General features: G+C 36.5%; 4 protein-coding genes, 1 long non-coding RNA gene and 1 pseudogene across 13 annotated transcripts; 2 read left to right on the top strand and 4 right to left on the bottom strand.

The window, feature by feature from the left end:
• Positions 1-13668: 13668 nt before the first annotated feature.
• LOC147509156 (uncharacterized) lies at positions 13669-23333 on the bottom strand. 3 transcript variants are annotated; one of them, XR_015218370.1, is made up of 6 exons: positions 22933-23333; positions 22040-22232; positions 21666-21879; positions 20088-20247; positions 19210-19746; positions 13669-13888 (listed from the first exon to the last, which is right to left on the bottom strand). It is a non-coding gene; the product is annotated as an uncharacterized LOC147509156 (long non-coding RNA). The 3 variants fall into 3 exon arrangements; XR_015218372.1 differs by having other exon boundaries at positions 19210-20247; positions 21666-21859; XR_015218371.1 differs by lacking the exon at positions 13669-13888 and having other exon boundaries at positions 19126-19746.
• Positions 23334-47135: 23802 nt separating this feature from the next.
• Positions 47136-48528, top strand: LOC147509155 (thaumatin-like protein 1 pseudogene; annotated as a pseudogene).
• A 1385-nt stretch (positions 48529-49913) lies between these two features.
• Positions 49914-53946, bottom strand: LOC147509154 (P53/DNA damage-regulated protein). Of its 4 annotated transcripts, none has more exons than XM_086601458.1 (4): positions 53856-53946; positions 53654-53739; positions 53306-53573; positions 49914-50228 (listed from the first exon to the last, which is right to left on the bottom strand). In XM_086601458.1, the coding sequence occupies exons 2-4, from the start codon at positions 53723-53725 to the stop codon at positions 50173-50175; spliced, it is 396 nt and encodes a 131-aa protein (XP_086457584.1). In that variant the 5' UTR covers positions 53726-53739; positions 53856-53946; the 3' UTR covers positions 49914-50172. The 4 variants fall into 4 exon arrangements, with proteins under 4 accessions (XP_086457584.1, XP_086457582.1, XP_086457583.1 ...); XM_086601456.1 differs by having other exon boundaries at positions 49914-50220; positions 53856-53922; XM_086601457.1 differs by having other exon boundaries at positions 53654-53911.
• Positions 53947-54033: 87 nt separating this feature from the next.
• LOC147509153 (Tautomerase/MIF superfamily protein) lies at positions 54034-56762 on the top strand. 2 transcript variants are annotated; one of them, XR_015218369.1, is made up of 4 exons: positions 54034-54260; positions 55103-55303; positions 55407-55566; positions 56475-56615. XR_015218369.1 is itself a non-coding variant. In XM_086601460.1 (3 exons), exons 1-3 carry the CDS (start codon positions 54150-54152, stop codon positions 56508-56510), a joined length of 348 nt encoding a protein of 115 aa, XP_086457586.1. In that variant the 5' UTR covers positions 54043-54149; the 3' UTR covers positions 56511-56762. The 2 variants fall into 2 exon arrangements, 1 of the variants encoding a protein (XP_086457586.1); XM_086601460.1 differs by lacking the exon at positions 55407-55566 and having other exon boundaries at positions 54043-54260; positions 56475-56762.
• A 1298-nt stretch (positions 56763-58060) lies between these two features.
• On the bottom strand, positions 58061-62257 carry LOC147509152 (Kelch repeat-containing F-box family protein). Its single transcript, XM_086601451.1, has 2 exons — positions 61534-62257; positions 58061-59350 (listed from the first exon to the last, which is right to left on the bottom strand). The coding sequence occupies exons 1-2, from the start codon at positions 61967-61969 to the stop codon at positions 58380-58382; spliced, it is 1407 nt and encodes a 468-aa protein (XP_086457577.1). The 5' UTR covers positions 61970-62257; the 3' UTR covers positions 58061-58379.
• Positions 62258-64618: 2361 nt separating this feature from the next.
• LOC147509151 (non-canonical heme oxygenase HOZ, chloroplastic-like) lies at positions 64619-70553 on the bottom strand. Of its 3 annotated transcripts, XM_086601453.1 has the most exons (10): positions 69918-70553; positions 67946-68152; positions 67676-67778; positions 66949-67028; positions 66791-66868; positions 66347-66438; positions 65627-65738; positions 65337-65462; positions 65005-65085; positions 64619-64926 (listed from the first exon to the last, which is right to left on the bottom strand). In XM_086601453.1, exons 1-10 carry the CDS (start codon positions 70200-70202, stop codon positions 64909-64911), a joined length of 1182 nt encoding a protein of 393 aa, XP_086457579.1. In that variant the 5' UTR covers positions 70203-70553; the 3' UTR covers positions 64619-64908. The 3 variants fall into 3 exon arrangements, with proteins under 3 accessions (XP_086457579.1, XP_086457578.1, XP_086457580.1); XM_086601452.1 differs by having other exon boundaries at positions 64619-65085; XM_086601454.1 differs by having other exon boundaries at positions 64619-65085; positions 67946-68186; positions 69918-70298.
• Positions 70554-72089: the final 1536 nt, after the last annotated feature.

The raw sequence follows: 72089 nt of genomic DNA, 5'->3' as shown, positions 1-72089 counted from the left end.
ATGCGTAGAGTTCATCACCCTGATTGTCTGAGCAGCTCACTTATCGCATTCGGAGTCCTGGTTCAAGAGGTAAGAGCTTCAGAAGTTTGATGCTTCTGTGCTAATTTGTTGGGCTTTACATGGCTGATTTGGAAGAATTCATATATACGTCATTCCTCATGCTTTAACGCAGGTTTAACCAATATTTTTATGTTTACTGCGAATACCTGCAAAAGTACGAAAATATATTTATTTCATGATTATTAAACATATAATTAACCAAATTTATATGTCTCAATGGGGTTTCATATTACAGTTTTAGGTGCTTATCAAGCATCACGCACTTTAAGGTACGTTTGCTCCGCTATAACAAAATTCAATGCCTCTCAGAGCTCAGCAATCTTCACATTTATAGGGTTCAAATGTTTTGTAATAGAAACCATACAGAAAGGTACACCGAGGTTAATTATTTAAGAAAAAAAAAAAAAAAAAAAAAAAAAAAAAAAAAAAAAAAAAAAAAGGTGATTGAGGCTAAAATTGGGTAGTAGGAGGTCCTTCGATTGAATAGGTTTCAAGTGATATATCCAAAAGCAATAATTCCTTTTAAGATTCTTTAGCTGAAATGAATTTGAAGAATTAAAAATTGATGAAATTACATGATTACCTCGATCATAAAGATGAGTACTGGTTCGTTAGAGCCAAAACAAAGTGGGCCAAAGATGGTGAAAGATGTACTGGGTTTTTCTACAGAATTGCAAATTCGAATTGTATCTCAAAACTAAAAGTTAGATGGGAGTTGACTAATGGTGAGAATATTATTAGAAATTATGTCGTGGATTTCTACTCTATACTGTATGAGGAAGAAGTCAAAGAGAGACCTACTCTGGATGGATTAATTTTAATCCAATTGATGAAGAACTTACGCAGTGGATGAAGAGAGACTTTGAGGAGTAAGAAATGAAGGCTGGAGAAAAATCACCTGGGCTGAGGGTTTCCAGTGGTAATTTACAAACTAAAAGCGAACATCATGGATGTAGTCAAGGAGTTACAAATGATTCTTTTCTTAATTGACGACATACTATTTTGGTTAACCCTTTGATATGAAGAGAAAGAAAAACAACCAAATTAAAATGAGAGAGATATTACCTGAGAGTAGTGGAGCTGTCCACACTCATAGGATGGAGATTTTATCGATTTAGAAGAAGGAGAAAGCGGCATGGCCAGAAGAGATGTTTTCTCAGTTTCAACTTTCAAGAGAGGTTTTATCTCCATTTTTATTTTCCAAATTTTCCAATAGTGAAGAAGAGAAAAGTAGTATACGTAGGGTTTTTTTGTTACTTCCAAATCTTTTCGGTGTTTTAAAGGCGAAAAAGTTTCGTGTGTTAGGGAGGTGATTATAATTAGAGAATAGATTAAGGAGAAAGTAACAAATCGAGGGAGGTCTAACTAATAAATGGAATTGGTGATTTTTTAGGAGTCAATGAGAAATGGGGATGGTTATATGAACTCCACCTTATAGTGACTCCAATATTACTCCACTCCAAAAAGTAGACTTACAAGATAAATTGAGAGCTAATTTTTTGTAGAGATATACATCACATGATGAAGAACACCCCCACAAAAAATCAGCTCAATTGAATATGTTTAACCTTGTCAAAAGTTGTTATAAAATTAAAAAAAATTGGGTCGTTAGATAATTTCATAACATTCTAAACAATTTTTGACGAGGTTGTACATGTTCAAATGAACTGATTTTTTGTGAGGATGATCTCTATTGTGTGAAGAACATTTCTACCAAAAATCAGCTTCTAATTCATTGTATTTAGTGGTGGAGTAACTTTGGAGTCATTTTAAGTGGAGTTCATATAATCATATGGTGAGAAGAGAGGTAAGTCGCGAGCTTTTATATACATCCATGTATTTTTCTTACGCATAATACCCCTGAATGAATAATTAAATTAAAACACCCCAATACTATTTAGATGGACAACTTGGTCTTTTTCTCCTTTAGTAAATTTATAGTACCCATTTTCTCCTTAAATTAAAGTATTGCTTAACACCTTTGAGAGTAATCAGTCATTTCATGTGGTGGTAAATTAAAAAACCAAATCCACGCTATCAAATCAAATTGAAGTGTACGCCACCATAAATACAATTAATTAGCAATTTAATTGGGTAATTAAATAAGGAAATTAATTAGACGTTTAGAAAATGAAAAGACTATAGAGGGAGAAAGTACAAACGAAGTAAGCCCATCTATATTTTATTTTCTTCTCGCTAACCCAAAATACTTCCATCATCATCAACAAATTCTTCTTCACCATTCGGCGGGTTGGAAGGCCTGCCATTAGCATCCCCATCCAATTCTTTTAATTGATTGGAATGAGAAGCATCAGCGGGTGTAGTGAGCTGCTGAGATTCCCCTTCTTCAAGCTCCACCTCTTTGACCTCCTTCTGCCATAATAAAGCATATACAGATCAAGAGTGAAGGAATTCTACTAAATTCAAGTAACGACCTAAGGTAACTCTGTATCTTTGTACACTTACTACTATAAATTTAAGTTGGAAACTTGTAACGCGATACAGAACATTGTAGATTAGGGTATTATATAAGTACCTCAAAATCAATTGACAGGGATAATGGGATATTTATATATGAGTACAGATAATAAAACAAGAAAAGAACAAAAAAAGTGAACAAAGTTTTCCTTTGCATATGTCATCATTAAAAAACATCACGTTTATACAATCTTGTATGGTTACATATATTGGTCAATCTAACTAAATTGGATACACCCACAGCAGTGGCCGCCGACCATGCACGCTGGGCTTCATAACTTGAACCGGTCTTCTATTTTGGGCTTTCAAGTTCTGTAAGTTTTTGGATAGCCTGAGTCGCCATTGATCATGGACAATTTGTGCTGCTTTTTCTCGAACTTTGGCATGGTTTATTTGGGATCCAGGACGTCCAACAAAGTCCATTGTCAATACCAATTGTGATATGACATTATTTTAATCCGAAGCAATCAGAGTCTGTATGCAAAGGTCAATACCAATTGTGAAAGGATTGAGGTAATTTCTTACAATTTTGTAGCGAACACACAAAATTTCATTTAACCCATTCAAGAATTTCATAGATTGAAGACTACTGATTCGAGGATCTCCAACTATTTCGCTATACTTTGGGAGGAAGGTTAGTTTCATTCTATTGGCCTCTAATTATTATTGAAGATTTATGATTTTTTTAAGAAGCATGAAATGTCTGCAGAACGAGGTACAACAAAAATTTGCCTACATAACACAAGAGTTTCGAACTGAATATTACAATCTTTGACTGAGGTACAACAAATTTTAAGTCATGGTACTTTGTTAAATTTCAAATTTCTATTCCCATCCATACCATTTTAATCCGAATATAACTATTATCAAGTATTGAAAATCATGACACAACTTAAAATGTTTTCTTAGTTTTTTTGTATTCATCCATTTGATTGATTCATACTATTTGTCTATTATGTATTTGTTGTTCTTGATTAAGGCCGAATGATTTTTTATTTTTTTGATGGCTATCGAAAAGTTACACATCCGATGTTGCTAATTAATATTAATGTCCAAGTGTTGGTGTTGAGTCAAGTGAACAAGATGACTATTAATGAATGTTCACCAGTAGCAATTGTGTTGAGTTTGAGTTATGACTCCTTTCCTCTTTTTTAAATCATGGATTTTTTAGGTGAATCACGCATTGATAAGAGCCCAAAACTGTAGTTTTAACCCTGTAACAGACATACTTTTAGACCAATTATGTGAGTAATAATTAAGAGTTAACACTGATTACGTGTTTTTATGCATTTCAAGCTTCAAAGTCCATTATGTGCAGAAATGTGCCACTTTAGCGAGATAAAGGAGCAAAGTTCGGTTACTAAGGAGTTCCGTGATCAAAGGCCAAGATTCAAGAAGACAAAGCCTTTCTAAAGCCCGGGCAAAAGCTGAAAAGTCGACGCCGGGCGTAAACAAAGACACAAAGTCGCACAGAACTTCCGGGCCATATCTTTGGACTCGGATCTCGAATGGTCTAAGCCGTGATCCAATCGAGGAGCGTAAGGGGCCGAAAAGTCCATTGAAGCCAACTGCAGAAGAAGAGGCCTTTTTGGACTGAAAGAATTGGGTTTTGGGCCTGATTCTCTGGCCCAAAACATGGCTCCAAGCCCATGCATGATTTTTGGATCTGAAAGTATAAAAACAAAAGCTTAGCTCTTTGTTAATGGTAGATAGTTAATGGTAGATAGGTTAGAGTAAAAAGTAGCCATTAAAATAGCTTCTAGATCTAGTTTTTATTTAATTGTTTTTAATTAAGTTTAATTTCAAATCCAACTCTTGTTTTAGATTAAATTATTAGAATCATTGTTCTTAATTAGTTTGATAAATAAAATAGCTAGTTTGTCAATTTCGATTCTTGTCATTTACATTTGTGTTAGATCTAATTTCATTTATTACTTGTTATTCAATTCTTAGTTATTAATTAGATTAGTAAATTTCAATTCTTTATATCATGTTTAGTTTAAATTTAATCGAAAATGATTGCGTAATGATTCTCGGCTAAACCTCCATTAGAGAGGGTTGAGAAGCCTTGATGAAAGCTTGATTCTGACTATCGTAGAATCGTCGTAATTTCCTTTTCACTCTAGAAACGATTAGTTCACCATGAGAATGGGTTTAATCGTTCACACGCTAGTTATGAATTGGTAGGAATGCCATGTGTAATTAGGGATTAGGAAGAACCAAATTGTTCTCAAGCGGCGATTCAATTCGATTACTTACGATTAAATGGTTAATAGGATTAAGTCGAGTTGAGGTGGAATCAATCCCCCTCTAACTCCTTATCATAGAATCAACGTAGCATTCCCTTAGTTATTTTGATAACCAACTAGTTGCATCTTTTGGGTAGTTGCATTGTAGTCTAGTTGCCTTTTTGTAAATCTCTCATTAGACCTTAAGTAGAGTAATTACACGTGATAACACAGCATGCGGAAGGACTAGGAGTGGAACGAATCACTCTACTCCACTATATCTCATAGGATTGAGAGTAGAAATCTTTGATAAAGCATATAGGATCATAATCTAGTTTTAGTTTTACTTACGTTTAGAGTTTCATCGCTTTATTTCGTAGGTAAAACTATCAATTTTATCTTTTATCACGCATCTTCAGATTCCTCATGTTGATTCTCTATTTGATTCAGTGCACTACTGTTGCGGCCTTGCAGGTTGCCTTCCATTTGGAGAACAGATTTTACAAAATTTTAGGTACTCTTTTTTAAGTTTCACTATTATTTTATTTTCCTATTATACAATGTTCTACTTTATATAGCGTCATATCCTATATTGATATATGCTTGCTATGTGTGATAGAAACTATTCTCTTAGAAACCTGTATAACCTAATATTTTATTTTTCGATATACCTTTAATACAGTGAAAAAAATCTACTCTCAGACTTATCTAAATATACATTACATTTTATTACGTTCTTATTTTATTTATTTTTTTGACCGTTGAATAGTAAAGTCTGTCTTGCCAAATTCACTGCCAACGTTTTGAAAACATCATTTTTTTTCATCCATCAAAATTTTGAGCGAAAAGATATCATGTTCTATAGGCCAGACCAATCTAGGAAAGCCAACATAAGGGTGCACCTTGACCAATCTAATAATTTAAGTTTTAGAACGATAATAGTGACATATCCAGACTGGCTTAGGTGTGGGGAATATGTATTTTGTATTTAACTTCAAGGCCGGGGTAAGCTCCATATTGAATCCTTTGGAAGTTTACTCTTAATCATATGAATGTTTTCAAGAAAAAATATCAGTGTGGCAGGTACATACAGTAGGTGCTTGATCAGTTCCCAAATGTGTGTTTTATTATCCTTATATTACTACATTACAACCCTTCTTACGCTTAATGAAAAGACAACTCATAGCTTTTATTGTCTTTTTCAAGTTTCAGAGAATTTCAGGCCACTTATCATAAAGGTTGCGCCTTAGCACCTAAAGAAGCCTTAATCACGTTTATTATGAAGACCAGAAGCTGCTATGAAAAAGTACTAAAAAAAGGCAGTCAACGGTCAAAGTCAAAGGTCAAAGTCCTCAACTCAGAAGACCAAAGATGGAGGCCCTTATCTGAAAATATGGCATTCTCAAAAATCTACCTTAGTCAAAAAGCAAAAGTAAAAGTGAAGTGTGAGGTGTCTCAAAAGTGATGGAAGAGGGCAAATCAGTAAAAAGCAAAAATATGGATATATAATCTAAAAGTTAGGGAGAGAGAAAGCATCCATTGCTTTAAGGTCCAAACGAAATTCTGCCTAACTGGAATAAAGCATATGTGTGGTAAGCATGACAACAGATGCGCAAGTATCAACAGATGCTTCACCAAGACTACACAAAATTGGGTTTATGGGGTTTATGCGGTGCTTTACCTGGGTTTATGGAGGTCACTAATCACGAGTAGTGTAGTCTATCCTAGCAAAACAAAGCAAAAGATGAAGAGGACCCTAGAAAAATAAAGATATTTGTACTACAAAACCCAGGTAAAGCACTTTGAAGAAGTAGTGATAGGGCCGCCCTGAGTTTCGAAAGGTCCTATGTAGGCTCACGTACTGAAAGGGGCCTTTTATTTTTATTTTTGGAACGATCTTTTATACTAGATCTTTCTTCTTCTTATTTTTCTTTTTTTAGTTTTGGATACTTTTGTTGGCTTTTTAGAGCAAAACAGGGGCCTTGGTTTTGGTTTTGCTGTGGAGACCGTATGCAAGAGTTTAGACAATATAGTCCCTAGACCTTCCTTGAGTTGTAAGTGTCGTAGAATGAGCTAGAAAACGTTATCTCAACTCCATTAAGATCTGGCTAACCATGTAATGTATTATGGAAGGTGCTACCCATATGTATAAATAAAGGAAATGTATGTGTGATAGGGATGCTCCCTTATTAATAAACTTATAAATTATTCAAGTTTTAAATAGGATTTTTTTTTTAAGTATAATTGAAACCGAATAAAACGACAATAATTCGGGTTCGGGAATGAAACACTCTAAGTTCTAAATGGTTATAGTTCAGGTACCAGAATAATTTGACTAAAAAATTCAGATTTAAAAAAAAAAAAAATATATATATATATATATATATATATATATATATATATATATATATATATATATATATATATATATATATCCCATTTGTTAGGATGAGATGTGTGGTTCAAATGTAATTTTGAGATTTTTCATTGTAAAAAAGTTTTATTTTAGTTAAAACACTTAATATAAGTGATTTTGTAAGGTTTTGACTTATATTTTGTGAGATAGATATGGTTTATGTATATGAATGTCTTACCAAATTTTTATTGGAGAATATCAAATTCTTCACGAACTTGTTGTGCCCCAATACGAGTGAGGCACGCCAATACCAATAATGCAACGGATGTAAGTGATAAACAAACAACGAGTGCGGTGGAAGTGTGTAACCAACAATAGCAGTGTATGAAATCGACAAACAACCAAACTCCTAACCAAAAGTAGTAAATAAAATTAAACAAGCTACTTACCAATGTAATTAACCAACAAGAAGAAAAGAAGAAGAGACCAAAGATTTTATGTGGTTCAGCAATACCTACGTCCACCAACAAAAGAAGATTCAATTACCAATAGAGAGAACAAATTACAAACAATAACCAATACCCAAGAGCCCTAATAGAACTCACAAGTTCTCTCTCACCAATTTCTCCTCACATGGCTCTCCTTTCTAGCTTACCACACACACACATATCAATGGGTATATATAGGCTCAATGATTACCAAAAGCGTGTGTGACTACAATTTAGTAATTGGTTTCTTAAAACAATTACTCAATACTAATTAGGAGGTGTCATGGTGGCGGTTCAAGTCCAAACCAAATTTGGCAACAAGCTAGCCAAAAACACCGTGTGGTGCTTTCCAATTTGATGCACCGACTTATTCCAACAGAACTACATTATAGATGAATGTTTGACATAAATTCTCTCTGATTTTTTTAAAATTAGAACCGAATTAAGCCCGATGGATTCAAGTCCCGAATAAATCCCATTCCCAAACTTACTAACTAGGGGATCGAAAGAGGTTGTCGAATAATTACCACTGAGTTATGACACATGTTTCAAAATTGAAGATAACAAATATAAATGTGGTCGTTATGAATTTAAGAATAAATTCATAAATGTTCCAAACAAAAATATATGATTATTACTATATATATACTATATAAGAATATTTGATTATAAGAGTGAACCGTCACACAAATAGGTGCCATTGAAGACCTTTCGGGAAGTACACTATAGTTAAAACGCCCAGAACGAAGCGGAATAATCCATATTATAACAAAGACAATGGAAAACATTAAGAGTACCATCAGATTCATGCTCACTGTCTTAGTTGTACTTTCCGCTGCTTAGTTCAACCAACGACTTACTCACTATTGCATCCCGGGAACTATGAATAATTGTTGTCCTCCATAATGATACAATCAACTGGGTTATCGATATTGTGTCACTATATTGTTTTAATTTAAGACTAAAAATTATTTGGTATTGTGTCACTATACCGTTTTAATTTAGGACTAAAAATTATGTTCTATTACTTTATCTGGGGAAAAAAGACTTATTTAGATAGATCTTATACACGTCTTTCCTTGTAGCTAGATAATTATATCAAAACAAGTTATATTGGACTACAATTGAAGTATGTACTATCGCAATTCACATGTGTCAATGAAATGCATGATATAAAATTATCCAATGTAATCAACGACCTTCGTCACTATTCGCTCAGCAAAAAAAACTATTAATTCTATTACATCATGTTACTATATATGTTGTAAATTAAACCAATTATATTGGTCGTATTAATCATATCAATCTCTTACTTGGTTTAAAGTCTTGCATATTATTGACTGTGAAATTGATACGGTTATTTAATTTTTGGCCCCACTTATTAGGTATATATTAAGCATTTGACCCCACCATTTTCATTTATTCATCTTTTAAGCGCAAAATAGAAAGAAAATAAAATTTTGGACAGTTCAAAAGGAGATATAAAAAATTAAGCATACAATTGAGAGAGAGAGAGAGAGAGAGAGAGAGAGAGAGAGAGAGAGTCCTACACCGGCACTGACACAGGTGGTTGGCTGGCCATTAAACTTTTGCTCAAAAATAGGGCCCCAACCAAGCCAGTTCTTAATTCCACAATAGTATGTACAATAAACATTGATTACGTGTAGTGCACTCGACCCTAGCAAAACGAAACAAGAGATGAAGAGACCATATATAGGAACATAAAGATATGTGTACTACATAATCCCAGAAAAGTACTTCAAGAAGTAGTGACAAGGCCACCCTGACCGAGTTTCAAAAGGTCCTATGCAATCTCACGTATTGAAAGGGGCGTTTTATTTTTATTTTTGGGAATGGGCTTTTATTCTAGATCTTGTTTTTTCTTTTTTCTTTTTTTAGTTTGGTTACTATTGTTGTCTTTTGAAAGCAAAACAGGGCTATTGGTTTTGGTTTTACTGTGAGGGTCCTATGCATTATCTCAACTCCATTAAGATCTGGTTAACCATTCAATGTATTATGGGAAGGTGCAATCTATAAATAAAGGAAATGTAAGGAGATAGATGCGCCCATGTTACTAAAATACAAATTGCCCTTGACTTCATCACGCTACCGTTAGCAAGTCAATACGCATTACTCCATTTACAAAATGAATTATGTTCGAAATTTATCACCTAAATGATTAACATACCTACATGATTTTCTAACATATATTTTATTTATTTCAAATTTACTCGTGACAAATATATTCAAGATTTCCAAAACATGTTGTGGTATTATCAAATTGAACTTTGGAATTAGAATTGAAAAATAATTCCAAGACTTACAATTTCTAGTAGTTAAAATTCCTCAAATTTGGAATCATGAAGTTTCTGCCCCCAATATAATAGAAATTTATGATTCCTTGATTTTAGGGTGTTGGGGTTTCCATTCTAATGCACAAACGTTGTCTCTTAATTATCGGAAATATATTCTGAATTCCCACTAAAACCCGGTCCAAACACACCAAGAGGCGCAAATTACAATTCTTAAAATGGGTATGGTGTTTGCTTCATGGCATATGGTTTTTCTTCAATGATGGTTTTTCTTAGTGAGATATCAACTTTGATGAATAAATTGACATTTTTTTTTGAAACTCGAAGTAAAATTAGTAAGACTTAAAATGTATGCACCATTCTACTTGAAGAAACCTCACTGCAAAAAAAAAATGCTTGTCTTAATGAGATTTTAACTTCGACGAATAAATAGACGTTTTTTTTTTTGAAACTTGAAGTAAAATTAGTAAGACTTTGAATGCATGCATCTCTAATTGAAGAAACCCCATTGAAAAAAAAAAGTTACATTTTTGAAATTCGTTCCTATTAATTACTATCAAAGTTGGAGTTTAAACTTTTTTATTAATTAGGTGAGATATTAAAATTTCATATTAATTAGGGGTACGTTTTAGTAAAACTTGAATTAGGGCTCTTCAGTACCAATTTGATAGCTAAATTTTGGGAAAATATTAGTTTCTTCATTTTTAGATGTTATTAACTTATTAAGTATTTAATTCCTTATCAAATTCCTATTACTTTTTAGAATACAAATCTTGAGGCATGAGATTCAATCTCAACCACCACTTAGCTTTCCTCATATTAAATCCTAGCTGTACCGGCCAGTTAGAACCAATCCTAGTTGTACTGGCCAGTTAGAACCAATCCTAGTATGATATATATTGAGATTCGCGAATTGTTCACGTTTTAAACACGATTTTTTGAAGTATAATTAATTAAAAACAAATAAAACAGCAATAATTCGGGTTCGAGAATAATTCTAGAATGAAACGTTCTAAATGGGTGTAGTTCTGATACCGGAAAAATTTGGCTGGAAAAATCAGATGTTTTAATAATAAATTTTTTAAAAAAATAATAATAATATTTCCATTTTTTTTTTTTGGATAAGAGGTGTGGTTCAAAAGCAATTTTGAGAATTTTCATTTTAAAGATGTTTTACTTTAGTTAAAACACTTAATATAATTGATTTTATAAGGTTTTGACTTATAAATGAATGTTTGACAGAAATTCTCTTTGATTTTTTTAAAATTCGAACTGAAATAAACCCAATAGTTTCAAGTCCCAAATAAATCCCGTTCTAAAATTTACTAACTAGGGGATCGAAATATTGAGGTTGTCGAATAATTACCCCTTAGTTATGACACATGTTTCGTCAATATTGAAGAGAACAAAAATAAATGTGGTCGTTATGAATTCATAAACGTTCCAAACAAAAAGATATGATTACTATATATATACTATAAGAATATTTGATTATAAGAGTGAACCGTACGTCACACAAATAGGTGCCATTGACGACCTTTTGGGAAGTACACTACAGTTAAAACGCCCAAAACGAAGCGGAATAATCCATATTATAACAAAGAGAATGGAAAACATTAAGAGTACCATCAGAGTCATACTTACTGTCTTAGTTGTACTTTCCAATTCTTGGTTCAACCGACAACTTACTCACTGTTGTATCCCGGGAACTAAGGATGAGTGTTGTCCTCCATAATGATACAATCAACTGGGTTAAATGGTATTGTGTCACTATATTGTTTTAATTTAGGACTAAAAATTATTCGGTATTGTGTCACTATATTATTTTAATGGGCTATTTAGCTTTTGGGCCACTTTTTAATTGGATAATTTGCAGTTGGTCACCAATTGATCGTTTATTTACGTTTGGGCCAAAATTGATGGTTGACTGTCTTGACTTTGAGTTGACCGTCTTGTTCTATCTATAATTTTCTAGAAATGGCTAAAGTGCCCTGCACATGCCATACACGTGACTTACTTGTGGACCAAACACAAATATTACTATTAACAGTATGACCAAATGCTAAAAATTCCCAATAATAGTCAGACACTTGACAAGATCTAAGATTTGATTCAGTGACCATATAAGAATCTTTTTGCGACCACAACTTAACCAACTTACATCCTGCACCTAAACCAAGTTAATTAACATACACACGCAAATAAGACCCAAAAGTGATGGGTGGAAGCAAAACAAAATGCATATTATTAATTTTTGCATAATTGTACGAATTAAATAGTCTCGATCATTACATAGATTTTTTTGTGGTAAGAGGAAAACAAAACTTCACGAATATTATTATGAACACGTTTGGGGTTGTGAGAATTCAATTGCTCTACTTAGAGGTTAGAAGGTGTTTGCTTTTCATTAGCTTTTATACTAAAATAATTGTGAGGTATTGTTCAAATTGGACTATCTCAAGCCTAAATTTGAACAAGATCCTTCCATCTATATAAAGATAACCAATTGCAGAACACCTCATACGATTTATTACCACTGTTAGTCATGGGGTTGAACAATCTATTGTTGATCCAATCGCTATCATTAGGTATAAACTAGAATATAATAAAGGTTGGTTAAAGAGAGTGAATATTTGAGTGGTCAGTCTATCAAATTAGAGACTTTTAACTTTTAAGGAGGTAGCGGTGAGCTTATACTAATGGGGGAGGTGGGAGAATAGAGTGGTATAATAGATAATATAATTTGTTAATGGTGAGTTTAGAGACGTAATAAGGAGAGAATATTAACACTCTAAAGTTATTGTTTAATGGTACCAAGAACATAAAATTGTACACCCCAATTAGCGGCTAATTTTATGTCAATTTAAAGTTGGTTATTGTATTTATGGTCAACTACCAATTACATGAAAGATGCATCATAATTAGAGCATACAATTGGAATTATAACAAATTTAGGCCCTTTATTAAATGCTCAAGTCTTATATCAAAATTAGGGTTTGGCCCCAAACTTTAATTGTAAATTAGGGTTAGGTCATAAGGGTAAATATGTCAATATATAAAATATGGATGGGCAACCATCAATTTTGGCCCAAATGCAAATAAACAATCAATTGGTGACCAACTGCAAATTATATGATTAAAAAATGACCCAAAAGCTAAATAGGCCTATTTTAATTTAGGACTAAAAATTATGTTCTATTACTTTCTCTGGGAAAAAAAAATGTTAAAGTAAATAACACAAAAGACTTGTTTAGATAGATCTTATACACGTCTTTCCTTGTAGCTGGATAATTATATCAAAACAAGTTACATTGGACTACAATTGAAATACATACTATCGCAATTCACACGTGTCGATGAAATGATAAAAGTTAAAAATTTTGTCATTTACATAATGCGAATTATCCACGGTAATCAATTGCCTTCGTCACTATTCGGTCGACAAAAAAAAAACTATTAATTCTATTACATCATCATGTTACTATGTAAACTAAACCAATTATATTGATCGTAATAATCATATCAATCCCTTACTTGGTTTAAAGCCTTGCATATTATTGAATGTGAAATTAATTGATACGGTTATTTAGTTTTTGGCCCCACTTATTAGATATACTAGCAAAAATGCACGTGCTCGGCTGCTTGCACGTGAATAACAAATAAAAGTTACCGAATATAGTATATATATGATCGTTTATATATGAACGTACACAGAACAAAATTTATTAGATACGGATAGAGCGTGCGCTATTTAAACGTTGTCAAATCTCAATGAAGAAAATTAGATTACAAAACTGGCTAAAATTAATGCAGACTATTCACAAAATAATCGGCAAAAAACTCAAATCCTCTAAATGTGACTACCAAACAAACGCCTCGGTCTATTCACGAAATTATCAACAAATCCATTTACAGAATGTCGTTAATCAGCTCCGCCTTTCGTTCAATTCAGAATCAAATTTGAAACTGCATGTTGTAAACAAAAATAAATAAAACGTAAGAGCAATATATAACTTAAAATCTAAAATAAGTAATAAATATATCATTTTATTCGATTAAATCTTAAATTCTCGGTTACATTTGTTTGCACCAATAACCAGCGTTTAAGTCTAAGTGAAAACAAAATTCATAGAGAAATTAAACTCATTAGTAGAACTTGAAATGAACATTCCCTTGAAAAGCATGGATGGCTTGCTGTAAATTTTTGTTGACAGTATGATATGTTATGGTAAGAGTACATAGTTCATATTCAATAGATTCTTAACTTTCATTGACATAATCTGCAAAACAATAGAAGAACAATAGAGAGCAAGGGATGTCGAGCAACAACATGCATTTCTATTGAACAAGGGTTGTTTGGGTTTATGGGGTGCATGTCAACTCTTAGCTAGAGCTTTTGTTGCTCGACACTAGAAAAATGAAAAGGACCCAGGTATATAACCTCTGCACGTGATGTCAAATAAAACTTACCGAAGAAGTCACGTGCAGAGTGTTCCAATCGATTCCCCCACTACGAGATAACTTGTATGAACACAATTCAACTCCAGACAAATTCTAAACATCACCTACAACCTATACTAACATGCCCAACTCGCTAAACAACTATTAACAACAAATAATAATGTAAAGCAATAAAAGCAAACCACAACACAAAGATTTACCGTGGTTCGGCCAATGGTACCTACTTCCACAAGATCCTTTATAAAGTGGGAAGGAAGATTACAATCTCTCCTTTCAGTCTCTCACCTTACTATATCACTCTTATCTCTTTACAGGGTTATCTCCCTGTAAAGGTTATCTCTCTCAATCTTGATAGCTTTCAAGATTGGGTTTTCTCTCTCTGGTTGCTTGCTTGCATTTGTCCTTTTTTTTCAAAACCTTGATTTTGTTTTTATAGGAAAAAACAAATTTCGCAGTTACTGTAGCGAAGCCCATGAAATTAGACTTGAGCGCGGGTCGCGCTTGGGTCAAGACCAATCTGAGAGCAGGGCGCGCTGAAAGTACTGGAAGTCTTCTACGGCATGGGCGCGGGTCGCACCTTAGTCAAGGCCAATTTGAGCGCGGGTCGCGCTCTAACATCTCAACACATAATGAATTCCTTTCCTCCTCATGTGAGGGATAAAGCCAACAATCTCCCCCTCCTAAACAGTGAGGGGGGATACCACCATGCAATTTCCAAATCAACAGGAGGAGTGTGCTGCCATTCTGACAATAGCACCACAAACATCAAACTTACCTTTTGGTAAGACTTTGGTCATCATATCCGACCCGTTCTTGTCGGTATGGATCTTCTCGATACACATATGCTTGTCTTCGAGTACTTCTCTAATCCAATGATAACGCACGTGTATGTGCTTGGATCTAGAATGAAAACTCGGATTCTTGGTCAAATGGATGGCGCTCTGACTGTCACATAGAACTACAAACTATTTCTGCTTTAGCCCTAGTTCATCGAAAAACCTCTTCATCCATAGCAACTCTTTGCAACACTCAGTGGCTGCAATATACTTAGCTTCTGTAGTGGAGAGGGCAACACACTTTTGCAACTTTGATTGCCAAGAAACTGCTCCCCCTGCAAAAGTAACCAGATAACCGGAGGTGGACTTCATCGAAATAACATCACCGCCATGTGCATCAGTGTAGCCTTCAAGTAAGGGCTTACTTCCACCAAAGCACAAACATGATTTGGAAGTGCCCTTGAGATATCTCAATATCCACTTAACACCTTCCCAATGCTTTTTCTCCGAATTTGACAGAAAACGGCTTACAACGCCAACGGCGAAAGCAATATCCGGTCTTGTACACACCATTGCGTACATCAAGCTGCCCACTGCGGATGCATAAGGAATCTTTTCCATCTGACTCTGCTCATGCTCACCCTTTGAACACATCTCTTTAGTCATGCGGAACTGGCCACCAAGCGGACAACTGACTGGCTTCGCTTGATCCATGTTGAATCTCTTCAACACCTTCTCAATGTAGCTTTCTTGAGAAAGCCACAACTTCCCACTCTTTCTGTCATGAGTGATCTGCATCCCAAGTATCTGTTTTGCTTGACCCAAATCCTTCATCTCAAAGGACTTACTCAAGTCTTTCTTCAGCTTGGATATCTTGTTGATGTTTGGGCCAACTATCAACATATCATCCACATACAGCAATAGCACTATGAAATCCCCATATGGAAATCTCTGAACAAACACACAATGATCGGAAGCAGACTTCTTGTATCCTTGCTTCGCCATAAAGGAATCAAACTTTATGTACCACTGCCTCGGTGCTTCCTTTAACCCATACAAGCTCTTTATCAGCTTGCATACTAGGTGCTCCTTGCCTTTGACCTCAAACCCTTCTGGCTGGTCCATGTAGACATCTTCTTCAAGTTCTCCATGAAGAAAAGTTGTCTTAACATCTAGCTACTCAACCTCTAGGTTCATACTTGCAGCCATACCCAATACCACCCGGATAGAAGTCATCTTCACAACAGGAGAGAAAATATCATCAAAGTCAATACCTTTCCTTTGACCGAATCCCTTCACAACAAGGCGAGCTTTGTGCCTTGGGTGAGGATTGTTCTCCTCATGCTTGACTTTGTATATCCACTTATTCTTGAGAAGTTTTCATCCTTACGGTTTCTCAACTAACTCATAAGTGTGATTCTTATGCAAATAATCCATCTCGTCATGCATGACCTTCAACCACTTCTCCTTATCTGTACCCTCAAGTGCCTCTTGATAGTACATAGGTTCTCCACCATCTGATAGTAGCACGTATGTATGTGGTGGATACCTGGTTGAAGCTAGTCTCTCTTTGTCTGACCTCCTTGCCCCATTTGCTGGTGCCTCAGGAAGATGCACTTCTGCTTGCTCTGGTGGTGGTTCATGCATCTCATCTGCATCTTCTATACCAATAGGTTTTATCCCATCATGAGCAATAGGATTCTCATCATGAGCTTCAGGCTCATGGTTCTCTGCATTCTCAATGCCTTCTGCACGTTCCACAGTAGGAACTTCTGGTTCTGAATCAACAAGATCATTGGTGAAAGCCTGTAGCTTCTCACCCTCCTCAAAGTCTGCTATGGTTTGGTCTTCTAGGAACACAAAATCTCGACTTCGGATTACCTTCTTGTTAATCGGATCATAGAGTTTGTAACCAAACTTTTCATCTCCATAACCCAAAAAAATGCATTGCTTGGCTTTGTCATCAAGCTTGGATCTCTCATCCTTCGGAATATGCACAAATGCCCTGCACCTAAATACCCTCAAGTATCCATAATCAACATCTCTGCCTGACTATACTCTCTCTGGATAGTCACTATTCAGAGGCTTCGATGGCGATAGGTTGATCACATGCACAGCTGTACGCATTGCTTCTACCCAGTAGGTTCTAGGTAGCTTAGAGTGAGATAGCATGCATCTCATCCTCTCTACAATGGTATGGTTCATTCTCTCTGCTATTCCATTCTGTTGCGGTGTCTTGGGAACGGTCTGCTCATGACGAATCCCATGACTCTGGCAATACTCTTCAAATGGTCCAATGTACTCACCACCATTCTTGAAATGCGGCCCACGAAATTAGACTTGGTGCTGGTCGCTAAAAGTCTTGGAGGTCTTCGGCATGGCATGGCGCTGGTCGCTTTGGTCAAAACCAATCTGAGCGTGGGTCACGCTCTGACATCTCAACGCAAAATGAATTCCTTTCCTCCTCATGTGAGGGATAAAGCCAACACAGAGGTGGTTTCTTTTTCCCCTCCTCTGGACTTTAAGTTATACTAATTTGTAGAAGAGGACAGGAAAGGAACTATATACTTCAGAGACTATCTTAATATATGTTGAGGTCGACCATAACATCTAAACTTTTTAAAAAAAAAAACTTACTGAAGAGTGTGAACATAATTTAGGTGAGCATACTGACAATTCACATTATGCCTGAGCATACGCATTGGCAGCCGTTTAAAACTTTACTTAAAGGGAACTCCAATTCTATTTTATTTTAAGACATACGTAAGCAATAAACTTTTAAGTATATCTCCAAATCACAAGTACTTTGAGCCTCTCATCCTAGCAAGTCCAAGTTGCAAACCGAAGACAAAATGTTAGTGCATCAAAAGAATCTCTGTAACGTCATTCACTGAAATCAATATATATACAAACCTTAGGTAAATAGGTAATATACAACTGTAGGTATTAAATTGGAAGAATGGAACATAACCTCCAAAGCTTAGTCATTTGGTTTGTTAATCATTCATCCAAAATGGAGTAACAATGGCATTTGCGGCACAACATCATACTCAGTCTACATAGGATATTACATCAATATAAGAATTAAAATACACCAATAACAAAAAGAAGTTGGTCGCTCTCACTTGTCCTTCACTATAATAGTTGATATGTTGTAACCATCTACTCGTAAGCAGCTACTCCTCTCAAGCGATGATGGATTAGCTGATATGTTGCATTATATTGTCCATATACATCAAGAACTTGTCCTAACACTTTACAAAAACACGTTTTCGAATCTAGCAATTCGCATTAAGAGCTAGATGAGAGTCTACTGACAGCTAAGTATCAAACATTTCGACTGCGTCTCTAGAGCATGGAGAGAGCTGATAAATCTTGCAATAGAAGCTCCGTCCTCTCTCAAAATGAGAGAAAATGGTGGGAGATGATTGACCTATATGTGAAGTCTAGACATTTCATTGCTTATATTACAACCCAACACCTAATTTAAAAGAGTTCTTAGATAACCCCAATTTGGACTATCAACCATGTTGTTGAGTCGTTAAAAATTTGTAAGATGTATCAGCAAACTTACTTATATGTGTCTATCTTAGAGAACAAATTTGTAAGCTCCTTGGTCTACTTAAGTAGAAGCAAACCCTCCTACTATTAACTCAAGTGTCTGATTAGTACCTCTATTTAGTCTTCCAGTTACGCGGGTAGTTAGAGATAATAACCGTCTATTTCTTTTACCACTTCTTATTCTCACCGTTAAACCATCTGTTAACTACTCTGGTTTAACATGTTTTGATTTGAGAGATGGAGATGCCAGCAAAATAGGTATTTCTAACTTTTGGACCTATACTGTTTTGTTAAATCTATTGGCAATTAAGTTTAACGTACTGTTCAAGAGCAAAAAAAATATATGCAGAGATAAAGACCCTCCCCATTATAGCATGTATCTTATAGGTACTGAACAGAGACAAATGAACTTAAAAAGTGACATAGAAATTCTTTTAAGCGATGGGATGCCCTTGTTACAAAAGATAAAACATAATGGCCAAGGTTTACCTGTATGGAAGCAACAATAATGGGGTGCATTCATTATATCCAGTGTGATTGGACAAAGGAATTCACGAGGGACAGACAAAGACGGGAACTTCAATTCACAAGAGTTGTTGCAGCAGGTTCATTGAGCACATAAGACACTTCAACCCCAGCAACTTTCAATCCTTCGAATTGTAACATCTTTATACACTAATTATTGAAGACTGTTGTTATGCCTCCATTAAAATACTCCAAACTTGTTTCGTGAACTGATGTATCAATATTCTATATATGAAGGTATGAAAATTGCAACAACAATGTGCATAGTCCTCTCACTAACGAAAAATTAGGCTTCACAAACACAGGTGGCGTCATGTTAAAACCATTATATATGGGCTATCAAGTATTTCATATAACCGATTATCGGGAAAAAAAAATAAAAATTGTTTCATATATATAACCCTAGGATAATGAATAAGCCAGAGTAATCTAGCAAGAAATAGTCACCAACCCACCATTCGTAAGTGTGCAACTGTGCACTCAAAAGTCCCTTGGACCCGCCTGGAAAATGAAGTGATATAACACATTTCGGATCAAAGAAATGAATGAGATTAAGCATAACGTAAATTATGACCTGAAGCTAGTATGAGGAAAAAAATGGTTTTGTCGAGTCAACGCCTTCATTTCTAATATAAATATAATTACCATTGCCACTTAAGAAGTAAAATAATTCTAGCATGTAAATGTAAGAACAAGCAAGTAACATCAACAAGCAGTTTGATGAAGTAGAATTGCAACACTGGCAGGCAAGGGTAGCTACTTGCAGACCAAATGCTTTGAGTTGAGACAAAAATGACAATATTGTCTAGATTTATGAATGAGAGAAAAACAGAAGTTACAACCTTTTACAAGTAGATCATGCCTGCTTCTGGATGCTTCGAAAATCTGCCAAGATATTATTATGATGACAAAGATCATTAGCAGATGAATTCATGAGTCTATCAAGTGAAATAGTAATGACAGGAGTTCCCTTGGTCTTGCGAGCTATTGCAAAATTGGCACCTGAAACACCAAAGTTCCACATAGTATAGGCTTCAGAATATCATATAGTTTATTATGCATGCAATAAACTTAGAGTCATAGCATATAACGCACTTGAAATTTTCACACAACAGTTTTAATATACAAAAAATAATACGCGAGAAACCTAATTACGAATACGAAAATTAGTAAATAACAAATGGTAATACATGAGTAAAGCAGGAAAAGTCGTCTAAAAATAATTATTTCTTGACTGAAGCAATACATAAGATGGCCTATAAATCATATATGCACCATATTACTATAAGATGTATCCATCATGTTGATAGTTATGCTTCCCAATTGGCTAGCAACAGCTTGGATATACTTAGAGTAGTTCCAACCTTTAAGTCTTGTAATTCTCAATTTAACCCGATTAAATCAGAGTTTTCTACTAAAATGTTTATTGTACTATGCAATGGAAATTAAAGTGCGCAACCAATGAGAAAGAGATATTAAATTATACATTACACTACTGTTATAGAGTCACAATTGACATGGAGTTATGGCCCGCTAACAACCTTGTGCATTTGCATTTTCAGTAACACATCAAATGCATAAGCATCTGTGCTCGCATCAATACATTTCCTGTATTATTCCATATGAAAAGCCTCATTTTATTTCGAAATAAGTATCTATATATCATTATAACATTGTTCCCAACATGGCTGCACCAGTTATTGTTCAAGATTTCCCTTTCAAATGATCATATTAAAAAAAAAAAAAAAGTTAATGGACATACTACACTCACCATGGCCAACACCTGAATTAGTAGACACTTGGAATCTTCCAACAACAAGCTTAACATTGGCAAACTTAATACAGTTCATGAGATAATTAATGAAGTCCAACAAACTCCAACCACAACAACAAACTCAATCCAAGAAGACCAACTCGAGCATCTATTTGTGTACTTACAACATGTTACAAGTCCAACTATACATGAGCTAGTTACTAAAATGATTATCTGGATCTATAGTGCAAACACCCTAAAGTACATTTTCGGCTGTCTAGAATACTAATAGCATAATCACAAAATAGACCACCACACCCACCCAAAACAACAACACGAACGTGGGGTCCTCCTCGTCAAGATAGATGTTGTGTGTGTTACAATCACTAAAATATCTATATTTTCATGTACTTCATATCATTTGTTTTTACTTTTGAGTATGCATTTGTAATAAAAATAGTTCCAACAAAGGAATTTGTTCATACACTACGTTAAGAAATACTCAAATCCAAGTTACTCAATAATTAACACTCACAAAACCAAAATAACAAAGAAAAAGCCCAAATAACAAAAATGGGTATCACATATATATAACCATTAACAAAGTTTAGAAGCAGAAACAAACAAAGAATGAAAATGGGCTAATGAGTAATGATAGAGAGTATACCAAGTCTTCCAGTTGTTGATATTATGAAATTGAAACCAAAGAATTCAAATAGAATGATTTTCGAAAGCTTCTAATCCATTCAGATCACCAGCGATAGATTGAGATATGAACTTTCTTAAGATAGCATTGTTCTTGTCATTCTCTAACCGGATATCGATCATGTGGTAATTTCGTCTAGATAACATATCAAGGGTCTGCGCAAGAGTTAACTTACCTAGTGAGAAAGAAAACCAAAAACAGCAGCCTAAGTTTCAAAAGTGTACAATACATATATATGAAGTAAATAGGGGATTCTTACACCTATAGTGATTCAAATATGGTTATGCAATAAAAAAAAAGGGTTAACAATCGAAATCTGGTTGCAAGAAACAAACCTTTGTAACCACGAAAACTGAAAGAGATCAGTGACCAAATTGGTGGAAAGATGAGATAATTGACAAGAAACCCTCCAGATGCCTCCAAAATCTCAATTGGCTCTGCTCTTATGATGATCTCCAATGCTGACGAAGCAATAGGTTTAACCTCATAAATCACTTTGATGGTCAGGTGCGCAATATCCCCCACAATCTGACAAAAACTTATTTAAACGCCTAGAAATGGTTTTGAGTATAACACTGAATATTCTAATTTTGGCAATACCCCAATATAGCATCAAATCACTAGCTATATTACAACTAAACATAAGAATGTGGTTGTTCTACTATATTACAACTACAGCTGCATTTGTCCACAACAACCTTATGAAGTTTTACCCTTCAACTAATGCCCTAAATTCGAAGACCGGAAGATATATGGAACCTTTGAAGTATAACCTCGCACCTAGGAGGTTAAGATCCTCGTTATATCATTGTGAGAATCACACCTCCAATATCTCTCTCACTGCTTCAACTTCTACTCAAGTTATCTTTCATGTGCAGCTCCTCAAATTGTTAATTTACATCACATTGCATAAAATTATATGCAGACAATCATATCTTCACTAACTCCGTTTCTAGACTAAAATTGTATCCAATCAAATCAATTTTAAGACTATAAGTACATGAATCTACATTTCAGTATAACTAAAATAGGACTAATTGCAATTTTTTTTCACAATTCTTCATCAGTAATCACATTCTAATTTGTAGAGTGCTTGTTTAATTTGGGTATCCATATTTTATCCAAGATTTATACGCAATCAAGAAATAATTAACTTGAAGTAAATAGCTAAAATAGGATCATTATGAAGAAAAATCATGGATGGATAATAAAAAGAAAAAAGTAAAACCTCAACAAATTTGTGGATTGGCTTTGTATCAATGCCAGAGATCTCAATTGCTTCTTGGGTCTTCTTAGAAGCCACTTCATAACTGGTTCAGCAATCTTCACCACTTGATCACCAGATTTTTGCAAGATAGGCAATACTAATCTGTTAAATCCTTGAATAACATTCTTAGAAAAATCCAAAACGCCAGTGCCCACTTCTTGAACTTGACTGATCGCACTCTCCACCTATAAAAACAAAAAAACGACAAAATTGTTAGATGGACATGTGAGGAAACTGTGAAATATGTGAAATAATGAGAACAAAAAATAGTTGGGTTTCAATGAAAAGAATGGTTGGGCAGGGCGAGAAGAAAATAATATTTGGGTTTCATCCTTTCGCATTCTCTCCCTAGACTTTTCATTTTCTTTAACGTCTAATTAAATTACCCAATTATTACTAATTGTCGCTAATTAAATGCCCATTTATGGTGGGGCACACAATTCAAAATGGCGTAGATTTGGTTTTTTAATTCACTGCCACATGAAAGGACCGATTACTCCTATTCTAAAGTGTCAAACAACATTTTAATTTAAGGACATTATCGGTACTAAGAATTTACAAAGGCATAAACATACCAAATAGTCCTCATTAATAAATATCTAGGTATTTGATTTAATTATTCATCCAGGGGTATTATGCGTAAGAAAAATACCCGGATGGATTTAAGGGCCCAAATTAGTTATAGGAGATACTACTAGCATATATATATATATATTTTTTTTTTGCGAATTAGTTAGTCATAAATTAATTGGGTATACAGTTTGTTTGTTAGGATAGAATAGCCCAAAATTTCTCTGATACTCGGGATCTTTCTTGTATGTTTGCGCAATTTCAATTGTTGTAGCAGTGCCCCCTCCAGCTGATGGCCAACCACTTTCTGAAACAGTAACCTCCAAAAAGAATCCACCCGCCTTCTCTAGAGCAGCATAGACACCGTCCAAAATCGCATCGAAAAGATTTTGGTACGTAAGGAAGTTTAGCATTATTATCCGTGAATTCTGCTGATGGATTACTGAACAAAGCATATGAAAGCTTCAAGTTTAGGGTACTAGTGTAACCGAAATATGGATACGCCCATTGACGAAAAGTGGCTAGCGGTTTTCCTTTAAAAAGGCAATCATCTGGTCAAAGAAAGAACGAACTTCGTCTTTGAATACACTTGCTGATGGTGGAAAAGGTGTTCCTATCACACTAGTGTCAATCGCCGCAGACACTATGATTTGTCCTTGTAGGCCAGCTGCTACAATCGCACTATAAACGTTTCTCATGGCAGGTACAAGGAATTGAACATACTGGGAGTTTCTAATAGGACTGACTTCGTTGCCTACTGCAATATACTTGATTCTTACATCAGGAAAGAAGTTTCTTACATTTGTTTGAACTAAGGGTGTCAATGGGTACCCGTTTAACCGGAACCACAACCAATCATAGTTACGGTTCCTAATATTAGGAAACCATTTAAAAATGGGTGCTAAAAAAATCGGACCATATAGAACCAGAACTGAATGGTTTTTTAAACAAAAGAAACGGACTATAACCAGAACCGAATGTTATCGTACTTTTAACATAAAAAATATTTAAATAAAGTATATAAAAACTCAAAACATTCATTTATATATTATTTTATTTTATTTTTTAGTGTAATATGTAGTTTTCATGCTATTTAATACTATAAATAATATGGTTTACAATCTTAACTATAGCTTACAACCTTAAATATATGGTTTTACTTAACTTTATTATTGAATGACATAATTACTTATATCAATATTTAAAAAGCGACCCGTTCGTGCAGTAATTTTGTGTTTTTAGTACACATTTTTTAATAAGACCAATAAAAAATGTGTGTAAATAGTGAATATCTTAAGAACCGGAACAGGGAATACCCGCTAGGAATTAGTGGTTATGGGTAAGGTTCCAAAATTTTAAGAACCGTAAATAACTGGAACCGCAAAATTAAATGTTTTTAGTTCTTACAACACTAAGAACCGGACCATTGATACCCCTAGTTTAAACCCACTGACTTCAGCAGAGGGATCAGATAGTTTTGGAAGGTCTTCGTTGGGTACACCTATTAGAATATTTGTTACTATATTTAGTATTATGAAGTATCTTGTGTATTTAGTAAGAGTATTATCTTCTCCTAGATATGTGGATTTAGGAGATCTCTGTATTCATGTATATATACTACTAGAAACATCAATAAACATTATCAAAAATATTCAGTAAAACATCTTTGACATGGTATCAAGAGCCAACTTCGATTTCCTTTCCATTACCCCATTACTATAGGAATCGGAGCCTTTTTTTGGTGTTTTGATTTTTTTTTTCTGGTCATATAATACAATCTGTTACATTATATCAGATTGTATTTATTACTCTCTTTGTTCTTGTCTATTGATCTAGTTCATTGTTTGTGTTCTATATCATAATGACAAACTTACCTACTAATACTGATTCCGTTTCCAATAACGATTCCACTGTCATGTCTTCTAACTCGAAGAGTCACTTCGTCACTGCTGTCGGATTTGTTGCCCAGTTAGATATATCTAACTCTGCTCTTATTGCTTTTACTGGAAATAGTGATTGGATAATTGACACGGGTGCTACTGATCATATGACTTGCGATTGCTATAAATTTAACTATTTCTCCTCTAGATGTTCCAAATCAGTCATTACTAATGCTAATGGTGTGTCATCTCCAGTTGTTGGTATTGGCACTGTACCTCTGTCTCCTTCTTTATCTATCCATGATGTTTTATTTGTTCCATCAATAAATTGTAACATTTTCTCTGTTAGCCAATTAACCAAATCTTTTAATTGTGTTGCCTTGTTCTTTCCTACTCACTGTATTTTTCAGAACACCCTTACCAAGGAGAGGATTGGCAATGGTAAACAAAGTGGAGGATTGTACTATCTAGAGAATGGTTTTCAACGGTCCAATCAAGGAGTCCACGCTCATGTTATGAGTGACTCTAAGGTTAATAAAAATAAATGTGAGATTTGGCTTTGGCATAGACGACTAGGACATCCCTCATTTGGTTATCTTAGGAGATTATTTCCATCTTTATTTAATGGTTGTAGTCTTTCTGATTTTGCTTGTTAAACCTGTGTAATGGTGAAAAGCCATCGTACTGTTTTCTCTTCGAGTGATAATAAAGCTGATGCTCCTTTTTCTTTAGTTCATTCAGATGTTTGGGGTCCTGCCCCACGTCCTACACATAACGGGATGAAATGGTTTATTACTTTTGTAGATGACTGCACTCGAATGACCTAGGTATATTTTTTAAAACATAAAAGTGATGTCTATACCGTTTTTCCCCTTTTCCATCAGATGGTGCTCACACAGTTTGGCATCTCTGTAAAAGTTGTTCGCTCTGATAATGGGGGTGAGTATTTCAAAAAGGAATTAACTGGCTTTATACATTCGGCTGGTATTCTACATCAAACCTCTTGCTCTTATTCCCCTCAGCAAAATGGGGTTGCAAAACGAAAAAACAGACATCTTTTGGAGATCACTCGATCTTTATTAATTGGTGGTCATGTCCCATCTCACTTATGGGGCGAGGATTTGACCTCTGCTGTTTACTTAATGAATCGTACACCTTCTAGTGTTGTCCAATTTCGGAGACCCTTAGATGTGCTTTCTGATCACTGTACGCTTCCGCTCATTGTTCATTTAGCACCCTATATCTTCGGGTGTGTGGTGTATGTTCACTTACATACATAACAACGCACCAAACTTGATCCACGTGCATTGAATGTGTCTTTGTTGGGTATGGCTCAACTCAGAAGGGTTATAAGTGTTATCATCCATCGTCTAAATTTTTTTTTGTCTCAATGGATGTCATTTTCCATGAACACGACCTTTTTTATACAGAGATCACTGATTCTTCACTTTAGGGGGAGAATAGAAATGGAATGCAGAATCATGATGATATAATGGTCTTTGATTTATCGGGACCATAATCACCTAGTGATAAAAACTCAATAGAATAAGTCGATGCAACCTCCACTGAGTGCTCAAATGAAGAATGTGAAGATCAAATTCATGATAGTACATTACCTCCTACAACAGATCCACTAATCCAATCTTCTCCAGAAGACCCATTAGAGGTATCACCTGACTCTATTATTGTTGATTCTAATATTCATGATGTTAACCTACCTAGTCTTAATATTCATGATGTTAACCTACCTAGTCTTAATTCTGAACGAGTTCAATATCATCTTCCACCTCGATCTAACCGTGGCCAACCACCAATTAAATATGAACCTGATCCTAAAGCTAAAGTGAAATATCCCATAAGCAATCATGTGTCATCCCACAAGTTATCCAAGTCATATGCATCTTATGTACTCCAGTTATCATCTATCTCTATTCCTAGTAAAATGCAGGAGGCTTTAGCAGATTCTAGATGGACCAAAGCTATGGCAGAAGAAATGGCAGCACTGAAAAAGAATGTCACTTGGGAACTTGTAATCTTACCAAAGGAAAAGAAGACAGTGGGGTGCAGATGGGTATTTACAGTCAAGCTCAAAGCAGATGGGGCTATTGAGAGATACAAACCTCGGCTGGTTGCCAAAAGGTATACACAATCTTATGGTGTAGATTATCAAGAAACTTTTGCACCGGTTGCTAAACTTAATACTGTGAGAGTACTTTTGTCATTAGCAGCTAACAAAGATTGGCCTCTTCTTCAGTTTGATGTAAAAAATGCTTTCCTGCAAGGAGATCTAACTGAATAAGTATATATGGATCCTCCCCCAGGTATACCAGAATACTCAGTACAATAATGGTCTATAAACTAAAGAAGGCATTATATGGGTTAAAACAATCTCCAAGAGCTTGGTTCGGCAGGTTCACCAAGTCTATGAAGAAGTTCGGCTACAAACAAAGCAACTCAGATCACACTTTGTTTTTAAAACACAGAAGAGGTAAAATTACTGTTTTGATTATCTATGTTGATGATATGGTGGTGACTGGTGATGATCATGAGGAGATTTCTAGTTTACAATAGTATCTGGCTTCTGAGTTTGAAATGAAACAGCTCAGAGACCTTAAATATTTCCTTGGGATTGAGGTAGCCCGATCAAAAAATGGTATTTTCTTATCCCAACGAAAATATATTCTTGATTTATTATCTGAGACTAGAATGCTCGGATGTAAGCCAATTGATACTCCCATTGAGCAGAACCACAAGCTGTTTCTATGTTTGAATGCAACTCCTACCGATAAGGGTAGATATCAGAAGCTCGTAGGGAAACTGATCTATTTATCGCATACCAGGCTAGATATTGCGTATGCGGTTAGTGTCGTGAGTCAATTCATGCATGACCCATGTAAACCTCATATGGATGCTGTAAAGCGCATATTGAGATATTTGAAATCTGCTCCGGGTAAAGGCTTATTGTTCTCGAAATATGATCACCTAAAAGTAGAAGGCTACACTGATGCAGATTGGGCAAGTTCAACTGACAACAGAAGGTCTACCTCAGGATACTTCACTTTTGTAGGTGGAAACCTTGTGACTTGGAGGAGTACAAAATAGCCAGTAGTATCGAGATCAAGTGCTGAAGCTGAATATAGAGGTATGGCATATGGGGTATGTGAGTTACTGTGGTTGAGAAACTTGTTGACAGACTTGGGTGTTACACCAAAAGTGGAAATGAACCTGTATTGTGACAATACGTAAACTATAGAGATAGTTGTCATGTCCCGAGACCCATCACACATCCCGAGGACGTGGAGATGAATCTCGAGGCAGTCACTATCCCAATTCTATTGAAATTTTGGCGGAGTTTCCTTTGTTTAATCAACGTTTCGTATACTTATAACCTGTCATAACCTAGAAATCATATGCTACATCCTTCCCAACAACCATATCTATATTAAACTAACTTCATATACAACAGTGATGTACATATATATATCCATAAAATGTTTAAGTGTAACCGTCACTCAAATACATCAATTATTACATCAAAATGAACTGAGCTCTCTCTATACAACAAAATGAGCTAGATTTGCCCTATACAACAAAATAACTTGACTTTGTCCCTCGTCAAGCATAAGGAAAACCACCCATAACCATCTTCACTAGTGGTAGGGATAGTCTCCTCCGCAACTGGTTCGTCTGAAATGTTAATGTAGGATGAGCAAAATAATTATGCCCAGTAGAAACGCACATAACCAATAAATAGTCTACTTATAGCAACAATTTAAAATATGCAGGGTTTCCATAATAATATCAAAATATAGTGACTATATAATACATCACTAACTAGCAGAAATCATTTCGGCATGCTTCTTTAATATTCAAAATAGAGTTTTCACAATCATCATACAACTATTGTGGTCGCTGCATCCTATTAGAATGGTGAGGGTACAACTGATACTCAACCCCAGTCCCAGGCATATCTCGGTTCAGTTCTTTCCAGTGTGAACCATGCACCGTTATTTTCCTGATTTTACTGGCAGGGAGCTAAAATGTCGTTGTTGTATTCGTACACACAAAACCCAAAGCTTTTAGGGCTCAGGTGGGCCCTGTAACCACGATCCCCATACGGGCTGTCACCTAACTTACGGTGGCCAACCGTTCGACGACTAGATCGCCAGATCGGGATCGACGCCCGTCCGTGGGACTAAACTCTCACTTCTGGCGTCTAAACCTCATCGAGGTAACATGTAACCTCACACAAGCTAAGCACTATACAGCATGACATGTACAAGCATGGTTATCTAGAAAAGTAGAAAAGGAATTCCCGGACTACATCCTGGGATGCATCCCTTTAAAGATGGTCCACCACCTCGAAAGGTGTACACCACAGTTGTAATCCTAGAATGAAATGTCATCTCCGGATATGCGACAACAATTCCTTCTTTATAGGAATCACAATTTCTTTTCTAAATCCCCTCGTGATAAACATAGTAATATATACTTGTATTACCGGTTATTTCCAAATACTATAAATACATATTTAGTTTTTCTTTTAAAACTGGTAGTTCTGTATGTGTGAGTTCCTGGATTTCCAACAATCGATTAAATACAACCTATGACTCCCAAACGGGTCAGTCATAGTAAATGACAACCGATGATTCCCAAACGGCGAATCATCGAAAATAACAACGAACTATATCCATTGAACAATCCAGAACCTCACACATAGTTACAAACACCCGGGTAATCCTTACCCACATTACAAAATCCATCTCTCTGTCTCCTTACTGACACAAGAGACGAGAGCCTTTCCCAAAACCAGTTTTGCTCTTTTAACGAAAGAAAACAATCCCTACTACCCAGATTTCACAAAACTCATTTTTTCACCCAAAAGTTATCTATATATCTAGTTTTTTTTTTATCGGGGAAAAATACAAATGCAAAACATGAATATCACATATATATACATGGTTGATAAACAGCTATCTTTTACTAATTTAAACCAATCAAATCATGCATGAAAATAAGTATGCTAGATATTGGTATTTAAGTTCCTACCTTAGCCAGCTCCGTTATCCTCAAGCCCCACTTAACCGAATCCACTCTTATTTAACTCCTATAACATCATATACATAAGTAGGCTATTATAATTTATCAAACTAACGAGAAATTCTTATCTAACGTAAGCCGATAAGAAATCTCGTCGCTAAGAATTTGATTTCAGATAACTTTTCCTATAACTATCATTATTGGCTTACTGAGGCCATTTCTAGCACCAAGTACTTACTCGACAGTCTCCAGGCCCTTTATGTCAATACCAATCCTATCAATTCCACTAACGATTAAGATTTTTCCCAACTCTAACAACGACCAAATTCCACCCCCTTCAATTCACATTAAATCTATTAAAAAAAAATAGGTGGGTGTTTCTCCTCATTCACTCAATAATCAACATCATCTTAAACAAGTATAAACCAACATGAACTCCTCAAAAATGGAGTGGATAATAACGATTCTTACCAAGCCAGCAAGGATATCTCCTTTAGCTTCCTTCTCTACTCATTTCGCTAAGCCATATCTCCTCCAAATAGCTACTGCCGAAATTTAAAACACCCCATTCAATGATTTTTCATCAATATATCCAATTCCATCGAAATTGAGTTTAAACTAGCTAATTGGGAAGAAGACTAACTCACCTTTCCCGTTGGTACGCTGAAAATTCGAGGAAATTCGAACTCTCACACTTGAGTTTAAGGTTTCTAAGGGATTGGGTGTGAAACATTTAGGATTGAATCGATAGAAATTGGGCGAATTGGTTTTCTCTCTCCTAGGGTTCTAAGTGACGAAATGGAGAAGAAAGAAATTGGGTGCGATTTTTGGTTTGGTGCGATTTTTTTTTGTTTTGGGATAATTCTAAGGTTTAGGTAAAGAGACCATCCTACCCTTACCTTGTAATCTATTATCAAGCAAGGGTTTGATCACACGCCCTCGCATGCAACGTCCAAGTTTGCGCACGTTATACAATAATTGCAACGCTGTCGTCACATAACTTGTCTAGTTCTACAGTTTCCGGTTTATAGGCGACAGACTCTTATTGACTATGCAAGTATTTAGTTATGCGCACACGAATTTATCATGTATCGAATTATTTTATCACTTATTATTTATCTTCTTTTTCGATCTTCGTATATTCTAAGTAACCAGTGATATGAAACCTTAGAATTTTTCAAGTGGTTTTCCTGAACTAACTTGGTTTCTCAGTCGGTGTTAAATTAATTTACGTTACGTCAGGCTAAACGTCTATCCGACTGGCCACGTACATAATCGTCCCTAAGGTTCACGTGTTTTTTACTAATTTACCCTTAATAAGAATTCAGGACTTTACATCCTACCCTCCTTAAACAAAAATTTCGTCCTCGAAATTAAATCATACCTTAGTTCTCGAACAATTCTGGATATTATTGCCGCATATCTGATTCCTTCTCCCATGTTGCTTCCTCCACATTGTGATTCCTCCATAAGACCTTTACCAATGGAATGACCTTTGACCTCAATCTCTTTTCTCTCGTATCTAGGATTTGAACTAGCCCTTCCTGATAGGTAATGTCTTCTTCTAACTCCAACGATTCCAGATTGACAACATGTTTGGGATCAGGCTCATACTTGCGTAGCATTGAAATACGGAACACATTATGGACACGTGATAGCCTTTCCGGTAACTCAAGCTTATATGCTAACTCCGAGATCTTCTGAATAATCGAAAACAGTCTCACATATCTAGGTGCAAGTTTCCCTTTCATCCCGAACCTCTGAATTCCCTTCTTCGGAGATACTTTCAAAAATACCATGTCCCCTTCATAAAACTCCAAGGGACGTCTACGCCTATCCGCATAACTTTTCTGACGACTCTGGGCTGTAAGCAATCGATTCCGTATCACTCTAATCTTCTCAGTGGTGTCACTAACTATCTCTGGCCCCAACATAATACTATCTCCGGTTTCAGTCCAGCAAAGAGGTGTTCTGCAAGGTCTGCCATACAACACTTCAAACGGTGCCATACCAATACTAGATTGGTAACTGTTATTGTAAGCAAACTCAGCCAACGCTAAATGAGTCTTCCAACTACCCCCAAAATCAATAACACAAGCACGAAGCATATCTTCTATGACTTGAATGACTCTTTCCGATTGCCCATCGGTTTGCGGATGAAATGTTGTACTGAATTTCAGTTTGGTCCCCAATTCCCTTTGAAGACTTCTCCAAAATGAACTGGTAAATTGAGTACCTCTATCTGAAATTATCGATAATGGTGCCCCATGCAACCTCAGTACATCTGACATGTAGATTCTACTTAACTTTTCAGCAGAGTAAGTAGTCCTAACAGGTATGAAATAGGCAGACTTGGTCAACCTATCAACAATGACCCATATAGAATCCATTCCCTCACTGGTCCTCGGTAACCCGGATACAAAATCCATGGTTATATGCTCCCACTTCCATTCTAGAATCTCAAGAGGTTTAAGAAGACCAGGTGGTCTGTGGTGTTCAGCTTTCGCCTATTGGCATGTGGCACACTTCTTAACATATTCCCTAATGTGTCGCTTCATTTCCGGCCACCAAAACTGACGACGCAAATCTCTATACATTTTGGTACCGCCAGGATGTATTGTATACTTCGATCTATGTGCTTCACTCAAGATATTATTCCTCAAAGAGTGATCAAAAGGTACCCAAATCCTTCCTCTGAATCTGATACTTTCGTCTCCGTATTTTTCCCAATCAACATCCTCAGCATTATCCACATATCCTCGGTACCTAGGTCCATCCCTCGATGTATTATAGGCATCCACAATATCCTGAACTAGTGTGTTTTCTGTTGTCACTGTCATCTGTGCTAAATAACAGCACTTCCGAGGATCTCCACTCCCATTTCTAGTGAGTTCAAAACCATAAGAAGCAACAGACTCAAGTAATTGCCACTCCTTCATCATCATCTGAGCACAAACATGTTCTCGCTTCCTACTCAATGCATCAGCAACTACATTTGCTTTACCCGGATGGTATTGCAATGAGAACGTATAGTCCTCCATGTACTCAACCCATCTCCTCTGTCTCATATTCAAATCTTTCTGCGAAAACAAGTACTTAAGACTCTTGTGATTAGAGAATATTTCAAACTTTTCACCATACACATAATGTCTTCATATCTTTAAAGCATGAATAATCGCAACCAACTCAAGGTCATGCGTAGGATAATTCTTCTCATGGGCATTCAATTGTCCAGACGCATACGCTATCACTTGGCCTTCTTGCATTAAAACACATCCTAACCCGGTGTTAGAGGCATCAGTATAAATCACATAACTTTTCTCCGGATTGGGATAGTCAAAACTGGCACTGTTATCAATCGAATTTTCAGTTCTTGAAATGCTTTTTCGCATGCCTCCGTCCATTCAAACTTCACATCCTTTTGTGTCAGTTTAGTTAAAGACGACGCTATACTAGAGAATCCTTCCACAAAACGACGGTAATAACCTGCTAGTCCCAAGAAACTTCTTATTTCCGTCACTGACGTCGGTCTCGGCCAATTATTCACTACCTCTATCTTTGAACGATCAACTTTTATTCCATTCTCCGATATAACATGCCCTAAAAACTTCACTTCATTCAACCAGAACTCACATTTACTAAACTTGGCATAAAGCTGATGATCAACTAATGTTTGGAAAACAATCCTCAAGTGTTCCTTATGTTCAGCCCTAATCTTGGAATAAATCAATATGTCATCTATGAATCCGATAACAAATTGATCTAAGTATTTCCACATCACTCGGTGCATGAGATCCATAAATGCGGTTGGTGCATTTGTCAATCCAAATGGTAATACCAAAAATTCAAAATGGCCTAGCCGTGTTCGAAAACTGTCTTCTTTATATCTTCTTCTCGAATTCTCATCTGATGGTAACCTTTTTTGAGATCTATCTTCGAAAAATACTTAGCACCCCTTAACTAATCGAATAGGTCATTAATCCTAGGCAACGGATACTTGTTCTTGATAGTCACCTTATTCAACTTCCGATAATCCACACATAACCTGAACGACCCATCTTTCTTCTTCACAAATAACACCGGTGCTCCCCAAGGTGACTGGCTTTCCCTTATAAACCCCAATCTTTTCAATCCATCTAATTGGGACTTGAGTTCTCTCATTTCAAGAGGAGCCATTCGATAAGGAATCATCGAAATAGGCGACGTTCCCAGCATTAGATCTATTACAAAATCTATCTCACGCCAGGGAGGCAATCCCGGTAATGCATCTGGGAACACTGCCACAAACTCACGAACTACGGGAACATGTTCGGGAGATTCGAATTTCGGCCCTTGGAGGCTAAGACCAACTAACAATCCGTATCTATCATACTGAAAATCAGACTTGGCCTTCATGATTCGAGATACCGTATTTCTAATCCCCTTAAATACAAACTCAGACTGTCCCGGTACTCTAAACGTCACCGTCTTGGCAAAACAATCTACCTGGGCATGATATTTTCCTAACAAATCCATCCCTACTATAATATCAAAATCTTTTAGGTCCATTACCGTTAGATCAACTACCATCTCACTATCACCTATCTTTATTACACAATGGTGACACACTTTGAAAAACATAGTTTTCTTTCCCAAAGGAGTGGATAAAATAAGCTTTCTCCCGGTGTTAACTACATCCAAACCAAGAATTTCCACCATATTTTTAGCAATGAAGGAATAAGTAGCACCCGTATCAAACAAGACATGCACCTTATGTGTAAACAGACATATCATACCTTCAACCACTTGATCGGTAGCGCTGATATCTGCCCCCATCGCATTATATACCGTGGCTTCCTCTTGGACTGGAGCAGGATCCACAACTTCTTCCTCTGGCACTAGATAATACACCTTGCCATGTGGTCTCTGTTCCACCCCCGAATTGGACTTGGGACAAAACCGCCTGATATGCCCAGCTTCACCGCAACTGTAGCAAACCACACTCTCTCGCCCTGACTGTGTACTCTGTGGTATTACAGATTGCAATCTAGCTCTCTAACCCTGAGGCCTCAAATTCCGTGTTGGTGATCTGGTCTGAGAAGGAGCAAGTACCCTCGGTGCCATCTGTGATCCACTTATCGGTCTCACAACTTGTAGACTTTGTGCTGGCCTAACCACATTCAAACCCCTATGTACAGCTGGTGCCCTCCATTGTTGTGTCTGCTGAATGACCGGCCTATACATCTGTTGTAACCCTGAACCAATACCTTGGTAGACCTGCCTCTTTCCCGTATCATGCCTACCTTGAAACATTGGTTGCCTCACCTTTCCCGCCTCTTGCTTATTGAGTAATAACTACTCATCAACCCTTTCAATTCCTTGAGCCCTTCTCACAGCCTCAGCAAAAGAATCGATCTGAAGAACTGACATCTTGCTCTGCATATACGGTTTCAACCCATCAATGAATTTCTTAGCCTTAGCTTTTCCAGTGGAAATCAACTCCTTCCCGTATCGTGAAAGAACCGTGAATCTCTCTTCGTACTGTCCCACTATCATATTTCCTTGTTCTAATTTGAGAAATTCCATTCGCTTCTTTGCTCTCGCAGCCTCCGTAACATACCTCAAAAGGAATAGTTCCTCAAATTTAGCCCAACTCATAGGAAATGTCTCAACATCCTTAACACTGATCCACCAGTGTTTGGCTTCACCTCTAAGCATAAAGGCAGCCAAAGTAACCCGTTCCACATCAGTACACATCATGGAGTCCAGCATACTAGACATCTCTAACAACCAGTCTTCGGCTACTTTAACTTCGGAAGACCCCACAAATTCAGGTGGACGTAACCTGACGAAGTTTGCAAGCAGAAAACCCGCTTGACTTTGCACTGGTGGCCTGAACTCCGTAACTCCCACTACGGTTGGGGATGCTACCTCTGGTGTTAAACCAGGTAGAATAACGGATGTTAGAAGAGGTTGGGGCTCATTCCGACTAGCCTTCAAAATTTCGATCTCTGCTCTCATTTCATTTTGTGCTTGAGTCATCTGGTTCATCATAGCAAGGAGCCTATCCATTCGGTCCTCCCGACCACGATCCGTAGTATCATCACCACTAGTACTTTCCGGATCCATGGTAACTATTCTGCACATATACAAAGAGCCAACTTAGTGTTTGATAAATGAGAGAGAGAGAGAGAGAGTTTTCAAAGTTAGGTAAGAGGCACAGGTCGCAGCGCGAGGTGCACTAAAATCCCTGGAATTCATCTCGACATGAGCGCGGTTAGTGCTCCACCATGCCTTGGGTAGAGCACGGGTCGCACTCTCCACTGGGACATAAAAAAAATAACTTCTAATATATAGTGTCCAATTCGCCAAAAGTTTTCCGGCAAGTAACCGCGCTCTCCACTGTGATAAGAAAAATAATTGTGCGACGTTTCGACATTGCCAAACTAATATTAACGCTTAACATATCGACATTGCCAAACTAATGATTTGCGCGGCAGTTCAGGCAATCTGGACAGAGAGGAACTGGAGACTAAAGAAACAGAGGTTTAGATCGGCTGATGATGTGAGTTTGAAGGTATTGAATAACATGAAAATCTATTTGGGAAAGTCGATGAAAACAGTAAAGGAAGATGAGGCAACAAAGAGGATTTTGAGATCGCTAGGAATTGGAGTAAACTACACGCGAGGAGGAGACATGGGTAAAATGGAACAGAGCGGAGGACGAGATACCAACACCGAATGCGATGGATCGGTACAGGCGGGGAAGTGCTAGCTATGGGCGCGTTTGAGATTGTAATGGTGATGTCTTTGATGACTTTTGGTGGTAGTTCGGCAAGACAGATACCGCAGTGCTTTATCGGGAGCTTCTTGGAGTCTTTGAAAGGGTTGGAAGGAACTGCGGACTTAAATATTCAGCGGCTACAAGTGCAATCGGATTCTATGAGAACCATTCAGATTTTGAGCTCCAAAGAAGAGCCTCCTTGATGCTGCTGCGAAACTTGTTTTTGCGCAGCTAAAAAAAGTGGTCTCAAAGTTTGTACATGTCAATTTTAAGCATGTATTTAGGGAGGGAAATCAAGCTGCCGACTATCTAGCAAAAGTAAGTAGAAATTGTGTAAATGAAACTATGTACTTTATTCCTCCTATGGATCAAAAACTTGATGAACTGATCAAGGGGGATAAAGAAGGGAAAATGTACTTGCGAGGTTGCCATTAAATAAAAGGTCGGGGTATCCTTAACCCCTAGTTAGTTCAAAAAAAAAAAAAAAAAAACTAATGGGTAGTGTATCCCTACCTAGAGTTTTACTGGATTCCGACTAAGACTTTCGAAACTCTTCGCAACAAAGTTCCCAACTAATCGCTCCCAGACGGATCTAATAGTGGACTCTCTGATACCACGTTCTATCACGCCTCGAGACCCATCACACATCCCGAGGACGTGGAGATGAATCTCGAGGCAGTCGCTATCCCAATTCTATTGAAATTTCAGCAGATTTTCCTTTGTTTAATCAACATTTCGTATACTTACAACCTGTCATAACCTAGAAATCATATGCTACATCTTTCCCAACAACCATATATATATTAAACTAACTTCATATACAACAGTGATGTATATATACATATCCATAAAATGTTTAAGTGTAACCGTCACTCAAATATATCAAGTATTGCATCAAAATGAATTGAGCTCTCTCTATACAACAAAATGAGCTAGATTCGCCCTATACAACAAAATAACTTGACTTTGTCCCTCGTCAAGCATAAGCAAAACCACCTAAAACCCCATAACCATCTTCACTAGTGGTAGGGATAGTCTCCTCCGCAACTGGTTCGTCTGAAATGCTAATGTAGGATGAGCAAAACAACTATGCCTAGTAGAAACGCACATAACCAATAAATAGTCTACTTATATCACCATTTAAAACATGTAGGATTTCCATAATAATATCAAAATATCGTGACTATATAATACATCACTAACTAGCAGAAATCATTTCGGCATGCTTCTTTAATATTCAAAATAGAGTTTTCACAATCATCATACAACTATTGTGGCCGCTGCATCCTATTAGAATGGTGAGGGTACAACTGGTACTCAGCCCCAGTCCCAGGCATATCTCCGTTCAGTACTTTCCAGTATGAACCATGCACCGTTGTTTTCCTGATTTTACCGGCAGGGAGTTGAAATGTCGTTGTTGTGTTCGTACACACAAAACCCAAAGCTTTTAGGGCTCAGGTGGGCCCTGTAACCACGACCTCCATACGGGCTATCACCTAACTTACGGTGGCCAACTGTTCTACGACTGCAGACTGCTCAGGATCCTGACACACGTCCAGGAGTGGACTAAACTCTCACTCCTCGCGTCTAAGCCTCATCGAGGTAACATGTAACCTCACACAAGCTAAGCACCATATAACGTGACACGTACAAGCATGGTTATCTAGAAAAGTAGAAAAGGAATTCCCGGACTACATCCTGGGATGCATCCCTTTAAAATGGCCCACCACCTCGAAAGGTGTACACCACAGTTGTAATCCTAGAATGAACTGTCGTCTCTGGATATGCGACAACAATTCCTTCTTTATAGAAATCACAATTTCTTTTCTAAATCCCCTCGTAATAAGCATAGTAATATATACTCGTATTACCGGTTATTTCCAAATACTATAAATACATATTTAGTTTTTCCTTTAAAACTGCTAGTTCTGTATGTGTGAGTTCCTGGATTTCCAACAACCGATTAAATACAACCTATGACTCCCAAATGGGCCAGTCATAGTAAATGACAACTGATGATTCCCAAACGGCGAATCATCGAAAATAACAACGAACTATATCCATGGAACAATTCAGAACCTCACACATAGTTACAAACACCCGGGTAATCCTTACCCACATTACAAAATCCATCTCTCTGTCTCCTTACTGAGACAAGAGACGAGAGCCCTTCCCAAAACCAGTTTTGCTCTTTTAACAAAAGAAAACAATCCCCACTATCCAGATTTCACAAAACTCATTTTTTCACCCAAAAGCTATCTATATATCTAGTTTTTTTTTTATCAGGGAAAAATACGAATGCAAAACATGAATATCAGATATATATACATGGTTGATAAACAACTATCTTTTACTAATTTAAACCAATCAAATCATGCATGAAAAATAAGTATGCTAGATATTAGTATGTAAGTTCCTACCTTAGCCAGCTCCGTTCTCCTCAAGCCCCACTTAACCGAATTCACTCTTATTTAACTCCTATAACATCATATACATAAGTAGGCTATAATAATTTATCAAACTAACAAGAAATTCTTATCTAACGTAAGCCGAGAAAAAATCTCGACGCTAAGAATTTGATTTTAGATAACTTTTCCTATAACTATCATTTAATAGCCGCTTACAAGCCATTTCTAGCATCAAGCTTCGGCCAGTCTCCTGAGCCTTTATGTCAATACCAATCCTATCAATTCCACTAACGATTAAGATTTTTCCCAACTCCAACAACGACCAAATTCCACCCCCTTCAATTCACATTAAATCTATTAAAAAAAATAAGTGGGTGTTTCTCCTCATTCACTCAATAATCAACATCATCTTAAACAAGTATAAACCAACATGAACTCCTCAAAAATGGAGTGGATAATAACGATTCTTACCAAACCAGCAAAGATATCCTTTAGCTTCCTTCTCTACTCATTTCGCTAAGCCATATCTCCTCCAAATAGCTACTGCCGAAATTTAAAACACCCCATTCAATGATTTTTCATCAATATATCCAATTCCATTGAAATTGAGTTTAAACTAGCTAATTGGGAAGAAGACTAACTCACCTTTCCCGTTGGTACGCTGAAAATTCGAGGAAATTCGAACTCTCACACTTGAGTTTAAGGTTTCTAAGGGATTGGGTGTGAAACCTTTAGGATTGAATTGATAGAAATTGGGCGAATTGGTTTTCTCTCTCCTAGTGTTCTAAGTGGCGAAATGGAGAAGAAAGAAATTGGGTGTGATTTTTGGTTTGGTGCGATTTTTTTTTGTTTTGGGATAATTCTAAGGTTTAGGTAAAAAGACCATCCTACCCTTACCTTGTAATCTATTATCAAGCAAGGGTTTGATCACACGCTCTTGCGTGCAACGTCCAAGTTTGCTCATGTTATACAGTAATTGCAACGTTGTCGTCACATAACTTGTCCAGTTCTACAGTTTTCGATTTACTGGCGATAGACTCTTATTGACTCTGCAAGTATTTAGTTATGCGCACACAAATTTACCATGTATCGAATTATTTTATCACTTATTATTTATCTTCTTTTTCGATCTTCGTATATTCTAAGTAACCAGTGATATGAAACCTTAGAATTTTTCAAGTGGTTTTCCTGAACTAACTTGGTTTCTCAGTCGGTGTTAAATTAATTTACGTTACGTCTGGCTAAACGTCTATCCGACTGGCCACGTATGTAATCGTCCCTAAGGTTCATGTGTCTTTTACTAAGTTACCCTTAATAAGAATTCAGGACTTTACAATAGCTCATAATCATGTTCAACATGATCGGACAAAGCATGTGGAGATTGATAGACATTTTATCAAAGAGAAACTTGAAACTGAAATTATTACTTTTCCATTTGTAAAGTCTGAAGACCAACTAGCAGATGTCCTTACTAAAGCAGTGGCTAGCAAGGTGTTTAATGATTCTCTTGTCAAGTTGGGTATGTGCAATATCTACGCACCAACTTGAGGGGGTGCTGAAATAAGGTAGGGCGCGGGGAGCGCCCTTGGCCAGGCAAAATCGAGCGTGTGGCGCGCTTACTCTCCTGGAGGTTCGTCAAGACAAAAGATCCTTGTCCAGGGCATATCTATCTAGCCGCTACTCTTTTCTTTTCAAGTTGGGCATGTGCATATCCACGCACCATCTTAGATATGTGGATCTAGGAGATCTTTGTATTTATGTATATATACAACTAGAAACATCAATAAACATTATCAAAAATATTCAGTAAAACATATTTGACAACACCTAGCAAAAGTTCGATATTTGAACCCTTAAAAGCTTCTAAAACTTGTTGGTTGGGATCATAAATTCTCATTTTTCCTATGTTTCGTTGCCTATATAGCGCTACAACTTCTGGTGGTGGTGGTAAATCTGTACCACTCATTCATAACAAATGCCAGTAGTTTGTGCACCTGCATCAAGAACTAGTTAACACCAAAACAAGTTTAACAAAAAGTTGAAAAAATAATTTGTGAAGGAAAATGACTCTTGAACTAATTTGGCCGCATGAGGGAGTGTCAATAGCAAAAGCTAGCATTTCAGTTGACTTTACTGCAGCAATTCTGTCACTGGGATACTCGTGGTTCACTGACAATGACTTTGCCATAACGTAACTAATTTAGCTAAACACATCACCATTTTGAAATTTGCATTTCGCTTAATTATTTACTAAAGCTTAAAAATAATATCCAAACTATGGTCTGCTAGCGAAAGAATGCCAGATTGACATGTTTAGGCCAACGGTACATAAAATGATATTTTATTTCTTCGATAGTTTACATAAAATGATTTGGCACGACACTATCCGCACCTCCCATTCTCAGGTCGGGCTTGTGAATTTTACCAGAGAATACTATAATGAATTGCGTAATGTGATTAGAAATAATATTTCACATTATACAATCTCAAGACCAATATGTGATAAACTCATAAACTGATACTATATATCAGGAGCATAATATCAACCCAGTGACACAGGGTCAGAGGCTCAACCTTGCACGTGATACCTGTTATTGTTAGACTTGCCCTTACCAACACAACAAAGAGCATTATAAGAGCCATGGAGTGAGTGTTGTATATTTTAGAGATTGTAGCCATGAAAAAGAAGATGAAGAAACTTGAAATATATGTAGTACTTAATCAGTAACATATGAAGTCCTTTATATAGAGAGAAATTGAGCTCCAATCCACAAAGACTAGATTGACTAACTATATATTAAGAACCATTTGAAAAAGTTTTGCCTAGAGATTTGTGATAAAGATTTTGGGTCACTAGATAATGGGGGGTGGTATTGACACCACACAAAATGGGGTTGGCACCTTCAGTGTTAAATTTGTATTCACATAGCCTATTTTGCTTTAAAAAATCTATGAAAATTCATATTTACTTATGTAAATTCGTATTCACATATGTCGTCTATTTATATTTACATAGTTTATGGGGTGCTAATCCCGCCCCATTTTGTGGGGTGTCAATACCGCGCCCCCAGATAATTGGCATGATGGATTAGCTCATCAGGCTAACCTTTCTAAATAACTTACTCAACAATGAATACCTTGTCGACTTCATGGAAGGTCGGCCTACTATAGTATGACGTCCCTTGGATTTATGATTTCTATCACATTGAAAAGTCTCGAGTCTTTGCATTCTAACTACCACGATATCATCATTTTGTGGCATTTTCCATGTTAAATGTCATTTTCCATGCTAACGACAGATTAAATGGCTTTTTTTCCCCCATATAACATACTGTAGACACCCCATTTTTGCACCCCAAGCATAATTCATTCACGATTTTGTCTTGAATTAAATATGATCATATAAGGAGATTTGCTTTCTAGAGTCTTCATTTCTACATCAAACTTCTTTCTTTTCATCTTCTTTTAGCGTCTTTAGACTCTCCTCATCATGTTCTAGCTATGGCTGAAGTTTCGTTGCTTTCTGAGTTTTGAGCTGAAGATGACCAAAATGCCCATGTAACCCTTTGGAGCCCAAATCTCGTTTTTTCCACTCTGTCTGTGGATGAGATTATTTCATATTTGAATTCCCTTTGAAATGAGTACAAGCTTGCCTAGGTTCCTTTTGGATTTCAGAAACCCTAATCTTACCCTATCCCATTCCTGCCCGCTGTGCGCACTGTTGAGTGCAATATTTTTTTTGGAGTAAGATTTCGACTCAAGGGTATTTTTAAGAGTTCATGGGCCTTACTAATGGATTAATTAACAATTTTTGTGAAGAAGAGTTTGCCTAATTTTTTAGCCGGTCAAAGGGAATTTGAAGTGTTAAGAAAATGGTCAAAACGGGCCTTTTTTGTTGGATTTGGACATGTGCTCATGGGTTGTGGATCTAACTCGAGTTGGACCTTTTCATTAGGGTTTCTAGCCCATTTTTCAAGCCTCCAAAATCCTAGAGAACCTTCTTTTATTGTTTGATTTGATTTGATCCTTAAAATTAAGAATATTCTAGAGAATATGTCATTTTGGAGCCATGTTTGGAAACCCTGGATTATGGGCTCATTGACGACGTCTAGGGTTTGTTTTTTTGCCCTAATCCATCTAAAAGATCCAAAGATCAAGGGCCAAGATCGCACCCCTTATCCCACCTCTTGAATCAAGGGCCAGATTTAGGAGGTGCATCCAGAAAGATATCAAGCCATTGGATTTTTCTTCATCAACACTCAGCCATTGGATCAAACTTATTACCATATTTGAATCCATCCCAAAAAGCTATAAATATGGGTCTCATTCACCCACAAAAAAAGATCTGGAGCTAGGAATTCGAAGTTAATAATCTGGACCTAGTTATTCAGAGCTAATAGCTTTCTTTTCTTCAGTGTTCTTCATTTTTTCTTTCTAGTTTTTCATTTTAGCCTTCTTTTCTTCTCGTCAATCTTGAGTAGAAACTTCTTTTTACCAAAAGTTGTTTTTTCCTCAAATCACCTGTTTCAATCCAAAAATCACAGTTGTCAATTCAAGATCAAGTTTATCATCAATTAATCGATCATTCTACAATCAAGTATGAGGCAACATTCCAAACAAGGTGACATCTTTCTTTTCTCTTTTATTTTAATTAGTATTGCATATTAGGATTATTTTTTTTTTAGTTTTACTATAGCATATAATCATTTGCTTTTAAATAATTTAGTGAAGATCATCCAATTTAGTAATAAAATTTCAAGTTTTCTTCATTCACCTATCTTAATACATTACACCTCAATAGAAGTAAAGCTGGTTTTTACCAGGCGAGTGTGGGTGCCTAACACCTTCCCACATCGTATCTTGACTCTCGAACCCAATAATCATCTAGTTTTGAGGGTTGTCCTTCACATAGGTTTTACTCAACTTTTCCTTAATAAAGTTAGTGACGACTCTAAAATCAATTGCATAGACCTAGGTACACATTTTTGTGCGTACGCATACACATTGACATCTTATCATTTTGTGATAAATAACTCTCATGGTCTAAAAAGAAAAAGTACATATCGACATCATTTTGTGATAAAGTAACTCTCATGGTCTAAAAAGAAAAAAATCCAAAATCTAGGATGCGCAGGCTATACATGTACACAAGATTATGTGACCTAAAAAAACAAACTTATCATTTTGTATAAATGACTAATTAAATGGCTTTTTCCATATAACATACAACTTAAACAAATTGGTTACAGTTTGTTTTTTAGACTCATTAGTAGAAAAACCCTGCCGTCACTATATTTCTTTCGTACTCGTCGATATAACAAAACATGGTTGTTTTTATAACCTACGGCTAGAATTTCATCCTAAAGTGGTTGCAATTGTTAGGACTGAATATTATGCCTCGATAGTTGTGTTGAAAGGAAATTGGATTTAGTCCTGGGTTTATTAAATAGCAAATTTTCCTTCGATTCAATAATGATTTCTCCATCCTTTTAGCTATTGAACTGTAAAATTTCCTTATCTTCATTGTGATAATAGCAATCTTTATTGTTCATAGGCGATCAGGTCAATACACTTAACGAAAATCCATTCGTTACAAAGTACCGCTAGTTGGAGTACATCCGTTTGGCGCTAAATCTATTTAGACGACTCCCTTTAGGACCTCCGATCCATTTGTAACGTCGCACCATTAATGAAGACGTACTTACCATATATGATACATCATCACCTATATAAAGTTATCCAGAACTAAGTTGGCTTGATCCTTGGTTAATTATCTGAAACTACCAGGGTACGTAGGCATCTTCTCCCAAGAAGAGCAACCATCACCAAAACCTCCAAACTCAATCATATACTCCATTTATCAATTCCATGTTAATCGCTTATTCATTCTCAATACAAATCTTAATGTTAATGCTATTTTATTCCTTTAATCGTGGGATCGGGGTCTAACAATTCATTTTTTTTAGCTACTCACCATTCGGAGTGGACAAATGGTGGATGGATTTTGAACCATTGGGTTGGGTTACTTCATCCCACTAACTCTATTAATTACTATGTATATGGTGGTGCGTTTGTTTGCCAGGAATCGGACTTGAGAAGCGGAATTAAATAGAATCCTTAGTTGACCACCCACTTTTGGCGTGTTTGGGAGGCCTAGAATCCAATAGAATTGAATTCTAAATAGACTCCAACTCCTATTATCAAGTCTTTGCTGAGAGACCCTTGTTAATCCAACGGAATCGTGGACTATGTGACTATTAAACACAAAACTTTAAATAGAAATTGAATTCCAATGATTTATGAAAGTTTGACAAACACACATCTTGTAAGTTGGAATCAAATTCTATTCTAGTGGATTCCATTCCGATCTAATGGTTTCCAACTCCATTCTATTCCTAAGTAGTTTTCACTCTCAGTTGTCAAACACAATCTAAGTAGGACTCAGACTCATAATCCTTTATAAGGAGTGTTTTGTCTTATCAACGTTTGTTTTCAAAAAAAAAAAAAACAAAACAAAACAAAATGTTTGCCTTCAATTAGGACCTATTTTCTTTTTTCGTTAATCAAGTGAATTGAAAGATATTTTTGGAAGAGAAAACCCCAAAACTCTTAAATTTACAAATTATAATAAATGCCGAAATTATGAATTCAGAGGCATCTGAATGGTGAGAAATCTTTAAATTAGTTTTATACACAACTCTTCTTCTTAAAAAAAAATATATATATATATATACGACTCTTCTTATATTTGCAAATTGAGGTCATGTATCGTCAGTGCCGGCCCTGACATTTTGGTGGCGCAAAGCCCATATTGTAGAATGTGGCGGCCTAAAGGTAGAGCAAGTGGGTTTTGTTCTTTCACTTCTTTAACATCATTTTGAGTTTTTTTGGGTTTGGTCGACTTTTTTTGTTTGTTTCTATTTGTGCTAGTTTTGTGCACGTGGCAAAACCACGTTTTAGATGGTTGAGTGAAGCCTATGAAATTGACCCATTTTTTTTTTTTTCAAAAAAGGACTTACAACTTTACCCATGTAATAGACATTATTTACGGAATTGCCACCGTGACAGTAACAGAATCTATACTGTTTAGATTTAGATAGATTTGTAATGTGTGGGTTCATAATGTGGTTTTTTTATTATATTTGTAGGCCGGTGTTTTTTACTTTTAGAGTTCGTCTACCACGAGGATATCCCTATAGGGACGCCAGCCGAGACCGTTGGATCCGAGATCTAACGGTCTGAAAATAAAAAGGTTTGTTTTTTATTTTCAGACCGTTAGATCTCGGATCCAACGGTCTCGAAACACTCATCCCTATAGGGATATCCTTGTGGTAGCCCAGATCTTACTTTTATGGTCGACTCGTCGTCCTTTTTCCACATCGCGCCAGAAGTCCAAAACCCTACAAAAACCACCCCATCGATCACGTAGCAACTACACCTATATAAATCCCATCTTTGCAAGTCTTATATTACACAAACTAAGCTCCAATCTATATATTTGCGTGGAACATACATACAGTCTCAAGTCCTCACCAGCAAGCTTTCAGTCGTCAGTCCTCATGGAAACAAAATTTCTACTCATCCTTCTCTTGGCCTTCATCATGATTTCTGGTTTGTATATATTGGTTTTCTTCCATTCTCGTTGTGGGTTGTGTTAACTACTGACCCATGGAGAGCCATCACCAGTTTGTAACACAACCCTATATACACTATATATAATATAACGTTTTTTCCCTGATAAAAAAGGTGATAACGCCAAGTTGCCAAGAGAGAGTTCCAAATGTGTCGGGACTCGACAAAGTTAGAATAGAAATTTTAGAACAAAAAAAAATGTAGATATGTTTTAACAATATTCTCCCACCAGCATTTGCAGTTTTCCATATAAAGAATTCTCGCTCTCTTTACCGAACATTTAATCACTTCCAAATATTTGGTTCAAGTAGAGCGTGAATTTGATACTGATCTGAAACATGAAACAATGTTATTGGTAACAATCCCTGTTATTGGTCCTGGACCTAATGCATACTTACACGTTAATTAGCTTAGACAAAAATTCAAGTACAAAGAAAGGTGAACATGACAAAAAAAATTAATGTTGGATTGCAGGTTCATTTTCTGCTATAATTACATTCCAAAACAAATGCCCATACACGGTATGGCCAGGCATACTGAAAAATAATGACTCTCCAACATTATTTCCTTCAACGGGGTTTGAACTTCAAAAGGGAGCATCACAATCATTCAATGCCCAAAGATGGGCCGGTCGTTTTTGGGCTAGACCAGGTTGCACGAATAATGGAAGATTCACATGTGCTACTGCCGAAGTGCCGATTGTGCATCGAGTCAAGTTGCATGTAATGGAGCTGGTGGCGTTCCACCCGCGTCATTAGTTGAGATGACTCTGAATGGTGGTGATAATCGCAATACGGATTTTTATGACATTAGTCTTGTTGATGGGTTTAACTTACCCTTGTCAGTGACACCACAAGGGGCGGGATCAGGTTGCCAGTCAGCTTCTTGTGGAGCTGATGTGAATTCTGTGTGCCCGGCTAAATTGAGTGCGAAGGGTTCTGATGGGAATACCATTGCCTGCAAGAGTGCATGCGCTGCTTTCAGTCAACCGAAATATTGTTGCACAGGCCAGTTTAAAAGTACTGCAACATGCCAACCAACGTATTATTCGAAGATATTCAAGAATGCTTGTCCTCAAGCTTATACCTATGCCCATGATGATAACAATACACTATCTTGCCCTACTGGAGCCAACTATCTCATTACCTTCTGTTCGTAAAACTTCTCAGTTTTTATATGTAAGTTAATGGATTACTTCAAAAGCTATGTAACAATAATGATCGGTTCAAGGAATTAAGAAATGTAATATTAATTCAAGCTGTTTGGTTATGTGTTTATTATATATTAACGATGATGATTATGATTCAATGGTAAAACGCTGTAGTAAGTTAGCTGAATTTAGTTCATGCCGGTTGACTGGTTAAGTATGGGTTTTTTCAATGTAAAGTGCGTATAGACTTGCTTACTCAAAAAAAAAAAAGTAACTCACCCTTGCTGAGTAAGTATTGGATATGTGACTTCAGAGGAATTAGAGGTGAGTGCTTAGCAGGTGAGACAAGCCCAATTGAACCTGCTCATGCTCATGCCTCATCTCATCTTTGGGTCATTTACCATTCTATAAGCCCATTTATCAAATCTTGGGCTCACAAAATTAGGCCCAAACACACAAATTAGAAATTAATTACGGCTACAGGGATAAAAATAATTAAAGTTCGCTTGTACACAAACAGCAGTTTCTCATTGGTCTAAACTATTTTCAAACACATAAACAGTTTTTTTGGGCAGAATAAATAGTTTTCTCGGACACCAACTCCACCAATCAGCATTTGCTGTCTTGTGGACAGCTCACAAAGTTGTTCTGCTCCACGATATAATCAACCAGTCAATGTGTAGGCAATTACTTTTTTTGATTGATAAAATTTTTTATTAAGATCAATCAAAAAAGGTTTCATACAGAGATACAGTTGCTACTAAACAAAAGAGTGTCCTCTCTTCCACCAAGAGCAGTTAAATACGTGTAACTTAGCTCTTATATTGTGTTGCCTTTGATAATAGTAGCCCAGTTAGTTATAGGTTCCAAGACAAAATCATCCATTTCAATTTATTTATTTTCTAGATTACATTGACACGGATAGGTGTGTCCGTATCAGACACGGATACAAATTGTCGGACACAGCAAAATATCAAAATTCGAAGTAAATTACATACAATATATGTCCGACACGATTTTTTTTCAAAATATGGCGTGTCTATGTAACCTAGTTTATTTCCATTAATAACCAAGCAGCTGACCTCATGCCTATAAGCATGGTGATTTTGTAGTAGAGCAAACTTGTTGCTTTATTCCACCTGTAGAGTATAGATTGAGTGTTGAAGTGGAGGCGGACAGAGTTGAAACTGTGTATTTGGGTTTTGGATTAATAAAGATTATAATTTGATTTCCAATAATAAATTTTCAAGTAGTTAATTACAAATACCAGGTATTATTTACCCATAGTGTGAATCAGGGAAGAAGAACGTGGCTTTTCTAGGTCTCTCCTTCAATCTATCCTCCCACCAAAATTTGTAAGGTAAAAAAGTTTGTACTCATCCTATAATATTCGGAAAGCATAGTCAGATTGAATACCCAACTGAATAGAGCTAAGTCAGCTAACTGATCAGTTCGATGGTTTCCAGAGAGGTGAAATATGTCAATTTCAACACTACAGCAACTACAACTTTGTGTGAATTGATTGGTGCTTTAGACTAGTTCAGATAGTATAGTATAATACGAAGATAAAATTCGCAGTAACTAGTAAATATCAATTATCACAAACCGAAGGCAACCCCAGTCTGAAGTGACAAGAAAAAAAAATTAAATTAGCTTCTCACTTCGACTTGTCCGTTAAAGTCACCATAGATCTGAGAACACCTGGACTTATCTTGTCAGCAATCACCCCTTTTTCAGAAATCCAGAAAGTTTTCTCTTTCACATAACTCTGCAATTTCTTTGAGTCGAAGTCAAGATGTGCTTGATCTGCATTCCTTCCCCCCCCCAAAAAAAAAGAAAAAAGTTAAGATACGATAAAAAAAAACCTTATGCTACACGAAATAAAGAATCATGAATAGAGGAGTCTTAAATTTGGACGAGATCGATTCACGAGATTACCAAGACAGAAAAATGGTTAGAATTCAAATTAATTAGGAAAAGGAAACCTCAAAAATTATAGACTACAAACAGATTTCAGAACATCGTGTACAAGGCATATAATAAGGAAGAGGAATCTAGCAGGCAACTCAAGTTGTAAGTTGCTGGAAGGCATATAAGCAACCAGCAACTTACAACTTGAGTTTCCTGCTAGCGTTCCTCAATCAAAAAATATCGGCAATATCAAAAAGATAAGGCTACAGAACGTTATCAATGTGTTTGGTGAGAGCTATCCTCCTGGTTCATTCTCGTGATTAAGGCGCCAATAGATTTTGCAGAAATTTTTACGACCGTTTTCGGGAGGCTTAGTTAACGCCCAAAGACCCATATAATATCTCTCCCTTTTCACCACGCTAAATAGCATTGGGTAAGCTCGACAGGCTTATGAGAGCCCTATTTGGGGCTTTGGAGGAGAAAACCTTAATTACAGGACAAGGTTTAAATTCCTAACATTAGAGTTCTGATGTCCTTTAATAAGGCCTGCCGTTTGGTGCTTTGGAGTGTTCAGAAAGTTGTGGCGGGAGTTCTTTACTTAAGAATATGGGGTGGAAAGGGAGGTACGCTGGACATATGGTCATTCCATTTTACTGAAGCATAACATTTGTACTGTGGGTAAGGGTTATGGAATCAATAGTAAGAAAACCAAATTCTTTAGCTTCTATAACAATTTCAGACTCAATTACAACTCCATCCATCAGTTCTCCATGCAGACTCATGCTTTCAATCCCTCCCCCCCCCCCCTCCTACCCCCTACATCTATTGTTCTTACCTTTCAGTCTTTGTAAAACAGAACTCTGCTTCTTTGCTACCATAATAATCTAACTAGCCCTCCAAGACCCCGTACTAAAGAAGATAGTCGCTTCATTTCAGGAATTCTATAAACCTCCACCAAGGTATTTTGTACTGAAACCATTCTAGTTCTTTTAGGATCACACAGTAAACTGGGTTATCGTAACCATAGCTATGGCTGTATGTATGAGAGCCAAGTCTGTGTGCACACACAACGTTGGGCTCCATTTAGTTCCTGATAATTTCCCTTTTTCCCAATTATCATCATCATTATGACCATATATAATGAGAGAACTTGCATTTTAGTTGTCATTCTGTGGTCTATAATCACAATCGACTGAAGAGCTTGAACAGATGACACTTGAGGTTTGTATTCAAACAAGGTCAAGCCTGACTGGACGGGCATTATTTCCATCTATTGTGGTCCCTGCTAAGGAAACACTATTGGCTACTTCTACTATAAGTATATAGGCATTCAAATTAAGATCCTCCTTGGCAGCATTGCTTTCTCTCTTATATATCATGGTGATTTGTACTTTAACAAGTTATTACACTTTCTTGCCTCATATGAGGTGGTACTAAAGCACAAACAACTACAACGGAACATGTTCCAGCCACGTGATACCTAAGGGCTAAGGCGAGCTACATATCCATCTCCCATAACCTTGTCACACTAGTTTCATATCAACTTCTGTCTGCCAATGCCATCAAGGCTTTTATGTTGCAAGCCATCGGAATTGGAATTTAATTTGGACATAAATTGTGAGTATCAAAGTAGAATTCACTTCGACAAACCCTAATTTTACCATTTTAGATAAGTAGCAAGATTTACCCACCAATAAGTCATGGTCTTTAGGAAGCCAAAATCCTAAGCAACTGCCTATCCTAAATTATCACAATCTGATGGAATTTTTTGTTTTTTGTATGTTTTTACATAATATCTGGTAGAGAAGAGGAAAACCAAATTAGACAGGAGTCCCACATCCAGACTAATTCCCTATGAACCCCGCCTTTATCAAGTATCTAGTCCAACTACCAATGCTTCTGCCACATACTGATGCATACTTGCATATAAAGTATATTTTGTCAGAAAACAATGTCCATTGAGCTTTACCAATCCAAAACTATCCAACAAGGATGGCCAATTAAATTAGTTTTTTACCCAAAACCTACACATCAGCATCATACATATACAACTTTTCACTCGATAAAGTAAAGAATCAAGTAATGAACAAGGAAAATAAATAAATAAATAAGTAGTCCCAAAAACTGAAGTACGGGCTCTAGCCTGGATAATTTTCTTTCTTCTTGTATCTATTTCCTTTTTAGTGATAACGAAAAAATCTCTCTTGTTTACCTCTTTTGACAGTTCACCACTTCACCGTTGACCAACTTGTAGTGTTCTACTTTCAGAACTACTTTTTTACTATCCATCACTTCATCTCAAGCTCATCCTAGGGCAATATCTATTCCTGGTTTCCTGTTTTCGGAAAGCTACTGCTGACTAATGAACACGCCCTAATCTCCCAACAGAAACTGCAACAACCCTAATTCAGCCCCACCCTTGTCCCAATTGAAGAGAATCATTGTTACATAGCTTACAATCTCAAATTGCAAACATGGGTGATGAGGTGTGCATAGAATGGAAAATTGGAAATCAGTATAAGATGAACCAAATTTACATTGAAGTAAAAAGAAGCATATTGTATCATACAATAAGAATGATAATGAGCTTCTCACAGTTCACGAATAAATGACAATTAATTCACCTATATATATGTGCCACACTGTCACTCAACATCACATAACGTATTCAAAGAAAACAAATAACATAAGTTTGTACAAAGACATATATCATAGATAACTCTAGTTGTGTCGACCACCAATTAGAAAAATTATGGTTCACATGATATATTGATGTTAAGTTGTACTATAGAACTATCTCATATTCACGTATGTACACAGTACACAGACACACAAGTGATGAAGACTCCTACTCATATCTAACATTGAATACGTAGAACCTAATTGTTTAATCAGATAAAGTATCAAAGTTTACAAAGAAGACCACTGGCATCAATATGTAACTATCACATAACAACCAAGATCCAGAGAATTAAGTTACCTTCCTCCAAGATGGTATGAGCTGCATGAAATGGAACGCGAGCAAAAACATCTGTTCCATGGAACATCATCCATGTATTCTCCTTCGGATCATGATTACCGCAGGTAGGACATACTTCCTTCACCAATGGCCTTGATCCAATACCCTCTATCTCTTTCATTATCGACTCAAACGGAGACGGGACACTTGTTTTTGTAGTACGAGCTATCTTCCTTAGAGCCGTTAATGCTTCTCTATTCCCATTCCTCACTCTATCATTCTCAACAAGCTACATTTTCATCACACACAATAATTTTTCTAAACACATGTTCTCACTCTAAATCAATATATTAGAACTTAAAACGGTACCTGAATTCGCGCCAAAAGAAGATTCTCCGCTTCGGTCTCAATCTCAACCAAACTTTGATGTACTTGATTCATGTTAATAAAAGTATCTGTAAAACTAGTCTTTGTCAGGTCAAAAAATTTCAGTCATTCATATAAACTTGTTTACACTACTAAAACTATAAAACTTAAAAATAATTAAGTGGGCATCTTTATTTTCAATTACTATAGTTCAGAGAGAGAAAAAACAGCAAATTTGAGTTCCCTCTTCTCCAACTGACACGAAATAGTTATGTTAACAGAAGTCGGGTTTTAGTCCATTGGGCTTGGGCTAATTTAAACTGGCCCAGTTAAAGTGTTTGGAAGACCGTAAGTTAGTTATAACTTATAACTTATAACGGTATTTATTGGCGCCAGAAAAACTTGTGAAGGAGAATAAGTTTTCATAGTTTATCACATTATCCATTTATATATATATAGACTTATTTGTGTTAGTGAAGCAGGGGGAAATAATAAGAAAATGCCGACATTAAATTTGTACACTAATTTACCAGTGGATGCTGTGGTGGCATCTGATATATTAAGAGATGCAACTAAAGCTGTTGCAAAGATTATTGGAAAACCTGAATCTGTAAGTTAACTGTTTTAGTCCCATTATTTTTTTTTGTTAATTTATTGTATTTGTTGTGAACTTATTATGGTTATGAAATGTTTGATGAATTTTCTGTATGAATGATGTGGTTTTTAAGTGTAAGCAAGAATGGGTATGAGTAAAATCTATAGGCATGATTGTGTTAAGCGAGAGCTGCGAGGCAGCTAGGCTCAGGGTTCATGAGGAAAAGAGGATGGGGAAATGGTTCCCTTCTATTTTTCATATGATTTATTTATTGGGAATACTTTTTTATTAGCTAATTCTTCTTCTTTTTACACATAATTGTTCTTGTAAGTACATATTGTTATGTTTTTTTTTTTTGTTAAATTAGTTGAATTAAGTTTACATTATGTAATTTGTAGTCAGTGTGTTCTAACGGTGGTTATTAGCTAAATTGGTCACATTTGCTATTTGGATGTTGATAATTACTATTAGTTTCTCGTATCTTGTGAAACTTTTGTTTTCCACGAATGCCTTAGACCATCAATCTCACAACGTTCAAGTGTTATTCGTCTTCTCTTTTTAGGTACCGACCATCCCATGCTAGATTTGTAGTATGTCCTGAGAATTTCCTGATTTCCTTTCTATTTTCACTGCAGTCTGTGTGGCATCGACAATACAGTTTACAGGAGTTCTTCTTATGGAACGTTTGATTTCTTCCCCCTCTCCTTCTTTTGATATCAATGAATATGTAAATGGCTTACAGTCCCTTAATTTTTGAGTTGAGGGGGTTCCTTGTCTTATTCAGTCATCTTGTTTACAGGATTTTCATTCTTTCTAAGTATTTAAAATGTTCACTGACGTGGGTAATTATGTTTCAGTATGTGATGATTTTGCTGAATCAAGGAGTACCTATTGCATTTGCTGGAACTGAAGAACCAGCTGCTTATGGAGAACTGATATCCATAGGAGGCCTAGGTCCTAGTGTGAATGGAAAGCTCAGCGCAACAATAGCAGAAATTCTAGAAGCAAAGCTTTCCCTGGATAGCTCCAGATTCTATATCAAGTTCTATGATGCTGAGGTAAGCCAATAAATTGACTTTTTATCTGTTTTAATTAATAGGACGGACTAGCCTTTAGTGTTTTACCACACATGGTCACCTTTCCTATCAATCGTGATTTCAGATTAAACGAGTCTTTCGGTACTTGAGAGAACCCCCTTCAGCTGTGCGGATTTTTATCTCTCGCCTAGTGAGCATAATAATGGTCATGAATTGTGCTACTTAAGATGGTTCACTGGCGGTGGTGTTTAATCAATATTATTTGGAGGACAAGTGGTTCTGATGTATATCTCATACCTTCTTATCATTACCTAGGCTGGATGATTCTGTAATAATTATGTTCTCCAGCTATGGCATGTTGTAGCTCTATCACTTCTACCCAACTAATACATATCTTCATCACATTAGCAGAGTTGCCTGTCATGTTACAGAACCCAAATAAGTAACGTGTGGAATATGAGTATATCATCTAGAGTGGTTATGGACATGACATTCAGATCCATATCAGAACCAAGCGACATTATCTGTTATATCTGTTTTACACTCAAGTCATGTCACATCGCTCAAGACGTGAAAATTAGCAGTATACAGACCGTGTCAAAGAAAGAATCATACTTTCTAGGTTTGCCCCTTTTTTATGTGTGCAGTTGAGGATTTTCCACAGTTATGAATAGAATAGAGGGGTGAAAGAAATAGTCTGTTGCTAACTTGAGGTGGAAGAATAATTTACGAGGGCTTTAGACACTAGGTAAATATGGATAGACATCAGCACAGAATGTTCATCATTTTTGGCATAGAAACGCTTTTGACCCCCTGTTCACTTATCCTTTTTCATGCTATAATTGTTTTGATGATCAAGTAATGGAATGTTTTGTCAAAGCAGCACTTAAACAGAGGTATAGAATATGAGAGAAATGTGTTTCATAATTAGCTGCACTTTTAAGATAAATGGATTAAGATCATAGAGGAGGAGAAGAAACGAATGAGTGTATCTTCTTTGTAGAGAGCTAACATCTCTCAGGTAGGAAAAGCAGTCTCTTAAACCTCAATCCAGTTTAGTATTGTCTCTTACTATGTGAGTTCCTGATGCAACTTTTGTTGTACCAGCTTGCATTGTATTTGTATGACGACCTTGCCTTAAACAACCTAATCCCTGGTACTGATAATTCTCACTGTATTGTTTTTGGTGAAGCGTTCTTTTTTTGGGTTCAATGGCTCAACTTTTTGAATTTGCCCCTACTTCATGATGGATCAATCTTTCCGAAATGCTGGAACAAGATTTCAAGGCTAGTGGATTGCTTCTACGAATTTCAGCCCAACTTCACAATGTGGGTCTCCATAATTAGAGCCGTTGGATTTATGAATGTACTCCTGTGACTCTGTAAGCTTCTTAAAAATAGAACAGGTTTCTTTTATATTGAAAACAATGATTGTCTTTCTTACAATTTATACTGTTACCGTGTATTTACATGCATTGATACTCGTTTGTGTTAATATATCTATCACTCTGTTAATTGGCCTGCCAAGAAGATTAGAATCTGAAATATTGGGTTGTCTGGACTCTGGAGACGATGTTTTAAGATGATGTTATTGCTCCTGCACAAATTGCTTCTGAAGTTCTGAGCCGGCTTGACTCCATGTGATTATTATATCAAGTGACTGTACCATCAAAACATTACTTTCTCCAGAATATCTTTAGGAGACTGTTCAAATGTGAACATCAAGAGTTATGCACGAATTATGTCTGTCAATTCGATGCCTTCTTTCTCTCTCCGTCCTGAGGGCCCAATCTATATTATGTTTAACTGAAATCCAAGGAACAATCGTTGAATAGTCCTGTTTCTAGGCAATGGTTCCAGTCCAGGTACCCCAACAGAGAACCTTGTATCAAATACAGAGAAATTGCATCCCCACTTTCACTGAATTCCGCTCCTTAGTCTCCTACCTATATTCCACACTGCAGTAAACTAAAGATCTCTTGGCTGCTTCTCTCAAGTTACACATGTTTAACCAAAATTTACCTTACCAATATGGAATCAGATGTACTTGCAATATCCGGATTAACAAAATGATGCACACGTGGTTATGTAAAATCTTCATATTTCCATTTCCGTATACACCACTACTGCACTACTATAAATTTTCAATTAAGAATCACGCATAACGAGTAAAATCTTCATTTATCTTTTTGAATTGTATGTGTCAGTGTGTCTGCATGCAATAATGAAAAAGGTTTTGGGCGTCCATGTATTGCAACAAGTATCAGATTAAAATCGATGCATTCATTCACTTAATGGCAACGAAGAAACAAATAGGTCGACCACGGACCACAGTACCCGCAAGAGCACAAAAATAGACCAGGGAACTTCAGTAACAACCCCACTCCCAGTCTGTCTCTCACATTAAAACGTAATAATTTTACCTAGCTAAAAACAAAATACTCAAACATCACTTAGCTCCACAGTTTGGACCACAAGAACAACAAACTCTTGCTATCTAGCAATATCCGCCATAAGATGGTGAAAGGAACCAAACTTGAAATCATATTACCTTCAGAGAATATACCCAAGTGTAGCCTAGCATTCAAGTTCCTTGGAGATTTTAATACCAAATCGACATGGACGAAAACAAGTTGGAGGAAGCTAGAACGAACAACAAATAATGCCTGATATTGACTAGTCATTTACACTTTATAAACTCATGAGGTGTACACAGTAGGCATACTAAGAAAATGTGCTCAAGGAAATTCTGTACATGAGAGTGAAGAAGCTGCAACAGTGAATGGAAAGGCTACTGAACCCCCTTGCAACCATTGTTTTTTTCTCCAAATATTTCAATAAACAAGGGCAATGTTTACTTCTCACCAAGAAACGAAGTACTGTCCGAAGAAAAAAACTAGAAAAGGAAAAGAAGTAAAACATGAATTAAGATTCTGATATAACTTGTTTATCTTTAAGAACAGATCACCTCATATCGTGGAAGATATAATAGACTAGTTATTTAGCTCAACTGTTGTGCAGCTACCATTTACAAAGGACAAATAGATAGCTTCCTATGGTGCATCCGGCATCCCCCTTATACACTCCTTCACTTCTTTCTACTGGTGAAGACCAAGCTCCACCAGAAAGAGCTCTCCATCAAATCTCAAACCAATTACTTCACCTGGTCGAAGAATCCCATCTACCATTCCACCAAACACATAAACATAACAGCCAGAATGATCAGCACAAGCTCTATGAAAGGATCTGCAATCAGGTTGATGGCCCTTGGCTTTCAGCCTCTTCCACATCTTCTTGGATAGTAACTGTGTATCTACCGTGTCAGAACGCATTCTCTCACTTGGAATAGCATTAACATCCAACACCCAGAAGTCATTTTTTCTGCGTCTATATGAATCTTCCCCTCCATAAATTAAGATTTTTCCTCCTAAGATGAGTGTGGCCGAGTGTCCTACACGTGGTGGGGGTACACCCCTTGGGATACTAGGCAAGTTGTACAGTAGTTGGATCCATTCAGCATACTCCTCCCTGATGTCAAGGAGCCAAACATCGTTGAGCACCTCATAACCCACACCCCTCCCTCCAAAAAGAACCATGCGGGTGCTGCCAATACATGTTAACGTGTGTCCTGACCGAGCTGGAGGTGACAGGTAAGTAATTATCTGACTCCATGTGGTAGATTCCAGACCTTCTGAGAGATCAAAGAGCCATGTATCGTTTAATCTGTGGCCATCTAGACCAATTCCTCCATGAATAATCATCCTTTTGTCATTGACACAACATCCGGCATGGGCTCCACGAGGAGGTGGTGCAACAGAACCGACATGAAGAAGCATCCATGAGAGTTCAATTCCAAATATTTCATCCCGCAGAACATGCCCCAGCCATGTATCATTCTGACGGATCCCATGGTCGTTAATCCCACCAAAGAGGACAAGAGTTTCACCGACAACTGCACACGAATGTCCAAATCTCCCACTTGGAGTGCCTGAGTTAATCTTTTGCCATCTCGGAACCATCCTAAATTCATTACCAATATATGCCACCCATGCATCATCAAGATGACGACCTATACAAAAAAAGAGAGGAGAAAGAAAATCACATATACAGGAATTGGCCTTTGCACCAATCTATTGTCGGAACATTAAGATGATTCCTCAAATATCCCAGTGTTTCAAAATAAAAAGCCATTTTGTTAACTAGCTCGAGTGCTGTTGGATGACATTTCTCATCAGTAGGCAACAACCAAGATATTGCAGGGAGGAAAACAAAATTGCAGAGAAAATTGACCAAGATAGGTCACTTATAAATCACACTTGACTATGTGATTAAGAACAAGAAAATCAATACACTTAAACTAGGGTTAGCATTCCCTATAACCAACATAAGTATTTGTGAGTCCAACCCTCATTACCTCCATCAAGTGTTGCAAAGTCCAATGCAATATATCAAATCTACAACACGAGCTAGATATATGGGATAGTATCATAATATATATCCAAAGAAGCCTAGTTTAATTTACATTACAAAATAGATTTCCAAGGAAAGACACTTGGGACTTGTCACAAGTTAATGAATTAAATTGGTATAATAGAGGAAGAAAACACTCTGGATCAGTTGTGAAACAAAAGCAATGAAGCAATAAAATTCGAGGGTGTCAAATAATGCACTGCAAGAACTTTATCACTTACAAGGGATTTGAACTTCACTCAATAATCAATATTGGCAGCAACACCTAACGGGTTGCGTCAAAGAGGCAACATCCCCAATATACCAGGGAAGGGGAAGTGAGGCAACCTACCAGTCTAACCACAATGTGCGATAGGCGAAATATCACATAAATGTCATAACATTTTCCAGGTTTCTCTTGGAGGCCTTGGCTTCTTGACATTTTTTCCTTTTTAATAGGTAAAGGTAGATATATTGTATCGTTAGATTAAATTCCAAGATAACAAAGAGGAAGAAAAAAGAAGCAGCCACTAGAACTTGAAAACAACACTAGAACCCACATTACACACTACCCATGAAAGAGGTGGTCCATCTGACTAGAAAACTACCAAACGGAGTGCCCCTCACTCCTCCCAGGCCTTCGACTAATGAAAACCAACCGCTTCAATTTTCAACGCAACGATGATCTCCTCCAAAGATAAGGATCGGCTCCCAGAGTGTGTCCTGTTCCTGACATTTCACAGAATCTTTTTCATTGTCAATGTTCACTCACTGAACGAGATTGATCAATTCAAGCGTCTAGGAATCAGCTTTGTGGCAATGTTTTCCCGCAACGCTCTGAGAGGTTTTTTTTTTTTTTTTTTTTGCTTTTACATAATGATTATGTCAAGAATCCTCTTACAATAACCTATTCATATAAAAAACACCACCCGAAACCAAATGTTTGAACTAACTGAGCAGCCTGTTCCGCCATTCTATTCTATACAAAACAGTGGCTCCCACAGGGGATAGTATGCCTAGCATGAGCCGACTGATGAGAAGGATCAGGATACACAGCAGGATTGGTGACGTGGCACATGTATCCTTCTCTAGTTCACAGTCCTGGAACTAATAAGCTATTGAAACAATATTCATGCACAACCCACAAGGAACCTTAATACGCATCAAAACTGCTCTTAGAAGCAATCCATCATCCGAAGAAACCACTGAATGAAGTACTCCCAATTGGGATTGCCATACAAAACAAAAACGGAAGTAGTAGCTACTTAACTTCATTTCTGAGTTATGAAAACAAGCAATGATACAGGACACCATGAAGTACTCATGGAAATAGTAGTTGCATATCAATAGTAGTAATCGTATAGTAACACATGGTATGTTTATATACTTAGAAGTAGTTTAATAAGTAACAGATGCATCACAATGGTCAAAATTGCTCTATAAGGTATAACAGAAAACACAAGGACAGAGAAAACAGAATAAAAGAAACCACTTCTAGTAAGATTCTACAAATGAAATAAGAAACCAAAACACAAGCCAAGATCCTCTTAAGTAATGTATAAGGTAGTTATCACCAAAAGTGGACTCTCCCAAGAACCATGAGATTAAAGAATCAGCATATTGATAAACCCATTGATTTTTGTTTTTTTCCCGATAAGGTTGATAAACCCATTGATAAGATAATACAGCTCAATATTTTTAAGAAAGGAGTAAAAACAGAATACAGCCCAAGATCGTCATGAAAACAAAGAATCAGAATGAAGAATCCAAAACTAAAGAAGGGTGTCTGTCCAAAAAACTTACCCCCCTCATATCCTCCGCCAAACAAAACAAGACAATCTGAAACAAAATTGAGGCAGTGAGAAGCTCTAGGAGTTGGAAGAAGCAAATTATCATCCACAACAGCTAATCTAAGGCAATTAACAGATCCCAGTTGAGATATCTTCTGATAAAGTTTCCTCCATGAGAGTTGCTGATGCCTCATATCTTGTGAAGAAGAGCAAGAACCCAAGATAGCATCAACGTTAACAAAAAATATTCCCCAGTCTCTTCTACATATTGATTTCCAAAGAGTCTCAGAGTAAGCTAAAGACTTAAATCTTTTACAAGTCATGGAAAAAGATAAGACTGAGTCTACAGGAAGAAGTAGAAGTATTGAGAAAAGGTGGTCATGGGAAATATTTGATATGCAAGACATGTTTGTATTGGTAGTGCTGGTGCTACTGTAGTTCTCTGCCATGGAAGTTTTGAGTGGTTCTTATAGTGAGATGTTATTGAACTGTACTGTATACTTCAGTGCATGACAAGAAAAGAGTGGTGTCATACTTTTCTTCTTCTTGTATAGAAGATGATGAAGAAGGTGATGACAATGGTGGTGGTGAGTTAATGGTGAAAGAGAGTGTGATGAGAGGGAGAGAAGGGAGGGTAGAATAGTCATTTACTAGTTAGATGAGATGAGATAAACAGTGGGAAGTCAGACAATGATGTCAAAATCTGAGGATTTCTTCTGATCACCTTTTATTTCCTCATGGGCTAATGCCCCGTGATGCCATTTTAATTTCCCCATGGGCGCACCATACGCCCTGGGCCACTCATGCAAGGGGTGATGGACCAAGTACTGAATCCAACAGCCCATTAATTAAAGACCAGCTCATTAATTAAAGCCCAGAAAACAACTGTGTTTCTTCACCCTGCACAGTCAAAAACCTCTCCAAAAACAGTAATAAAGCTCCTACGCCCCAATCAACAAGGAGACAATGAGAGCCATTAGAAGAGCATTACCAATGAAAGCAACAACGTGTGGCACGAGTTGCCCAATGCAAAGACGAATTTAAAATTTGGACGGTAAAAAATGAAAACATATCGAAAAAAATATCGGACCGAATGAAATATCCCATCCAGAAGAAAAACACAATCGAAAAAAGTCGCGGGACAAAATGAAATATCCTGTTCGGAAAAAAAAAATGAGAAAAATTGATAAAACACGCAAGACAGAACAAAAAGTTCCGTTCAAATATCACAAATCGACAACTATCTTAATAGCAAGTGCTATTCTCATTATAACTTAGGGAAAAACTATAGGCATTGTTTTTTGTTCATAAAAGTGACAAGTTATTATTTCCATTTAAACCTGTTTGCACTGGGAATGCTTTTAGACGTCATCAGCCAGCAATGATTTGTGGAAATCTCCTTTATGGTTTTATAAATTATAATGAATATAGGTGTCTACATTTTTTTACTAGAGAGAATTTTACCTGCATTTCACTCATTTGGGAGTATGCATCAGTGATGACAATTGCTGTGCGTGCAACGAGGCCATTGCTTAGTTATCTCTTGGTATTCACAATTTCACAGTGCAATACTCCAAAAGGGTATTTTGCATAGCATTTCTCAAGTTCTACACAAACTGACCACTGTCAGGTATGGAAATCGACAATCAAGCGAAAAGAATAATTACTTGAAAGTTGAAACAAGTTGAGCTTGCTTCAAATACCTGCCTTTCTTCTTAAGGACAACGACCTATGCCTAAACTTCTCTTTCTCTTTGCAAAAAAACATATACAAGAAGTCAAAGAATATAAAGATAGATAGAGGAACATTTTGAAAAGAAAGAAAGATTAGCTTAAAAAACTTATCAGGAAATGTAAAGAAGTTCAAGGAAAAGTTTTTCTTGATTTCTTCACATAAAATAAAGTGTCATTGTATAATCATCAAGTCATCACTCATCGACCACCATAGTTACTTATCCAAAGTTGTGGTTTCTTTATAAAATTATATAATCATCAATATTAGCATCATCCTTATCTGTCATCACGAATCATCATTATTAGTCCCTATCTAAGGTTGGTAGTGACTGTTTTTGTTTCCCTAGTCTTTAATTTATCTACTACATATGCAGCTGTGTTGAACTTGAACAAAACTTTGTTAGCAAACTTTGCCTGGTCAAAATAGTCGACAATTATGCAAATTCAATCAAAACTTTGCTGCCATTTTAAATCAACAAAATGTTTATTGAAATTTATCACCCCCTGTATCATGTATGACTGTACGGTGAGATAAAGAATGTTAATCTTCTGTCGTGGTTTCAGCAATATGAATGATAAAAAATGACAGCCAGGAGGTGAATAATGGAAGCAGCGAAAACTAGATGTCACCAGGAGTATCAGCGTATTTGGAATAATGCATTGCATGCTGGAATGAAAGGTAGACTTTTGGAATTTTGCTAGTGCTCGTGTCAGACACGTACCCTGACCCTGGCGTAGGTGGAATGGTTGATACATAAAACTCAGTCAATAATAGATGTGAAAGGATTTTCCAGAAGACTTTTGTACTCTAGCTTGCGGTAATGCCGTTAACAACAAGGGTTACTAGAAATGTAACGTATTTTACACGAAGCGTCATGGCTGCATATAGGATCAGTTAATTTTTACCTATATATTGTCTATATATTTCTCGAGAGTTAAGTAATAACAGCGCAAATATTGCATATATATATATATATATAAATACTCTGACAAAAGCAGACCAAAATCTAGGCAATGCATGGTTATAACTTATAACTGAAGCAGCACTCTGAAAACTGTCTTATAAATTCGTCTTATAAAACTCAATCTTATTTAATCTATCTAATACAGCATATTAAATTAAAACTTATTATTTAATTTTTCATTTTTATATGTTACATTCTAGCCCATCAATGGACTTCGAGAGAACATATACATGCACTTCTTCTCACACATTGATGAATTATCGTGAAAGCAGTATTAGACCAAGATTCATGGAAGCTCTGTAGTATGTATAGCAGAATATAAAGAATGATGACCTGGTAGTTCATGTTTTATGCAAAAGAGAGAAAAAGGGATTTACAATTTGCTCTAATACCAAATCCGAAGACTCAACCGGGTCTCTATCATTTTTCTCATTAATAAATTAACTAAGCACTTCAAGAAAAATATAAAACATCATCGATTAATAGTACAGTCCGGACATGGGGTGTAAGTCATGACAACTTAACTACAAAGGCAGGTGTGATACTTATTTTGTTGCTTTTACAGCACGCATCAGCTACTTCATAACTGGATTTAACATGAGAACTTAAGGGCGAAAGCAAGTTTAATGAGCCTTTCATTTGATCTCAAGTGCCCCAAAGCCGACTGGCGACAGGCATTAGAAAACAATATCAAACTTTTCTGTTGCACTGCAAGGGAAGAAAGAGAGGCGGCTCATGAGCAATTCAGCATCGGTTGTGCAATCTTAGCCTACTATCATTGCTTACTAGTTTTTGCAGAGCTGCTGTTGCTTCCTCCAATGTTTCTACTGCAAGCCCAGTATCAAATGATATTCTCTGAACGTTGAACTGCAGAGAGAAAGAACGCGAAAAGGGCTTACAGAAGAGTACTTCAAAATCTGAAGTTCTAGCTCTGTATAAGAGAGAAATTCTGGAACACATTGAAATTCCAATTGAGTGGGGATTTCCCCAAGAATGAACCATTTAAGAAAAAGGAAAAAGAAGTACTCGCAGGAAAACAGATAAAGGTTGGTAGGAAAGTGGAAGTGACTGCATGTGTGTCCTATTGTCTTATCAGAGAGAAACACAGAAAGTGGTACCTGTGCACCTTCCCTCACTCGAATATCGACTCCCTTACTATCTATTGATATCAGAGCTGCATCATCTATTTCTGTTTCAGTTGAAAGAAGCTCTTTAATCCGTTTGGAGAACTTTGCATTCAGTTCCTAGAAATTTTGACATATTCTAGTCATCAGTGTCAGTTGAAGATTCCAAAAAAAAAAGGTTCATTTCGATTTTGCAGTTCCTAACAGCTAGCCAATCGAAACTAGAAATAGAAACAGAAAACATGATACAATCTGCTTGAACAAATATGCGATCGAAAGCTCACCTTTAGATTTTGCTCTCCTCCATTTACTGCAATTTTATCAGGTTGAACTGTTTCATATTCCTTTACATCTACCCAAGCCACAGTACCAAAACCTCCAATGAAATATATGTCACTGAGACAAGAAGTTAAAAACTTGTTTAAGAAATAGATATAGGTAGTGGAAACTGGTAAAAAAGAACAAGGAAAACTTTTTCACATTGTGTACATTAATTGGGAATGTACAGCCATTAATTAGAAGAAAAACATTAGCTTCTAAGGCTGTCCTATTGTTTTCCTGAGAGCCATCCATACAAGGGCTGATCGACAAGAAATGTCTGGGCTTCATTAAACGAACCATGTACACTCTGCAAGGTCAACTGGTCAGGGATGCGCATCCATAAATTGTTTTTCAGTACAACTAACAGCAGATGTAAAATGTTTGACTGAATAAGCTTTGAACTCAATTACAAGCACTCTGTGGGTACCCAAAAAAAAGGGGACTGTAATGAATATTTCTGCAGGACTCTAGAAAGGCATTTCATTCCATCAGCATTTGTGAGTCCTAAAGAAGAAGGAGAAAGACACCAGAGCTTAATTCATTGACTGTGTGCAGGAATTTCAGCAGTTGCTCAACAAACACACCACTGTCAAGCCCCACAGCGCCAGCTATAGCATATACACTGTAAATAGAGCACATGTTGCACATACACAATCAAATTGGTACAGGCTAATTGAACAAACCTTATGTTGTGCATCCTGTAGTAGTAAAAGTTACCCCACTGTTGCGAAGCCCCTTGTTGATGTTTTGCAACATACTGCCTATGAGCCCATTCCTGGTAATATAGCATGCACAAACAATTAAACATCAGACACATCCATGCAATGACAAACGAATGTTCCCATCTTTCTCACATATTATGCATGAGTGCATTCACAGTAAGCTGAGTAACACTAAGGTATGTCCCCTAGGTTACAAACACGTCCTAACCATCACATTAACAGCACAACTATTTCTTTGTCATAGACATAAAAATTAGTCCGTAAGTGATGCGCTCAAAATCATCAAATCAATTAGATTTCCATCCTCGAAAATACCCTAGTTAGGAACCATGAAAGATAGGTACCCAAACTTCCCTTAGATAAGTATACAACATGTCAAATGAAACCAGTATAGTAGGTACCTACCTGTTCATCAGCAGAAAGTGGAAAAACATCGCCAAAAAGTGTTACCCTAGCATTTGACAATCCACTCCATCCTGGTATCTACGATTGAAGGGAACAAGTCAACATCGTAAAGAACCAAGCAACAGAAACCAAAACATCTTATACCTTATAACACTAACCTGAACAACAAGCGTACATTTTGGATCAGCCAACAGATTCCGTGTGTGGATAGCTAATGGTGAAAATGAAAAGATTGGGTCTGCATAGCAATCAGACAAACCAAAGAATGAATTGCATGATCATCAAGATAGTAAACATGTGAAAAGGTGATGACAAAATTCAATTGTCCAGCCTCATCAAGACAAATACAGAATGTTAAAATTGTTAATGAGACTCTTTAATCTTTATACAGCTAATTCTAGGTTGACCATACTTTTCTACCGTTTCTATATACATCAATTATGTTATAAATGTTTTAAACATCTTTGCCTCAGCAATTCCAAAAGCGGACCTACAAAATGAATTATGGGCAGATATTTTGAATATGTGACTCCCTCATCATGGAAATCGTCTTCAGAGAAAACAAATGTACCTCATCTGAAAATGTCTAACCTTATCAAAAGAGTTGAAAGATTGTGGACCATCCAACACTTGACGCAGCTTTAGGCAAGGTTAGAGATATCAAAATGAGTTTTTTTCCTTTTTCTAGAGTGATCACCATCCGAGGAGATCATACCCAGAACCCGTAAATTCATGAGTAGATCTGCCTTTGAAATTCCAGTGGGGAGTTATGTCTAATTTCAAACATTTTGTGTGTGTGTGTGTGTGGTGGGGGAGAGGAGATTACTGTCTAATTTAAGGGTTGTGTAAAATTGCCAATAAGAAATGAAAATCTATATGACTTACGGCCTAGTGGATCAGGTGCAAAATCTACAAGCGAACCAAATGGGTATCCCTCTCGACGGTGGTGCATCCGAGACATTAAAGTGCACAAATGAGCAAATCTGGCCTTGAATCATGAACAGAGTAAAATGACAACAAGATACATTACCAAGCAAAAAAAAAAAAGAGACAACAAGATATGTTAACCTGTAAATTAAATATCCAATTCAACTGCCCATGAAGAACAGGAAAGCAAAATATATACATAATTGCCACTGGAACACACCCCTTTACCTGCTCCATTAGATTGCGAACAGCCAATGCTGGTCGAGGCAGACCATGAGCAGAGGTAGCACTCTGCACACCGCCAGAAATTGGTGTTCTGAAGAGCCCAGCCCTTGATCCTCCACTTGTTCCAATTCCACTGGAAACCACAAGGGGTGTTACCGTCTTTGAGTCTTTCACAACTTCTTTGTTACCTCCATTTTGACTCAAATTACCCTTCACAACATGATAGACTCCATCACAAAAATGTCTACATTATTGCAAACGAAATTTCTTAAGTACATGAATTACGAATGGATCTACCAAGCAACAAGAGCTAAGATATTCCGGGCATATAGACGAGGTTAAGCTAACACAACTTCAGAGAACTTTGTTAGTAGTCTAAATGACTAGTCATTCAGAATACACAATCTCAATAGAAAGAACAAATAAAGCGGACCATATATTACACTCAAATAGATCCATCTATGAAGGGAAAAGAGAGGGAGAAAATCGATATTTTGATTCTTTGTGGATCCATATGATCTATAGGACATTGGAACTTCCACATGTGCTTATTTGTGAAAATGCCTGATAGTGGAAATTTTCCGAAAATATCGGGCTATAGAGTTGAGGGTGTATCTACGCAAACAGATATAAAATAGAAAGTCCAGGTACTTCTCCTTTAGGATTAATACATTTCGATATATGGGTTCCTTACCCTGTGCCTAGTACTCAACACATTACAATGGATAGGCCATGTGTTTCTCCTTTAAAACTACTGTATTCCTGTGGTATATTCCCTTCATTCATCAGTTCACATATTGGGAAGGAAAACTGACAGGAGTCAACTTAATCACGTTATGCTTTTCCTACTTTTGTAAATTAAAAACACGAGTCAGTGAATTATTATGTTCGGAAAAGGAAAAAAAAAAAAAAAAAAAAATCAGTTAGTGATGAGTTGCAAATATGAAAAAGGTATGGAGGAGCAGGGCATTCACCAATTTTGCTGTCCTCATATTCACAAGCGAAATGGGACTTCCTAAAGCAAACATGGACACGCTGTTGAAACAGCTTTTACTCTAAAGGCTCGTGCTTCGATGTCATTCCAATTTTGGTATAAGCCTTTCATACAGCCTCCATTCTTATCTGTAGGTAATAAATATTTTTCCCCAAATCTCCTGGTTACACTTCGCTAACGTTTTTTGGGTGTGCTTGTTACCACCATTACGGTAGTACAACTCTAATAACCATCAAAGCCAGACGCTTTGGTCTGTTTCTTGGCTTTGGTGCATTCAGATGAATAAGCATGAAAAAGAAACAGAAACAACAGCAACTGAAGTCTATCAGAGTTGTCCAGATTTTAACAAAGCTAACAACGAAAACCTGCACTTAGCAAAGTATAATCTAGAGATTCACTGAACAAAACTTTATACATTAAGCTTTTACAAGAAACAAGTGCACGGAGTTTAATTACAAGAAGGATGGTCATGTGAAATGCCTGTACCGAAACTACGAGCTAAATTGAAGCTCCATGACATTCTGCTCAAGGTTACGAGGGCAAGAATATCTACGAATAAATACATCATCCTCTTCAAAATTACTTTTAAAATTGCAACACTGACCACCACCATCTAACAGAAACTGTTTGATTTTCCAACCAAATTATTTCTGGACACACGTCCCGGATTTCATAAAATTAGGCAGGCTTATCGATGTTGGCAGTATTTACCAAGCCTATCGACACTGAATTTTACGTAAACATACTCCCTTAAAATCCTTGTTCGCCCATGAACAATATAGCTAAATTAGAAAACTAGCTTCACTCTAAATGCAGGGTAATTCAATTGCCTCTCCTATTTAGAGCAAAGCTATATGATTAACACATTTATATCGATGTTCAGACTCTCTTTCACAAATTACACAAACAGAAAAACAAACCAAAGCATAAAAAAATCATTATTTCTCAACACAATAAAAATTTCCATAACAAAATTATTACCTCAAACCAAGAAGAACCACCCTCATCATCAACAAACCCAAACTCATTATTCTCCACACCTCCTTTCTCATCTCCACCATCATCAGAAACTTCCCTAGCAAGACTTCTAACTATAACACCACCCCCACAAGTAGACAACGCCCCAAGTCTCTCAACACTCAAATCCCACCCAGAAAAACGTCTAGAATCAAAACTGAGATACCCTTTTGTTGGTTTAACGTTTGGTTTGATAAAACAAGATGTTTGTGAAGATTGAAGGTGAATAGTGCTTGAAAGTGCTTCCATGGCAATACTATTATATATAAAATAAAAAAAACAATCTTTTTTGGTTATTATTAAAAGTTGTGGGGAGAGAGTTTTGAGGAAAGGGGTTATGAGTATGAGGAAAATGGATTAACACTCATTAATGATTATATTGATTTTTTTGTAGTTATGAAGTTTGCAAAATTGTTTTTTAGTAAAAGTTTTTCTTTTGGACTATATTTACTAATCAAATTACTGAACCAATTTTACCCCTAAGGATCAAATGCTTATTTTTAGGTTGGGGGACTTTAGTTAAGGGTTAAGATGGTAAACTCAAATGGGCAATATAAGGTTATTTTGGTTATTGCCTTTTCGGCTTTTCCAGTTTAACTCTTGTTTTCAAAATGAAATTGGTTTTTCTAGTTTATTTTACATAAAATTTGGGTAAAAACCCTTATTCTGATCTTTATTAGCCTAAAATCCATTGACTTTTTGAATTACGGCTAAAGCCCACATTTTTTTTTAAATTGTGAATTAAAAGTATTGACACATATTGCGGAATGAGGTCATTGAGGCAATTGGAGTTTTTTCTAATACCAAATTTACCATTTTCTTCTCGATTAATTCTTCTCAATTGTGAATTACGGGTAAAAACCCTTATTCCGATCTTTATTAGCCTAAAACCCATTGACTTTTTGAATTACGGCTAAAGCCCACATTTTTTTTTTAAATTGTGAATTAAAAGTATTGACACAAATTGCGGAATGAGGTCATTGAGGCAATTGGAGTTTTTTCTAATACCAAATTTACCATTTTCTTCTCGATTAATTCTTCTCAATTTATCTATTTAGTTCTTATCGTAATTTCGTCTTCGAAATATCGCTCTTTTATTGAGTTTGAGATCGTGATATGTGATTTAATGATATTTTTGTGGTTGTGATTTCGCTCTTTTCTTTTGACTTTGTTATTGAGATCTTTTTTTAGAGTTCGTAAGTTTGAGGTAATTTTTCCAGATCTCTTTCTATATTTTTGTCAATTTTTTGATAATTGAGTCTAATAAGGTTACGTTTGTTGAGATTCATGATATTTTGGAGACGAATCTGCATTTACTTTCTTTACAAAAGTTTGGTATTTTTCCATCGGTTGTGGTGATCGAAAATACTGTTGTTAGATTCGAATGTTAGTCAGTTGTGTTTGCATCCAAATCACTTTGTGACAAAGGGTTGTGTAGCTATGTCTTTGTTCTTGCTTGAGCATGGGAGTAATGAAGTTGTCGAACAGTCGATTTCATCATTGATTGAGGAGACAGGACCATATATTAAAGTTGTTGCTTCAAATAAGTTTGAATTATGAAAAAGAGTTCAATCATGTTTAAGTTTGATTTGAAGGTCTTGTAGGGCAGTGTTTCCTTGGGAAGTGGTGATTGGAGCTTGTTGGGGCAGCCATAGATTGCGGCATGTTATAGTGAGAGATTAGTGAAAATGGCATCTAGTATTCTTGAAAAGCTTGATCCTTTCGAGTTACCAATTCGAGATTGCACTGAGGTTCAAGTCAGTGTTTTGAGGACCTCAAACAAGCTTAGTGAAGTTGAACTCTTAAGTAAGTTATTTGTAAGAAAAAATTTAAGCAAGAAGACACATGCTGGTCTTGAAGCTAAGAAGTTTGTCAGTCATTATTCTTCCAAGAATGTAGCTTCTAGTGTGGCTATTGAGTATTTAAAGAAGTACAACACGTTCCTTGTTAAGTCTCTCCATAGCATGCTTTTTCTCTTCTCGCGGTTAAATTAGAAGCCATGCAATGGGTTCATAGCTTTTGCAACGTTGTGGTAATTATAAAAGGGGATGTGAGTTTGGTAAAAAAAACATTATGAAGAAAGTGGGTTTGTTAATATAAGTGATAATTTGATTACTATGATTTTGATTGCATTTC

Source organism: Coptis chinensis, chromosome 3 (genome assembly GCF_015680905.1).
Source record: "Coptis chinensis isolate HL-2020 chromosome 3, ASM1568090v1, whole genome shotgun sequence".
Classification (NCBI taxonomy): Eukaryota; Viridiplantae; Streptophyta; class Magnoliopsida; order Ranunculales; family Ranunculaceae; genus Coptis; species Coptis chinensis.
Note: the sequence above shows the minus strand (reverse complement) of the source record. Positions and strands in the feature narration are given on the sequence as shown.

Coding starts and splice junctions, on each gene's coding strand:
- LOC147509153 (XM_086601460.1), top strand. CDS start 54,150: ATGCCGACATTAAATTTGTACACTAATTTACCAGTGGATGCTGTGGTG. Junction 54,261..55,102: donor TTATTGGAAAACCTGAATCT/GTAAGTTAACTG, acceptor ATTATGTTTCAG/TATGTGATGATTTTGCTGAA. Junction 55,304..56,474: donor TCAAGTTCTATGATGCTGAG/GTAAGCCAATAA, acceptor TTTTTGGTGAAG/CGTTCTTTTTTTGGGTTCAA.
- LOC147509152 (XM_086601451.1), bottom strand. CDS start 61,969: ATGGCAGAGAACTACAGTAGCACCAGCACTACCAATACAAACATGTCT. Junction 59,351..61,533: donor TGGCGGAGGATATGAGGGGG/GTAAGTTTTTTG, acceptor TTTTTTGTATAG/GTCGTCATCTTGATGATGCA.
- LOC147509154 (XM_086601456.1), bottom strand. CDS start 53,725: ATGAATCAAGTACATCAAAGTTTGGTTGAGATTGAGACCGAAGCGGAG. Junction 53,574..53,653: donor TTCTTTTGGCGCGAATTCAG/GTACCGTTTTAA, acceptor ATGAAAATGTAG/CTTGTTGAGAATGATAGAGT. Junction 50,221..53,305: donor TCATACCATCTTGGAGGAAG/GTAACTTAATTC, acceptor GAAGGAATGCAG/ATCAAGCACATCTTGACTTC.
- LOC147509151 (XM_086601452.1), bottom strand. CDS start 70,202: ATGGAAGCACTTTCAAGCACTATTCACCTTCAATCTTCACAAACATCT. Junction 66,439..66,790: donor CACTTTCTGCTGATGAACAG/GTAGGTACCTAC, acceptor CTATATTACCAG/GAATGGGCTCATAGGCAGTA. Junction 65,463..65,626: donor GAGGAGAGCAAAATCTAAAG/GTGAGCTTTCGA, acceptor CAAAATTTCTAG/GAACTGAATGCAAAGTTCTC.